Below are 72,089 nucleotides of genomic sequence, written 5' to 3'. Positions count from 1 at the left end.
ATATTTCCTTGTTTAATGTTGCTTTAATTACAAAATGGAAATCTAACTTATTCTATAATAAAGGGACTTTCCGAGAAAGGGTTCTAGACTTTGAATATGGTGGGTGGTGTGGTTTACGGGAGGGTGTGGTGATACCATTTGGATCCATTTGGTGGAGAGATGTGAAACTTGTATGTGGAGGTGAAAATGATGTTTGGTTCAATAACATGGTAGAATGGAGGATGGGGGATGGTAAGCTTACTAGATTTTGGGAGGATGCTTGGGTGGGTGAGGGAAGCCTACAAAAGGCTTTTCTTAGGGTGTTCTTGAATTAGGAGCAAAAATGAGATGTTGTAGGGGCTATGGGAAGTTGGGATCAAGGGAGGTGAGCTTGGGAATTTAGGAGGAAACCAAGTTTGAGTGAAAAAAGGAGTTGATGGAGGAGTTTTATATTTTGTTGGAGGGGGTGACTTTGAGGTACCAAGAAGATGATACTTCGATATGGTTGGAGGATGCCTCAAACTTATTCATGGTCAAGTCCACTTATTTAGCAATTTACAAGCTGAAATTTGGGTCATCGTAGGAGGAAATTTTTAAGTGCCTTTAGCATCTAAAAGTTCCTCCAAAAGTGGCTTTTTTCATTTGGCGGCTACTCCTTGATAGATTGCCCACTAAGGCTAACCTTAGTAGAAGAAATGCCCATTTTGAGAATGACAACTTATCATGTGTTCTTTGTCATGAGTTTGTGAAAGTTGCAAATCACTTGTTCTTTTCATGCGGCTTTGCTCATGACTAGTGGAAAAAATGGTATAATCTTTTTTGGTATTTCATCTTCACTTCTGAATCATACAAGAGTGCACTTCCTACATAATTCCCATGGACTATCGGGACACAATGCTAATCTATGGAGGCTTCTAGGTTAGAGTGCAATAATGTGGAGCATTTGGAACTTGAGAATTGAAATTATCTTTGATGAGATTCAACCGGATCATGACCACTTATGGCATAGATGCATGTTTAGTTTGTGGTCATGGCTCAAATCATACAAGCAAGATTTTTCGATATTTTTTCACATGTGGCATTCTAACCTAGCTATTTGCCTCTCTTGTTTGTAAGTAGTGGTAGTACACGTAGCTGTTGGTAGAGCTATCTATGTTATAGTGGTTTTATTTGTTATGTGGGTAGAGGACTTGTATCTTCTAATATACAATCATTTTGTGAAGGTATAGGAAAAGATGCACCACCTTCTGATCCATGTATATTCTGTGGTTGTTGATGTATGGGGTGGGTTCGGTGATCTGTAGTTGTACTGTCGCATGTTTTGTACATGGGGGACCATTCTCTTTGGTGTCCAATACTTTTTTTTCTTAGCACTTGTGCAATTAATATTATCTATTATTGTCAAGAAAAGAAAGTTAGTCAACTTGTTCGTACATGTATTTTTTTAATAACTTGTATCAAATACACAAAAATCTATTAAAGACATAAGAACACTAAAGTCAAAATCTTGTAACTTTAAGCTTAGCAAGAGGACAAGTTATTATATATGTAGGATCTGGAGGAATTTGATGTCATGGAACAAAGGTTGAGGTTGAGGTCGAACTTTGCTTAGAAATATACTTTACCTAAAGCATCAAAATCGCATAGAAAACAATTGGTTGTTTGCTTTGACATTGTTCTTATTGGATCAAGATTTCTTACAAACTTTTATCATTTTGTTATTCTGTTGTTATTTTGTTTTCCTTTTCTGTTTCTATTATTTCTTTCTGTTTCTCCTTATATATATATGTGTAGCTAATAATTATAAGCTAGACAATTTTTGTAATCTTCTTGCAATTGATCAATACAGATTCTGAGATTTTTCCAACATCTTTTCTTTCTTTCTTCATGTACTTTCTTTTCATGTTATTACAAGATTAATAACTTCAATATGGTATTAGAGCAGAGGCATAGCATAATGTTCCAAAAGTCCTGAAACCAGCATAGTTAGGAAGTTTTGCATATAAAATCTCAAATGGTGACTTGGCTTTCTGAATAAGACTTGGGGTTCTGTTCATCAAGAAAACTGCAGTTTAACACATTCACCCTAGAATTTTAATGGTACATAGGATTGAAACATCAAGGCATGAGCAATATTTAAAATATGAAAGTGTTTCCTTTCTACAACACTATTTTGTTGTGGACGTTCTACATAGGAAAATTGGTCTAAGACACCTTTCTTTGAAAAGAAATATGAAAAGGCAAGCTCTTTTGCATTGTCAGATCTGAACCTTTTGATAGTGGTTTTAAATTGGTTTTCCACATATGAGAAAAACTGTGGTATAAAAAAGAGACAATTAATCAGATTTATTTTTGAGAAGGTATATCTAGGTGAACCTGCTTTTATCATCTACTAATGTTAAAAAATATTTGAATCCATCAAAGGTAACTTTCCTAAAAGGTCCCCAGATGTCAACATGTATTAAATCAAACAATTCAGCACTAAAATTGTTTTGGTTAATGAAAGCTAATCTGTTTTGTTTAGCAATGGGGCACACTTCACAATGAAATTTGGAATCAATAGAGGATAGAGGAACTTTATTGCAAATCAATTTATACACAGGTATAGGTATGTGGCCTAATCTATGGTGCCAAGTTTCATATTTAACAACATTACATGATTGGATACTAGTATTATGAAAAGAAGACTAAGGGAAATCGAAAAGTAGTCCTTGATGCTGTCTAGTGGTGCCCATCCTCCTCAATGTCTTGAGGTCTTAAAGAACAAAACTGTTAGGTTGCATAGTAAACTGAAAAGAATTATCATTTATCAAAGACACAAGGGACAACAAGTGAAATCTAAATGTTGGAATAAACAACACATTATGCAGGAAGATGTCATCATTTAGTTTTATGCTTCCTATCCCTTCAACCTTTACCTTGGTGGAATTAGGTAATAAAACATGAAAATCATGTAAACATTTAAAAGAATTAAATTGTTCTTTCGAACAACATATATGCGAGGTTGCTCCCGAGTCGATAATCCAATATTGATAAGATTCATTGGAATCAAAACTAGTATTCATGCATATACCTGAAACATTTGTGGCAAGAGTATCAACACTGTTCTCAGTTTTCAATTGATTTGTCAAGAAGCTAATCAACTGTTGACATTGAGCAGTGGACAAATTATTTGTGGCACCTTGACTTGAGGACTCATCATAATCAATTACTTGATTTACAGTGTGCTGAGGCTTGTTCTTGAAATAATTTGGAGGATAGCCAACAAGTTTGTAACACTTGTCTTTTGTATGACCCAATAAGTTGCAATGAGCACATTGAGGTCTCTCTTTCTTGGGATTTCTACTCTTACCATTAGTAGTGTTCTTGGTTGTAGAATTGACAGCAAAGGCCATAATGTTAGAGTTTAAAGAAGGTATGCAATTGACAATAATTTCTCTTTGTGCTTCTTCTTGAATAACAAGAGAAAAGACATAACCAATGGGGGAAAAGTATTAGAGAGGATAATTTGACCCCAAATTTGAGTAAAACTATCGTTTAAGCCCATTAAAAAGGATATGACATATTCGGATTCATTGTAATCTTGCAGAGTTTGTAACCCTCCACATTTGCATTGGAAGGTTGGTTTATAGCCTGAGATTTCTTCCCAAACCGATTTTAATTTGGTGTAATAGGTACTAACATCATCATTTCCTTGTTGTAATGACATTAGCTGTCTTCTCAATTGGAAAATTCTTGGGCCATTCTTTCTAGAAAACCGTGTTTTCAAATCGTCTCAAATTTCCTTAGCCGTATTTGCAAACAGGATGCTAGTAATAATATCTTTAGAAATAGAATTATAAAGCCAAGAAATGACAACATTGTTACCACGAGTCCATGCAGCATATGTAGGATCGGTTGTGGACTTGTGGTTGGCATCGGGAGGGAACCGTCTATGAAGGCCACCTTGTTCTTCACCGAAAGAGCTACCATCATTGCGCGACTCCATTAGGTGTAGTTCTTGTGATCAAGGGGCTAAGAGGTGAGGATGAGTCTTGGTCCATCCGAATGATGTAGAAACAGTGGATGAGAGGGGATCATGTCCTAAAAGTAGAAGATCAACCACTGGCTTCTGTGTCTTCTTAGGAAATTCCTTGGTTTCCTGGAAAGCCAAAAGACAAAAGACAGTAAGTAGGTCCTCAGCAGAAGCATAATACAGGTCCCTGACTTTTTTCTCTAGTGAAATTACATGGATTCGAAATTTGCTTATTGATTTCAATATCATAATTCCTTTTGTTGTTGTCTATTGTGATAATCAAGCAATAATTCATATTGCTTCAAACCCTATTTTTCATGAGAGGACCAAGCACTTAAAGATTGATCTACATTTTTTCAACTTCAATAGTTCTATATCAAGATAAGTCACTAGAGAAGAATCTTTTGCCTTGGAAGTTTCTATTATTTAAAAAGGATAATCATTGACTAAATGTTTAAACTAAAATAAAAAAGTTATGGTTTTACTTCTAGAGTTCCATTGATCATAAGAAACTTAATCTGATGCACTCACTTTATTTTATTATGGTATTAAAGTATCCATATTGAGGAATATATAGATTGCATGTGTATACACGCTTTATGCTACTGAGCAAATAAGACTCTCTTACAAATGACAAAAAGTAAATAAAAAGGGTAAAGTTTACCCAAACAATGACACTTTTGCTTAAAGTAATCAAAATGACAGCTTATGATTCTTGCAATCACAGGGTTACAGACTTACATATGATTGGGCACATGGCCTAAGGGTTAACATGAAAAACGGTTTCAAAACTCAAAAGGATGCCTTTTCAAAATATTTTTGGTGAAACCAAAAGGGTACTACTTTGCTATCAAAGAACACCATTATAATTGGATTGTGATTGAACCTGTTGCGTTGAAACAAGTGGCTTAAAAACATTGGACAGTTTTCGCAAAAAAAAAAGAAGTCTAATTGATGATGATAAGAGCTTTGGTTTGACAGTGTGACTCGGATATATAGCATAACAACATATGCTCAAGTGCATGTGATTCCTTATCCAGTTTTTCCTAGTGTTTAGTATTTTACACGGTTGGGAAGATACGAACAAATACTGAATGATTGGATCCTATGCTCTTCCCTGACAAGACATCATCATTAGAAACATGGCAAGGGCAATCGGCTGACACTTCTATTGCAATTAAAAATGAATTTATTTGAGGAGTTTTTGTTGGAAAATCAAGTCCTCAAAGAAAATTACATCCATTTATAAAAAATAGTAAAAACACAACAAAAATTATACTGTAAAAAAAATAATAACAAACACAAGAATTTAGCGTAATTCGGTCTCTTTTGCTCATGTTTAACTATCTCAAAAGTATTTTAATATCACAAAAATGATTACAAAATTATAACTTATCCTAAATTGTATATCAGTCTACAAACCCAAATATCTCACTCAATAGTTACAAAAAATAATTTCATGCGTCACTGAAAGTGGTGGATCTATGTATATGAGTTTGGGAGTAATTGTTACCACAAAATTTTATTTTTTTTATTTGTATAGGATAATAAAAGAAAATTATGTCCTTATAAAAAATAGGTATTATCCTTGTAAGATATTTTTTTCTTAAAATAAATGCAAAATAAATATAAGAAATAAAAAAAATTATTACCAATTTTACTATTATGTACTTTTTATTTAGTTTTTTTAGTATTTATATTTTTTTCATGACATTATTTATTTTTTAAAAAGTATATAATGTTTTTATTTTGTGAAAATATCATCTAAATGATTATTTTGGTCTCTGAAAATGTAAACTAATGATAATTTTATTTCTAAAAGAAAGAAAATTTTGATCTAGTCCATAAACAAGTAAAATGAGTGATAATTATGTTTTATGTTCACTTAATATCAAATTAATCATAAAAAAATATAATTTAATATCAAAATAGTATTTACATTACTTCTTAATGATAAAATAATCCTACAAAACTTAAAGATAGAACATAATTATCACACTTTTTATATATTTAAAAATAATTAAAAAAATTTATTCTTTTAAGACTAAATTTATTCTAAGATGGCTCTGACTCGAGGCCTGCCTTCGTATCATGTCTTTCTACATCGATCCGCCAACCGTTGTTGTAGGGTGTGCGTTTTCAACGTCTTCCGCTACAACATTGGTTTATAACCGATGTAAAAAAGGTCAAATAACCGATGTAGAAAACCTAATTTCTAATAGTGAAATGGTTAAAAAATTAAGCTAAATCTTCTAATTTAAAGATTTAATAAGTTTTTTTGAATAACAAAAATAAAGCATTTGGTCTAATGGTATGATTCATACAGATCATGTTGATCCGTATGAATCATACGGATCATGTTGATTCTTGATCCGTATGTTTAAATTATACTTATGGATCAAGTTCATTCATACAAATCATACGGATTAATCATAGGATAATTTTAGAATTAACAAAAAATGTTGGGTACAAAACAATAAAGTTGGTGCACCTACCATCACCCCGAGTTCAATTCTCGAAATGCCCCTTATCCTACCATTTTTTATTTCCAAATCCAAACTGGACTGTCCCTTCCATCTTCACAGAATCATAGTTGAACAGTTAAAGAAAATGACATTAATAGAATAATATGATCACATTCACATAGTATTCCATTTGTTTAATTTAATCTATAGGTCACTACCCTGTAAGCTTTGTTTAAATAAGATTGATGACTTGCTATAACCGTATTCAAAATTAGCCAGCATATACAGACATAACACTACTCACGAGCTCCACCTCCTTTTCCTTCTACTTGCGATAACCATATCATGTTCTTTACAATTGACAATGATGTGTGGATTTGATATGTGTATATTTATCTAATAATCATGAAAAATATAAATATATAAAATTTAAATTACAAGAGTATACAATAATTCTCAATGAAATTATAGTCAATTGCTAAACATCTAACTAGGTTAATAAAATAATTGTTGAAAAATATGTTTTCTTAGTATTTTAATTAAATTCTTCGCTTCTCAATGCCGTTCCTACTGTTAGAAAACCAAGAGGCATCGCTCAATAATTATTATTATTATAACGGGCTTTGGCGATTCAAAACAACCAGCGTCACGTTTTCCTTAATTTTTTTAATCAAAGTGGGAGACTTATTTGGTGGCCCACTTGTAAAATATCATAACAATGTAATGAGAAATTGACTATGCTCTATTTTGCGTGAATAAATATTGGTGGATATTTTCATTCTATTAGAGATGATATGTAATATGATGCAGTAAAAAAGGTAAAATAGAGAAAAATGATATAAGTGTTAATCAAATTTAGAGCGATGGAATGTTCACGTATCACTATTTATTTGTTATTCGGCCTTCACTTATTCTTCTGTTTATCTGTTTGAGCCCTTGCACTCTCTCTCACACACGCACGTAGAGAAATGGGTACGCTGCTTCCAACCTCAACAACAGTTCATGAAACAGAGAACCATAATGCTTCGCAACAACTTCACCACCGCAAAGATGCAGGCACTCTGTTTGTCCTTGAATCAAAAGTTAGCAATCATTTATAGTTTCATTCCATTCTTAACTCTTCTTCCTCTATTTTTTTTCTTGGTTAAAGATGACGGTTGTCCTTCAACTCATTGGTTCAAAGGCTATTTCCACTCGTGGGACACCTATGACTAGTCCAAGAAAATCTTATACAAAGATAAGAATCGAACATAAATTTTCTTACTAAATAAATTATTTTCACCTATGTGAATGCAAGTCGCCTTAAACAATTGCGTCAACCCTTTGAGTTAATTCTTCTTCCTATGCTTAGTTAGATCTTTAGTAGTATTTATGTCATTGGAAGGGTTCAATTTTGATTAATGTTAATTTAATTGATTAATATAACTTTGGTATCTCACCAACAACCTCTAGGATGTGTCACATGAAGATAATAGAAAAGGATAAACCATCCTTTGGCCTTGGTTGCTTAATATAAGTGATCATTTGTGATTTAAAAAAATTGATAATTTATGATGGTTAAAAAAATTATTTGTAACAGTTAAAAATCATCACAAAATATATTTTGGATGATTAGAATCAAGTACCACGTCAAGAAACAATTTATGGGGGTTTTAGATGAACGTTGTTAAATTCATCAAAAAAATTGTGACAGTTATATGCACCCGTGAGCGTGATTTGTTTATTTTAAATGTTACAAACCAGGTCAAATTGGATCGAGTATTTGGTTTAATTGGATAGATGCATATTCCATCCAACAAAAGACTCAGATCCACCAGACAATTAGTTTCTGGTTCTATATGTTGATTCGAGTTGATTTTTAAAATTATACTCGGGATGTACTTGTGACCGAATGAGTATGTATGGTAATGAAAACGTGAGAATAAAAGAGCTTTTACTTGTTGGAGAATTATAAAGAGAAAATTGTTATATGACAAAATTAATATATTAAGAATATTTAAAACATAAAAAATAAAAAATATATTTAGATTTTTTAAAATATAAAATATAAAATGATGATAAAAGTATCACCACAATAACACGAATGTACGTAATAATTAAAAAAAGATGTTTTTATGTTCAATAATAAAAAATAAGTTTATAATATAAAAAATAATAAGCTTCACTTATACATTGTCATTGACAATATTAAAACACATTCTATAACAATATAATTAAATGTCATGTTTTAAAAAAAATGTTAAAATAGAATAATATAAGAGTGTTAGAGTATATATGTCACGTTCTATAAGCTCTCTCTAACAATAACCAATAGGAAAAAAACAACTTTGAAAAGAAGTAGGATAATGTACTCCCACTGTAATATTGATGCAAGATATTCATGCAATCATACCTTGGCATGCATTGTCAGGGGATATATATTTTCCCACCTCACAGATGATATTGTAGCTAACATAGACAATGTCAAACTCTCTGTTTTGACAATTCATTTGGACACTGTTTTTGGTGTCTATTTTGTTGTTTCAAATGTATAACTTGATAGATGGTACAGTACATTCTTTACAAACTGAGGAGCAAGTCATTCGACAAACTCTTTGTTACACATGTTTTATTTCACCTAGAATATTAGTATCTAGCTTCTTGTTATTATTATTACTAGGGGAAGAGAGACATATCCTCTCTCTAAATTTTCTAAATAATAATAAGAAAGTTAAATACAATTAATAAAAAAGTGATAGAATAAAAAAATTAATGATATAGAAGTAGCTAGGAAGAAGTTACTGTAAATTAGAAGAAAAATTTAAAAAATGATTTAAGAATAAAACTATCAAATGTAACATGAACACCAAATGAAATATTTTCTTTAATATTAGTATAGATTATTTTTTGTACTTTAATTTGGACAATATTTGAACATTTGGTTTGGATTTTGTTAGCAGCTGATGTGGTTCATGATTTTTTGTTGGTGGGATATCTTATCAGCCGATGTGCATGTGCGCAATCGAACATGTTTTCTGCAAAGTACTTTTGATTTTCATAAGAACATAAAACTAGGCTTCAAACTAGATTAATCCTAAACACATTTCATAGCGGAGGTAAGTGAATTCAAACAAAGTAAATTTAGGTGTGACTTATTAATAAACTTAAAAGATCGATGATTCTCGAACTTATATACCTTATTCTCACCACCACACATGTACTTAATTTGCATCATGTGAATATTTGTCGAACGTGGCATTCTCTTAAAACATAGTGTTGCTGGAATTACCTATGCGAAAAGGATCGTTGCTGGGATCACGTTCCCAGCTATCAGATTTTTGTACACCTATGTTGTTACAGAATCTGCAACCATGCACACATTCATCCCGAACCACATGATTAGTTTTAGAATGAATAATGTGAGAAGTTTAACTCAATTCTAAAAGTATTTCCTGAACTCGGGGTGTGAACAACAAATGATGAATGTTTGTCACCACAAAGCGACCAGTGGAAAGTGGTCTCACCATCAGAATTGGCTCTGATACCATCTTAAAATAAATAATGTGAGAAGTTTAACTCAACCCCAAAAGCTAATTCAAGGGGTGAGAGTTGTCCCTCACTTATATATTTTAAGAGATTATTTTTAGTCGATATGAGACTTGATTATTTCTAATAATTAGTTTGGAGATGCATGCCACCTACTACGTTGCATGCAAATTTGATCCTCATTAACAAGCATTTAAACCTCAAAGGTAATCAACCTCACAAATAATGGCACGTTGGCCTCGCTGACAAAAACAATGAAGGAGACCAGATTCTACCGCCTTCAATATATATCAACAACTGTTGTTTAATAACAAGGGCTACAAATAAATTTATGATAAATAGGTGAAAACAAAAATGGTACGGTTTAAATCTTGTCCAACACATCTTGATAATTACAAATACAAGTGTATACAATCTTTAATTTTTTTTTTTAATGTCATTTTTTTCATTTTTATTTATATATATATATATATATATATATATATATATATATATATATATATATATATATATATATATATATATATATATTATTTTGATATATTAAGTTTTAAAAATTTTATTTTAATCTTTTATATTTTTAAAATGTATCATTTTCGTCAACTTTTTTAATTTTTGGTTAGGAACGCTAGTATTTTTTTAATTTTTAAATTTTAAAAAATAATCAAAATAATATATTTTAAAAACATAAAAAATTAGAATGAAACTTTTAAATTTAATGTATAAAATGAAATAAATGCAAAACATAACAGAATATAAAAATGATATTAAACCTTAATTTTTTGTTTATTAAAATCTTAGTATGAAATAAGTACTATCTAAATTTCAACATTTGAATCATGAATAATTTGATTAAGAAAGATGATTCCTTATTATTTATGTCAACTAGTATAGATAATATTTAACTCTCGTAGTAAAGTCAATTGCCAAACAAACATCATCCAGGTTAATAAAATGTAGTATTATACATTGAAATATATGATTTTGTATCTTAATTTAATTCTTCTCTTCTCAACGCGCTCCTGCTGTTAGATAACCTAGAGACACCGCCCAAGATTCAATATTATTGTTATTATGGGGCTTTCGGCCCTTAACAAAACCAGCATCACTTTTTTTGTTTTATTTTTTATTTTATTGAATTGGACCTAATTATTTGATGACCCACTTCGTAAAATATTATAAAAACGTTATCTAGCTGCTTATAAATTAGTTTAAACTTATAAGAGCTGAAAAATTAAAAATTTATTAGTTTATTAGTTTATTGAATTAAAAGTATTTAGTAAGATTAGCTAATAAACTAGGTAATAAATATAAATGACATGAATATATATTTAATTATTTGAGGTAAAGAAAGATATCAAATAAATTAATGAGGATAAAAATAAAAATAAAGAACTAGTTGCTTATAATAATATGAATAAGGGAATAGAGAAAGATAAGAATACTTAGAACAATGAAAAATTCACGTATCACCACTCCTTTTATGTATTTCACCATTCAATTGTTCTACTATTTGACCTTGAGTTATTCCAACCTCAACAAGATTACATGAAGAAGAGAACGAAAATGCTACGCAACAACTTCACCAAAAAAAATGCTGACGCAAGCGCTCTTTGTTCTCAAATGAAAAATAGTAATAATTCATATATAATTTTATTCCATTCTTATCTCTTGTGCCTCTGTTTAGTTCTTTACTATTATATCATATATCTTGTAGGCATTAATAATGTACTAGTATTCATTTTTAATTGCGTATAGATCCTTGAGGTTCACAAATCGACTCTGGTCTATTTAGTATATTCACCATTCAACACTGTTTCGCCTTCACTTATTCTTCTGTTCATTTGTTTATGCCCTCGCACTCGCTCGTACGTGCGCCTATAGAGAAATGAGTACGTTTCTTCCGACCTCAACAAGAGTACATGATGCAGAGAACCAAAATGCTTCACAACAACACCGAAGGGATGCAGGCACTCTCTTTGTCCTCAAATCAAAAGGTAGTAACCATTTATATATACTTTTCCACTCTTAACTAACTCTTCTTCATATTTCTTAGTTCTTTCAGTATTTATGTGTCATCTTGCAGGGTTCAATATATAGTGTATTCATGTTTAATTGATATTCCAAGAACAACCATTAGAGTATGCGTCACGAAGATAATGGACAAGGATAAACCATCTTAATTTTGTGTTAGTGCAACTACTTCAAAAATCACGACATGTTTACGTAAATTCGTTAAGTGTGACTTTTTGTGATTGCATGGTGAATCATTCCAGGTCAAACCCTTTCAATATTGTTCTCACTTCCTTGTTTTTGTAATTAGGGCACATGAGGAGCAAGTAACTATAGGCATTAGCTTTTCATTTTCCTCGATAAAATCAAAAGGGTATCATGCATATTCGATATTTTAATTAAAAATGGCCGGTAATTACATTATTTATTTTTGTAGGTTCATGGATTCACTGTGGTTACCACTTGACAACTTCAATCGTGTCTCCATCGCTGCTAAGTCTTCCTTATGCTTTAACCTTCCTCGGTTGGAAGGCTGGAATATTTTGTTTGGTCATTGGAGCTTTCGTAAGCTTCTATTCATTCAATTTGATATCCCTGGTCCTTGAGCACCATGCTTATTTGGGTAATCGCCACCTGCTTTACAGAGACATGGCTCGTGACATTTTAGGTACTACACTTCTTCTCTGTATTATTAACGCGGTGGTTAAGAAAGAATTTAACTCGCCCGTTTAAAGTAAAATAATAAAAAGTAAATGAAAACGCTTTTAGGAGTAGTTATTTTTTAATGAGAGTAAGGATTAATCTCTTTTAATCTTTATTTCCAAATTATTATTTTTTAAATTATCAATAATTATAAATAATATTATATTTTAATATAAATTGTTATTATAAATCTATAATATAGTTTATAATTCAAAAAAATTCTTATAAATTTTAATTTTAATATAATTCATATATTCAAAAGTATTTATTAATTATGAATTTTAACTTATATAAAATAAATATTTATTTTGTACACTTCCCAAGCTAAAATACTAGTATGTGTGCACAACAACACCTGTAAGAAATGTTTATTTTTCTTTTATGAAATGCCACATGAAAAATGCTAGCAACACAATACGCTTTAGCATATTTCTAAAACTCGCACTTTATCTCATTGGTTAAATATATTAAACTACAAAATTATGATTATGTAGCGCTACCATTAATAAGACATTTGATTTTTTTCCAAATATTTTTATTATTTTTAATTTCTTTAATTTCTCTCTTCGTTTATATATTTATTGTTTAAATTTTTGTTGACTATGCATGTGAATAATCAAATTAAGGTTCCCAAAATGCTACTATACAAAGTTAGACTACTAAAGAGCCTAAAACATTAATGTATTCTACTTATTATTTATTGAAGTGAGAAAAATATTCATAATTAAGTGTATTTTTTGAAAAAATAATTAATACAGAAGTCATTCTAGATTGAATTTTATAAAAAGAATCAAACTAAATTTTTAATTTGGGTCTCATAAAAAGAGCTGAAAAAAATATGATACATTGATATAATTTTTATGTCTAACCACAGTTTTACTGTTAATTAACTCATATGATCTTGCTAGCTAGTCTTTGGTTAAGGAATCAATAAAATATTATTTTATTAAAGATTTAGTTAGAATTGTATTAAAAATTATGAAAGAATACACTGTTACACTTTTCAATGAAAGACTTTTTATTTTTGATTCCCTAACTAGTTTCATTAGCAATTTCTATTTAGTTTTATATTATCGTATACCTTATTGTATCGGCTATATATGTGAGAAATGTTAAAGGGACAAATGATGTATAATCAGCATTTTCCTTGATAGACAGTTAGAATCTATTGCATTTAAAATCCCAGATGAGGTCAATGCAAACATTATTGTCCTCACTCTTCACCTCACTAGCTGATTAATTGATATGAAAATTTCTGCTAGTATAGTTTAGTAAGTTCTAGGAGTCTAGGACCAATTCATGTTGGTCAAATATTAATAACGCGAACTGATGTATCAATATGTTACATGGAAGGTCCACGTTGGGGTCGGTATTTTGTGGGGCCAATTCAATTTGCAGTGTGCTATAATAATGAAGTTCTTTGTGCTCTTCTTGGGGGACAATGCATGAAGGTGAGTAAATTAAAAAATCACTATACATTTTTATTCTTTTATTTTTTATATATTCAAATTAGAGTTTGCTATATTATAAATAATTAAAGGTATTTCGATTTTATTCTTGCATTTAAAAATTACTCCATATTTTTACTAGAATCATTTAAGAATTGATAAAAGTACCAAGCAAATATGTATGATGAATTTTATTCTGAAAATAAATTTTGAAAACATTGAGGACACTATGAGCATTTCTAATTTAGACATATAGTTAAATTCACATAATTCCTCTTGTAGCATGAAGTGATGAACAAAATATATTTTGTTAAATAAATATACACAACCTTACTTGATACCTTTTTGATACAAAATTTATTGGCACCAATAGTGCACCACCTACTTCACACCTTATGAGAGAAATATAAAAGAAAAAGAATTGTAATGAATATAAGTAATAAGAAAAAGAGAGTTAATTAGTAGAAAATAATAAATGTTAATATAGTGTTTGAAATGGTAGAGTTTCTAACACTCATTACTAAAGTTGATCTTTTAAGAATGAGTTTGAGTTTAAAATTTTAATTAGATGAAAAGAAAAGAAAAGAAAGTACAATTTGTTTTTGATATTTAAGAGTTATATAATATTCATAAAACAAGGAAAATCTTTGGACATTAAATCTATGTTAATATATTATTTTATTTTTTATTTAGAAAAACTATCAAGTTATAGAATAATTATTAGACATGAAAATTTTATCCTTGCTTCTCTCTTCTTCTCCAAAATTTCCAAAAAAAGAAAAGAAAACATGTTCCATGCACGCAGTGACGCAAAAGTACACAAACATTGATCATATACTAATCCTTCAGAGCTTTTCCTAACGAAATCAACTGCAGGCAATTTACCTACTATCAAATCCTAATGGGACTATGAAGCTTTATGAGTTTGTAGTGATATTTGGATGCTTCATGCTGATTTTGGCTCAAATGCCATCTTTCCACTCATTGAGACATATTAATCTAGTGTCTTCGGTCATGTGCTTATCTTATAGTGCCTGTGCTACTGCAGCTTCCATATATATTGGTATTTCCTTTCCCTTCTTATTAATAACCCAGTTAATTAATTAACACTAGTGCTTGCAATTGAGTGCACGTTCTTTGAATTTTCCCAATGTATACTTAAACAGGAAAGTCGTCAAATGCGCCAGAAAAGGATTATTCTTTGAAAGGTGATACAACAAATCGCTTATTTGGAATCTTTAATGCCATTCCCATCATTGCCACAACTTATGGTAGCGGAATAATTCCAGAAATTCAGGTTTGAAATAGCCAGATGAGTTCCCTATGCCATGCCAGAGTATTTGTTTCAATTACTAAGAAAATCCACATGATTACACTTTCTTTGGATACAGGCAACGTTAGCACCCCCAGTAAAAGGGAAGATGCTTAGAAGTCTATGTGCTTGTTATGTTGTAGTTCTCTTCAGCTTCTTTTGTGTAGCCATTTCTGGCTATTGGGCATTTGGAAATCAAGCTGAAGGCCTCATTTTTAGCAGCTTTGTAGATAGTAACAAGCCTTTGGCTCCTAAGTGGCTTATTTATATGCCCAACATTTGCACAATAGCCCAACTAATAGCTAATGGTGCGGTGAGTAACTAACTAATGATTTTTATATCATACTTTTCACACACCAAACATTAGTTTAGAGATTATATACTAAATTTAATACTAAATATTTCTTCTATTTCAAAATAAGTGTTGTCTGTCATATATTATTTTGCACATAAAAAGAAAAATTAATAATTAAATAGATAAAAAAATATAATTTTACAAAATTAGCCTTAATATTAATATGTTAAAAGTTAATTAAAATGAAACTTGTGAGTAGTATTAGTAGGAAAAAAATTAATACAGCATAAAAAACAAATCTTGATACTTATTTTGAAACTAATATTTTTTTAATATGACACTTATTTTAAAAAAGAGAAAATAATATGTTTGACAAAACATATTTATATTGTGTTTGAGCATAATTTTGGATTTCGAACCATGATTTCATTAAAACTTTAAAAAGGGTTACTTTTCTAATTCTATTGAGAAAACTCCATGGTTTTCAAATTATAATTCAAAAACATTAATGGCTCAATCTTCCTCACCTCAAATAGCTAGGATCTAGTTCATCACTATATTCCAACATTTTGTGCAGGAGTACTTGCAGCCTACAAATGTAATACTAGAGCAAATATTTGGAGACCCAGAAAGCCCTGAGTTTTCTCCTCGCAATGTAATTCCAAGATTGATTTCTCGGTCATTAGCTGTAATTACAGCAACAACTATAGCAGCAATGCTTCCTTTTTTTGGGGACATGAACTCGCTCATAGGAGCATTTGGTTATATGCCACTTGACTTCATTTTGCCAATGATTTTCTTCAACATGACATTTAAACCATCCAAGAGAAGCCCCATTTTATGGTTGAATGTTGTTATTGTCATTGCTTTCTCCGCACTGGCAGCTATGGCAACAATTTCAACAGTTAGGCAGATAGTTCTTGATGCCAAAACTTATCGATTATTTGCTAATGTATAACCAAATTGGGGTATTGTTCGTACACTAGGGGATCTCCTTAATCCCTCATGTTTGTAAGTTGTACAATCGGTAGTTTTGCAGTGAATTGAGTCTAATAATTATTATGAACTGAATGTGTTTCGAGGTGTGAAACAAACCAAGCAATTTGTTTACTTTCTTTTCTTTTTCTTTGTTTTTTATTCAGTTTGTTTATTTTCTCTGTCGCTTAGGTCTTTTATTTTTGTTAACATTAAGAGAGATGGGCTGCGAGAAGTTGTTGATAGAGGTATTGATGAAATTGCATCTCATCTTTTAGATTATATACTTTTGGTTCGGCTTGTCATATAAACTTCAAATTTGCAAACTTACTTCCTTTTAAGTGTTTTAAAGTGTTATGTAAAATATTTGGGAAAATAATTTTTTAAAAACAAAACACACACACACAATTCAACCAGTTTTTTCATATATATAGGTTAAGTAAAAACACACTGATTTCATCATGCATGAATAATTTTAGGTCCAAATCCTTTCATTGTTCTCAGTTTCTTGCTTTTATATAATTGTTTGAGCACACCCGGAGCAAACAACGAGCCAGCTTTTTTTTTTTTTTTTCTGAAACAAGGGGCAAAGCCCAACAAAACAAACTAGCTAGAAACACCTACACCACTGGCATCTGCCAATAACCCCAGAGAAATAAAAGAAGGTGCCAAATAAAAAAAGACAGTACCAATATCTATTGATAATTAATCCATGCTTGGCTAAACTATCAGCTAGCTAAACTATCGATAATCCATGCTTTACTAAACTAGCTAGCTTTTCATTTTCCTCGATTAGAACAATTAAAAGGTATCATTTTAATTAAAAATGGTAATTACATGTGATTCAATTATAATTTTTGGTAAGTTCATGAATGCAGGGCGGTGCGTGATATTTTTGACAGATCATAGGGCGCGAGTGATGAAAACGGGAAAATAAATAAAAGGACAAATGTTAATAATCCTAAAGAAACACATAAAAAAATTTGATACCATTAACTCAAAACCTTAAGACTCAGGTTTATGGTCCTTTTTTTATTTATATGATGTTTAACTTTTTTATTTTTGTCCGATATGATCACCTCACACTTGTAACCCAACACATCATGCATTATTTTATTAAAAGAAAAAGGATATACACTATAACGAAAATTAAAATTCGACATACTGCTGTCTAGGCGAATTTTAAGGGAAAGCTTCTCCATCTCAGAACAACCCTTATCAGAAACACAGGTAACTTCCTAATTCAACTCTGCCATTTTGAGTTCGTTTAAATTTTTAATTACTTTTTGCATTAACAGATCAAGGCAATAATGGTAACAGCTGCAATAATGAAAGAAACAAAATTTAATTACATATATACTTTTTAAATCGTTTTAGTTCATCTATGTCCACTGTTTAATCTATTTTAGTCCTTACAATCTTGGACAACAGGGATTAAAATAAGAAAATTTTAAATATAGAGACTAAAACGTAAAATTTATATTAAAACAGAGTCGTTGTGAGTTAAACCAAGAAATAATGTTGTATACAATTTCCACATTAGTCAAGTGATGCTTCCCGTACTGTAACTGTCTTTATTAACCAGCCACTGAGAAGAAAAAAAGGAAGTTAGTTTTTTTATAAAAGAAATCAATAAATAAGTTCTAAGCTTAGTTTCATCTATATCCATCAAATTAAAGTCATATTCAGTTCTTAACTGCTCCTTTTCATACATGTGGTACTAAAATAACTCGAGCAATATTGATTCTTTGAGGCCAATCAACCGTACAGACTTTTGACAAAGCCAATATCAAACGTAGATGCATGAATATATAAAATGGGAGGAAACAATACGTGTCTATGTCTTTGTGATATAAAGAAGGTAGAACTTCTTACACGCCATCAAAGTGATCATTTCAACAAAGAAAAAGACTCATCTTGCATGCTTGCACTTTCTTTAGCGCAACATTAGCACCCTTCGTCGCGAATTGATGTTCCCATAAATAAAATTACCTACACTCATAAAGGATCGTGAGAATATATAAAAAAAATTATATCATAAAAAAAAATACGAAAATTTAACGTGATTCGATACCTTTTGTTTGCGTTCATGGAATAATCTAAAAAAATATTTTCCTATCACAAAAATGATTACAAAATTATAACTCACCCCAAATAGTGTATCACTCTACAAACTCGAGTACCCCATTTGGTGGTTACAAGAAATCATAACACTCTTACACAAATACATTTTTCTCTTAATAAATTGACTTTGTTTCACAATCTCTCTTCATGTATATCTTCTCTATTAATTCTCTTCTCTATTTATAGTGAAGATTGCCACCAACTATAATAAATAAGTTCTCTTGGAAGTTGAAACAAAAACAACTTTCAATGCATCTATTCAAATAATCTTCATCTAGTAAAATGTAATCTTTCATTTCACATTTAAGTCACCTAAACTTTAGTGGTAAAAATCGAATTCCCAATATACATATTCACCTTATCTTTTGGCTTGAAACTCTATAATTCTCCCCCTCTAGCCAAAAGAGAAATATTCTTCAATCAATTTGAAAGTAAACAAATTCTCCCTCAATCGGAAGTCTCTCCCAACACTTCGACAACATTAAAGCCAAATTAAAATATATAAATAAGGAGCAACCCTCACCCCTTGAACTAATTTTTGAGATTGAGTTAGACCTCTCACATTACACATTATAAGATGGTATGTTGTGATTTAAGTTAGAGTAACAATTAACACCCCGATTCCCATTACAACATTACTTAGTGTTGGAGTCCAGTCACGATCAGTTGATAATTTATTGCATTGCTTGAATGTCCAACCAAATTTAAAGCATTAGTTGAAAGTTTTTCAACCTATAAACTAGAGGCATAGCTTGCGGTAACGTATGCTGAATTTGAAAAATAATTGCCATGTTTAATTTTACTTTTTTTTCTTTTATAAATAGAACCTTTGAGGTGAAGAACATCATCCAAAACTAGAAGTGAAAACAAAGATTTTGTGCAGAAGTGAACGAGAGGGAAAGGTGAAAGCCTTTCAAAGTGAGAGAAAAAATAGTGTGATTTTTAAGTCTTGAAACTGAGGAAAATATATCAGATATTAGGTATTATCTCTATTCTCTTTGTATTGTAAAATTGTAATTTTATGAGTATATTGATTTTTTTTTTCTATATCACATGTATGTCTTTATGAAAAGTAGTCTTATTTAAGTTAAAACATTCATAACGTGGTGAAGGTTTTTACTTTTTATCGTAATAATTTTATCTAGACATCAAATTTGAACTCGGCCTTTTTTTAAAAAAATTTCATATGAAAATAGAGTATAAAAAATTAAGACTAATATAAAACAATTATAGAAAATCTAGACATCAAATTTGAATTTTCAATATCACTTTAATAAGCACACTTGTAAAAAAAACCCATAAGTTTACATTTAAAATATGTGTGACAACAAACATGTCTGAGTATAATTATTTTCAAATTTTTAAAACAAAATATCGAGTTCAAAACCTTCAGATGTGATTAAAAGAGAAAAGTTTTACCTTTTAAAACATGTATGATAAAAATATATTTTGACAATGTTGATGAATGTTTTGTATTTATAACATGATAATCCAAAAAAAAAATATGTACGACAAAAATATGATTTTTTTCTCTCAATGTTTTATCCTTTTATATATATATATATATATATATTCCAATTAAGAAATCTGTACTACCAAAATGATAAACTAATTATATTATCTTAATTTTGTTATTATCTTAAAAGACAGAGTTCTTCATCATACAGTAAGTGCATTGTACCTTTAAATATAAAACTCAGATTTTTTTAGGTTCAATATATCAACAATTGACAGGTTATTGGTCCGAATGAAATTAATTTTTTTAAATAAAATTTCAGATTTAAGTATTATAAATAGAAATACATGATTAGAAAAAAAGATTTTACTAAAATGATTGATTAGTTATGCTTTCTCACAAAGATTAATAATCAATAAAATTAATGAATAATTAATTCACATTAACGTCATGATCACCCAAATTAAATATCAACAATTCTTGTTTAATTTAATGAAGCTACAAATAACTTATTACAAGCATGTACAATCTTTAATTCTCACAATAAAGTCAGATACCTACAATTAATGAAAACAACATCTAGGTTAATAAAATAGTTACTGAAATTATGATTTTCATTTTAATTTAAGTCTCCCCTTCTCATTACTTATTATTACTAGGAGAAAAGAGATTATATTTTCTTAAAAAATAAAATAAGAGAGACATGATGGAGATTGAATAACAAATGACAGTGCATAATTATTTTGAAATTGAATTTTATGTTATTAGCGGGGGATTTTTTTATATGCAGTTAAAATATAATTGTGGTATAGTTTATAATATTAATTAAGAGGCAAAATAGTTTTAAAAATATGAAGAATAAAAGTGGGTATCGCTGTTACAATTGTTATGTATATAAATTATATATTATAGATAACAAGCTTTTCGCCCTTAGGAACAACCAGCATCGCATTTTTGGTCAATAAATATTGGTGGATATACTTTCGCTTTAGGTTATACACACTCATACTTAGAAAGATAAAAACAGAAAATATTATGTATAATATATAATATATGTAATAAGAAGAAGAAAAGAATGGGCAAAAAAAAAATGATACGTAAATTAATAATGTATTCAGAACAAAAGTACCACTCTTCATTATATATATATATATATATATAGATATATATTTTACCATTCAACAGTTCTGTTATTCTCTGTTCATTTGTATGTGCCCTCTTGCACTCACGTACTCATTCCCGCGTATAGAGAAATGAGTACGCTGCTTCCAACCTCAACAACAGTACGCGAAGCAGAGAACCGAATTGCTTCTCAACAACATCATCGAAGAGATGCAGGCACTCTCTTTGTCCTCAAATCAAAAGGTAGTAATTATTTACATAGTTTTATTCCATTCTTAACTCTCTTTCCTCTGTTAATTAGTTGTTTCGTATTTATTATGTCATCTTGCAACCAGTACTAGGATAAATGTTACGAATATACTGTAATAGATAAACCTTCTTTTCATGTCAGTAACTATTTCAAGAGTCACGACATGGTTTGTGATTGCATCATAAGTCATTCCAGATCAAATCCTTTCATTGTTCTCACTTCCTTATTTTATCAATTGGAGCACACAAGGACCGATCGAGCAACTAACGTTTCATTTTCCTGGATAAAAACAAAAGGGTATCATATTCGACATTTGAATTAAAAATGGTTATTACATGCGATTCATTTATGATTTGTTTTTTGTAGGTTCATGGATTCACTGTGGTTACCACTTGATAACTTCAATTGTGTCTCCATCACTACTAAGTCTTCCTTATGCTTTAACCTTCCTCGGATGGAAGGCAGGAATACTTTGTTTGGTCATTGGAGCTCTGGTCAGTTTCTATTCATTCAGTTTGATATGTCTGGTCCTTGAGCAGCATGCTCAATTGGGTAATCGCCAGCTGCTATATAGAGACATGGCTCGTGACATTTTAGGTACTACACTTCTTCCCTGTATCATTAACACGGTAGTTAAGAAAGGATTTAACTATATGTAATGCTAATATATAAGATTTGTTGTATATATATACTGAGTTATTTTTTAATTGGACAATAAGTTATAACTAAAAATTATCTTGAGATACAATCATAATATTATTTGTTAATATACTTTAACTAAAAAATAAGTATGTGTTAACAAATATACTCTCGTATTTTTATAGTTGGAGTACATTATCAAGATGCTATAATTTATACTTTTTTTATTTACCTAAAAAAATTCAATTATTTGGTAAAAATACATATTTTAGTAGTTTTTTATAACATTCAAATAAAAATATAAATTCAAGATTTAAAGTTGAAAACTTGTAACTCTTAAAAGAAAAATTAGCAACTTGTATGGTAAAGCGAGAATCGGGAGTCGGTTGGAAGCAAAGCCAAACAAAAGTAGACTATTAATCATTGTTTGAGGAGAAACGTTTGAAATATTGGTTTATTGCATCAATTGTTGACCGTTGACCGTTGACCGTTGACTGTTAACCATTACCCCTACTCCATGCATTGAAATCCTTCTCTTTTTGCCACATATATTGGAGTAGGAAAAAATCCATCTACATTAAAATGAAGAATGTTAATTAGATGTTATGAGGAAGATAGCAAAGAGACAGAGAGAGAGAGATCGAGAGAGATTTTTTTTTTTTTAGGTTAAATGCTGAATATTATTGATGCACTCGAAAAGCAGAAATTACATCATTTGCAGTTATTTGGTCCACTTGATATGAAAGTGAGAGATAAAGAAAAATGAATGAAGTTGGTCTCCCCTTTAAATATACTTCTTAGGCCTAATAATTTGTACTACTAATGTCCTGTGATGTTTTAATCAGCAAAACTCTCGAATTTTGTACAGTTGAAAGAAGCAGCTGAATATTGACTTATATGCACCCAACAAAAGCGAAGTCATTTAATTTGTTGCTGAAAAAAGTAATACAGTCGCACAAACTCTTAGATATACATTATAGTATTATTTACTTTCTAATCACAGGCTCATTGTTAGTTATATTTATACCTTAATTATGTTACCCATGAAACAAATGCTAAAGGGACAAGTGTCGTATAATAAGAATTTTCCATGTTTGGCACCACAAGCATCGGTCACTACTAAACCACTCGATAGACTGTTAGAATCCATAGTATTTGAAATCTCAGATGAGTTCTATACAAACATCACAGTCCTCACTCCTCATCTCACTAGCTTATTGATCTGAAATTTTTGTTACTATAGTTTAGTCAGTTCTAGGACCAAATAACCAATTCATGTTGACTAATTAATGTGTTCAGAACTGATGTATAAAATTATTAAGGTTAAATTAGTTTATTGATCATTTAATTTATTTTTTTATGTTTGATTTAGTTTTTTGTTTTTTTAGGTTTAATTTGTTTTTCTGATTTTTAAAATTGATTTGATTTATTCATTTAATTTTTTTTCAATTTGATTCTCTAATTTTTAAAATCTATTTAATTTAGTCTCATCCTTTAAATTAATTTAATTGGTATTGTCGTCTAAATTTGATCCTACCATCTTAATACATATTTTATGATTAAATAATTTTAAGCATTTACAAAATACAATTTTTTAATATTATTGGTCCAATTTAAACAATAAAATTAAATTAAATTAATTTTAAAAATTAAATAATCAAATTAAATTAAAAAATTAAAGAATCAAATCAAACTTAAAAAATTAATTAAAAGACCAATAGATTAATTTAATCTATTATTAACCTTGGAAGGTCCACGTTGGGCTCGGTTTTTGGTGGGGCCAATTCAATTTGCACTGTGCTATAATAATCAAGTGCTCTGTGCTCTTCTCGGTGGACAATGCATGAAGGTGAGTAAAGAACACTATACATATTTTATCCCTTTATTTTTTATATATTAAAATAGTGTATTATATTGAAAATAGTATTTTGATCTTATTCTTGCTTTTAATTAAAAATTGTTCCATATATTTTTAGAATTATTTTAGAATAAAATTACCAAACAAATATGTATGATAATTTAATTCTGAAAAAAAAATCGACGAAACTAGGAGCATTGCTAATTTAAACATTTAGTTAAATAATTCACATTTCTCATGTAGTATGACTATGAGTCGAATAGCTCTTAATTTCTAGGATATATAATCTATACATCAGGGGATTGTTAAGTTTAAATATGTGATTTTAAGCATATGTTTGATGTTAAGATTTTAAATGGATATAAAAGAGAGTACAAACTTTTTTTCAAAAAAATGTTATATAATGTTTATAAAATGGACAACAAATTAGGATATTAAATTTATATTAATGCATTATTTTATTTTACACATTTTAAAAATTATCAAGTTAGAGAATATTTATCAGAAATGAAAAATTTATCCTCCTTTTTTCTTTATCTTCAAATTCTCCAAAAAGAAAAAGAAAAAGAAAAGAACAAAGCATGTTCAATGCACGCACACATGAATACATAGACATTGACCATATATTGATGTTAAGAGCTTTATCTAATGGCATCCACTGCAGGCTATTTACCTGCTATTAAATCCAAATGGAACTATGAAGCTTTATGAGTTTGTAGTGATATTTGGATGCTTCATGCTGATTTTGGCTCAAATGCCATCTTTCCACTCATTGAGACATATTAATCTAGTGTCTTTGGTCATGTGCTTATCCTACAGTGCCTGTGCTACTGCAGCTTCAATATATATTGGTATTTTCTTTCCCTCATTAATAATCCAGTTAACTGATTAGCACCTATGCTTGCAATTGAGTGCATTTTTTCTTCTTCTGAATTTTCCCAATGTCTACTCAATCAGGAAAATCATCAAATGGGCCAGAAAAGGATTACTCTTTAATAGGTGACACAACAAATCGCTTATTTGGAATCTTTAATGCCATTCCCATCATTGCCAACACTTATGGTAGCGGAATAGTTCCAGAAATTCAGGTTAATTAGAAACAATCAAAATTTGTTCCCTCTAATATATAGTACTTATTAATACTACGTACCCACGCCATCAAAGTATTTGTTTCAACTTCTAATCAGAAAAATACACATGATTGCACTTTCTTTTGCTACAGGCAACGTTAGCACCCCCGGTAAAAGGGAAGATGCTCAAAGGACTATGTGTTTGTTATGTTATAGTTGCTTTGAGTTTCTTTAGCGTAGCTATCTCTGGCTACTGGGCATTTGGAAATCAAGCTTCGGGCCTCATTTTTAGCAACTTCATAGATACTAACAATAAGCCTTTGGCTCCCAAGTGGCTTATTTATTTGCCCAACATTTGCACAATAGCCCAATTATTAGCTAATGGTGTGGTAAGTAACACCTTGATTCCCACTACAGTCTACAACATTAATAAGTGCATGTCACACCATACATTAATTTAAATAATAACAACTTCATAGATAATAACAACAAGCCTTAGGCTCCCAAGTGGCTTATTTATTTGCCCAACATTTGCACGATAGCCCAATTATTAGCTAAAGGTGTGGCAAGTAACACCCTGATTCCCACTACAATCTACAACATTAAGTGCAAGATCATAATTTGCGCACACCATACATTAGTTTAGAGGATGTAGATTAAATTTAATGCTCCATAATATGATTTTAATGATAATGTACTGATGCTAAAATAATTTTATATTAACATTTAATTATAAATCATAATTGTGTAATTTTAAGATAATTTTATAAAAATTAATAAATTTATTATAAATAATGATTGATAATTAAATAATAGTGTAAATTTATACATAGTCATTTTTCTCATTTGACAAATTAATCATCTTTATGTTGTGTTTGAACATAATTTTGTACCATGATTTGAGTAAAACCTTCACAAAAAAAAACTACTTTTCTATTGGGCAAATTCCTATAATCCAAAAGCACTAATTGCTCAATCTTCATCATCTCAAATAGTATGATCTAGTTCACCATTGAATTTTAACATTTTGTGCAGGAATACTTGCAGCCTACAAATGTAATACTAGAGCAAATATTTGGAGACCCAGAAAGCCCAGAGTTTTCTCCTCGCAATGTAATTCCAAGATTGATTTCTCGGTCGTTTGCTGTAATTACTGCAACTACTATAGCTGCAATGCTTCCCTTTTTTGGGGACATGAACTCGCTAATAGGAGCATTTTGTTATATGCCACTTGACTTCATTTTGCCAGTGATTTTCCTCAATCTGACATTTAAGCCATCCAAGAGAAGCTCCATTTTCTGGTTGAATGTAACCATTGCTGTTGTTTTCTCAACATTGGGAGCTATGGCAGCGATTTCAACAGTTAGGCAGATTGTTCTTGATGCTAAAACTTATCAATTATTCGCTAATGTATAATCACATTGGGCTATGTCATCATTTTATATCTAAGTTCGTACCATACTACGTAGCAAAATTCTAAATGACTATGGTCATCGCCAAACTTTAATATCAGAATCCTGAAAGATGAAAAGTTGAGCCAGGATTAAAATAATATAATGGAGGAAGCTATAACCCAGTGGTTGTTGACATTTAATTTTGTTTCGAGTTTTAATCATGATTATGTTGTATTTCTCGAATTGAGTTCTCAATGCAATTTTTTACCTTTTGATTTTACATATATAAAAGTCAAAATCATAATTTCTTAATTCGATTAAGATATTGGTTTTCAGAAACAATTTTTTCCTCCAATTCTCTTCGGGGTTAAACACTAGTATTATTTCGTCCTTATCTTTTCTAGAAATTAATTAAATTGATAATAATTAGCAATATTGATCGACAATAAAGAATGAAGTGTTCTTTCTTACCGAACTTCTTTTCGTCAAAGAATTTTTGGACTTAACCTAATTTAGTATATTTGAACTTCAATGCTTGTGGATTGTAATGTATTGGAGTGGATGAAATTATAGAAGAAAAATCATATAAGTATACTCCAGCCATTCCCATAAACCATTTTCTATCACTAAAATTTGAAAATCTTAAATTAAAAGTAGTTCTTTATATTTAATTAGTCTTACACACTAGCAGTAATCCTAGAATATTTTCCCCAAAATGTATGATCTGCAACCATTTTTTCCATATCTTAATTAAAAGAAATATTTAAACATTATATTTTTTATGTTTAAACTGTCTTAACAATAATAATAGAATGATATAAGGTTTGATATAAAAATACCTTAAAAATCACTCTTTATATAATGACGAGTAACTTAATTTTTATTTTTATTTTTTACATTAAAGATGTCTTTCTAATAATAATTTGAGACTAATTTATAAAGATTATAAAAGTAAATACTATCTTTTTTACTAAAGTCATTACTTTTTTCCATACACGTAACCACATAAAACACAAAGTTAGTTAACTATCTATTAATTTCGTTTGGTACAATTGACTCGTACTCTTTTGCCTCTGTTTAATTCTTTAGTATTTATGTCATCTTGGAGGGTTATTGTGTATTAATTATTTCTTCTTGTCTCGTAATAAGTGTCGTGTAGAAAGAAAAAAAAAAGTTCTAAAATAAATATCATTTTAACTTGTTATACTAATTATTTTTTTTCCATACCTTAAATGATATTAACTATAGACAGCAGAAAGCCAGAAATTATAAAAGAATTAACGATGACAATGTTAATTCTATAAAATTATTATACTTTTCCATCTATTTCCTAACTTCTCTTAATTTGTGTAAAAAGTCTATAACATACAGGACAGAGAGAGTCATGTTTAATTGCTTCATATAACTTTGTTTTAGTAGTGAGCACGGCGAACTACTAGCCAGCTTTTCATTCTTTTGGATTAGAACAAAAGGCTAACATATTCAAGATTTTCATTGAAAATCGTTATTACATGCAAGTCATTTATGATTTTTTGTAGGTTCATGGATGCACTGTGGTTATCCCTTGACAACTTCAATTGTGGCTCCACCACTCCTAAGTCTTCCTTATGCTTTCAACTTCCTCGCATGGTCAGCCGGAATATTTTGCTTGGTCATTGGAGCTTTGGTCAGTTTCTACTCATACAATTTGTTATCTTTGGTGTCCTTGAGCACCATGCTCATTTGGGCAATCGCCAGCTACGATTTGGAGACTTGGCTCGTGACATTTTAGGTACTACACTCCTTCCCTGCAATAATATTGATTTGGTGGTAAAGGAAGGATTTGATTCTTTTAAGTATTATAGAAGAAAAAATGTATTAAATTTATAATGAAGTAGTGGTAATACACAAAGTTGGTCTCCACCCCTTTAAATCCTTCTTACCACCATACAAGTTGTACTAATGTCCTTTGATGTTTTAAGACGCAAAAGGAGCAGATGAATATTGACATGTGTGCACCTAACATAAGTGAAGTCACTTTATTTGGTGCTGAAAAAAGTAATGCAGTCACACACACTCTTATACATATACATTTACAAAACTTATATTTTCTAATCAGAGTTAGTAATATTCGTATACCTTCATTATACTACCTACCTACAAAGATGAGAGAAATGTAAAAGGGGAAAGTGATGTATAATAAGCATTTTCCATGTTTGGGACCATAGGCACCAGTCAGAATCCATTGCATTTGAAATCCTGATGAAGTCTATCCGAACATCATGGTCCTCACTAACTGCTTGATCTGAAATTTTTGCTACTATAGCTTAGTAAGTTCTAGGACCAATTCATGGGCTCAAAACTAATGTATCAATATTATTAACCTTGGAAGGTCCTCGATGGGGTCGGTATTTTGTGGGGCCAATTCAATTTGCAGTGTGCTGTAGTGCTGAAGTGTTGTGTCCTCTTCTTGGAGGACAATGCATGAAGGTGTGTAAACTGTAAAGATCGCTACACATTTTTTATTTCTTTATTTTTTATATATTAAATTAGAATTTACATTCTTAAAATAATTAAGGGTATGTTCAATTTTATTCTTGATTTTTAAAATCACTTCATATTGCTTTATAATTATTTCTGAATAAAAGTATCAAACCAATGTGTGTGATGAATTTTATTCTGAAAATAAGTTTTGAAAAGCTTGAGGACACTATGACCATTGCTAATTTAGACAAGCAGTTAATTCACATTCCTCTCGTAGCATGGAGTGAACACCTTTTTTTTATATATTTTTTATATATCATACTTCTACCTTTTATTTCTGTAGAGGATCTTATGATGCGATTTTAAGAATATGTTTGAGAGTAAGATTTTAGATGGAAAGAAAAGAGAGTATATATTTTTTTTTACATGAAGAGTAATGTGATGTTCATAAAATAGACAAGAAAAAATAAATAGGAGTACTGAGCACACATACATAGGCATTGACTATATACCGATTCTTCACAGCTTTTCCTAATGGACCAACTGCAGGCAATGTACCTGCTGTCAAACCCAAATGGAACTATGAAGCTTTATGAGTTTGTAGTGATATTTGGATACTTCATGCTGATTTTGGCTCAAATCCCATCTTTCCACTCCCTGAGACACATTAATTTGGTGTCTTTGGTACTATGCTTAGCCTATAGTGTCTGTGCTACTGCAGCTTCCATATATATTGGTATTTCCTTATCCCTCCTAAATAATCCAGTTAATTAATCAGCACCTGTGCTTGCAATTGAGTACACCTTTCTATGAACTTTTCGAAAATCTACTTAATCAGGAAACACATCAAAAGGGCCAGAAAAGGATTATTCTTTAAAAGGTGATACAAAAAATCGCTTATTTGGAATCTTTAATGCCATTGCCATCATTGCCACAACTTATGGTAACGGAATAGTTCCAGAAATTCAGGTTTGAAACAGCTAGATCAGTTCCCTCTTGTACGTAGAACTTCTTAATACTACCCACGCCATCAAAGTATTTGTTTTAACTTTTAAGAAAAATACACATGCTTGCACTTTCTTTGGTTACAGGCAACATTAGCACCTCCGGTAAAAGGGAAGATGTTCAAGATGTGTTTTTTATGCTGTACTTGTATTCACTTTCTTTAGCGTTGCCATCTCTGGCTATTGGGCATTTTGGAAATCAAGTTGCCGGACTCATTTTAAGCAACTTTGTGGATAATGGGAAGCCTTTGTTCCCAAATGGTTTATTTATATGACCAACATTTTCACAATAACCCAACTATCAGCTGTTGGTGTGGTAAATAACACCCTGATTGCAACTACTTGGTGCATTCTTAGATTATAGTGTGCACTGAATGTAATACACAACCATGATTTCAATTAAAGTTAATACACAATAACATGTTTGACAAATCAACTTTTTGATGTGTTTGTACATAATTTTGGATATCAACCATGATTTCAGTTAAAGTTAAAAGGGATTACTTATCTTCCTATTGGGCAAATTCCGTGGTTTTTAAATTATAATCCAAGATTACTAACTGCTCTATCTTCCTCAACTCAACTAAGACCTAGTTAACCATTGAATTGCAACATTTGATGCAGGTGTACTTGCAGCCTACAAATGATGTAGTACTAGAGAAAACATCGAGAGACCCAGAAATTTCAGAGTTTTCTCCTCGCAATGTAATTTCAAGATTGATTTCTCAGTCATTAGCTATAATTACTGCAACTACTATAGCAGCAATGCTACCTTTTTTTGGGACATAAACTCGCTTATAGGAGCATTTGGCTTTATGCCACTTGACTTCATTTTACTGGTTGAATGTATAATCACATTGGACTATGTCGTGAACATAACTAATGTCAATTATATAAAGTTTAGAAGATTATTAAACAAATATACAGTTCACATTAAACGTAAGTTACAATTGTAATGTTTTGTGGAAAATTTTTGTAATTTTTTGTTTAAACAAGTGACTATAGTATTCCCAAGAAAAAGTAAATTTACCATGTATGAATCAAATTGCTTTTAAGGTGTATAGTTATATCCTAAAAGATGCATGAAGTCTGCTCCTCACAACTTTTTCAAACTTATATGATAAGAAAAAACCGTATTCACAACATCCTATGAGTACACATGTATGCTTCGATTTCAACTAATAAGATAACAAGTAAATTTACCATGTATGAATCAAATTGTTTTTAAGGTGTATAGTTATATCCTAAAAAATGCATGAAGTCTGCTCACAACTTTTTCAACCAATAAGATAAGATAACGAGTAAATACTAAACAACTTAACCAAATGAAACCACCAGATATTCAACATCTTAATCCAATTAGGTTCATCATATCCTTCCATCTTCAATAAACATGTTAGTAAGGATAAACGGAACTGATTACTTACTTTGTTTTTTAATGCAAGAGTTTTACACTGCAATCTAAACTTATCCGTGGGGAATTAAATATTACAAGGGATGAGATTGGAAGGATTACAAGAATGCCCTTGTTTATCTGAAGTAGATGATCACTGACTCCTGTTCAACACATGATAGTCTTGTCTTGTAAAACCAGTTCTCGATCTTCCAGTTACTTTCATCATCCACCTATCTCTTATCTCACCCATAGACATATTCATATGAGAACAAAAAGTGAGACATGGATTCTCCTGCAATTAGCCTTCTACTCATTTATATTTTTTTGTTCTACTTCACAATATTAAATTAAATTTTTTATTCGTACTTAATATTATCTATATTTTTGTATTATTTAAAAAATATAAATAAATAAACTTATTTTTAAAATATTTAGTATTATATTAAATATAATTACATTAAAATTAAGTAAAAAGTTTGATTGATGTCTATTGAAAGTTATCATGACTTGTTCTTAAAAAAGATAATGATATGATACATACATCCAGTAAAAAGTTTTACATCTAATCATAACTCATAATGGATTGTAAATTTCTTAACTTTTAAGAGATAATTATATGTAGATAACATTATAAGTGCATACATTAAACTCTTATTTAAATTAAAATTTATTAAACATATTGCACGTGTTTATTTAAATATAAAAAGATAATTTAAATACATAAATATTTAAAAATAAATTATTATTAGTTTATAGTTAGGGAGGACCTTTCAGTGTTTTGGTTTGTTGAGTGGTTGGATCTTTACCAAGTAAGCATTATGTTTGTTTTTTAAAAATTAAGCATTTTGATGGTAAAAAATTTTCATAATTTTGTCGTTATAAAATAAAATATATCAAATATTATAATTTATTAAAGTAACTTATCAAATATTTTGTTATAAATTATATATTTCATATTTATTAACATTTAAATAAGAGAAATGTAAAAAATATAAAATAATTAATTTAACTCTGAAATTATCATTAAAGATATGGATACAGCTTTATAGCACATAATCATAATAATGATTATGGGAAAAAATCATAATAATGGTATGAGTAATTTCACACTTATATAATTTTTCATTCATATAATCAATATGAAGTAAGGGAGAAAGAAAAAAAAAACATGATTAAATATTTATTTTTCATTTTCAAGTCTATTTTTAAAATCATAAATTCAAAAAAAATCTAAAAATAATAAATATGAATATATAATACAAGATAATTATTAAATTAACTGTTTATTTTATTTCTTCTTAAAAACTGTTTATTATATAATGCAATGTAATTATTAAATTAATTGGGTATTTTTCATTTTCAAGTCTATTTTTCCCACATGAAAATCATAAATTCAAAAAAAATATAAAAATAATAAATATAAATATATGATGCAATATAATTATTCAATTAACTGTTTGTTTTATTTCTTCTAAAAAATTATTTATTTTATTTATTGTTGATATAATGTTAATATGAAGTAATTTTTATATGCATTTATCTTCAAAATTAAAATTTATTGAAATATTTTTTTAAGGCAAATTTGTTGTTGTTTGTTGAAATAGTTTAAGTTTTATTAGATAGATATAGTTGTTAACTATTTTAATATAATATTTTTTAAGGATTTTAAAGATATCAATTTAATCATATGATATTATTAAAGATTTGAATTGACTTCGTCACATCATACATTATTATTATTGCTCAAAGAAGTGGAAACAGTAGAATAATGTCGATAGAGAAGTGAGAAAGAATGGTATTTTTTAATAGTTATATTATCTCTTATTTTATTAATTTTTTTATTTTTATCTAACAAAAATATATAAAAGATAATAATAATAATAATAATAAATCAAAAGACATTGAATCATAATTATCTTCTATAAAAAATATAAAAGATTAAATTTTAAAAACAAATAATCCTCTGCTAAAGTTAAATCATACTAAATCATGCCAATAACTAATTTGAAATTAAAATTTTGATTTGATAACTCAAAAATATTGAAGTAGAAATTACATAATTGAATCAAATAAATAAATATTATGAAATTAAAATTTCAATTTGAAGTTTACTTTATATATATATATATATATGCACTTAAAATAAATAAAAAATATAAAGTAAAAATTGTTTGATAATTTTCATTTGGATTAGTTTTAAATTTCTAAGTTAAAAGTTTTCTAGTAGGAGACAAATAAATTTATTTGATATCAATTGTCTCACTCAATGAAAGAATACATTAATAAAAATTAAAAATTAATTTAAACACCAAAAATTTTAATGATTAAAATACATAAAAATATTAATATATATATATATATATATATATATATATTAAGTTTTAAATTTTATAAATGTCATCATATTGTAATTAATAAATATTAATTTTTAAATGATTTATAAATATTTTATTACAAGTAATATTTATTAAATCAATTTAAGTATTTATTAAAAGAGATAACATATTTAAAATACAAAAGATTTTAAGAAAAATCAATAATGTCAATATATTTAAAAATAATAATAAATAATCCAAAAATTATTAAATGAATATATTATTCTAATTAAGAATCTAAAAGCTTAATTACAAAATAAAAATTTAAAAATACATAATATAAATATCAATTGAAGAATAAAAAATATAAATATTTTAAAATATCAAAAATTGGATTTCACTGTAAATTTTAAAATATAAATTTTTATTTAACTATATTATTTACTCATTTTACTAAAAATTGCAAAATCAATGCTTATAAAAAAATTGAGAAATTGATTAAAAAAAATCAAATGGTATTTTAGGCCGAGTCAGGATTCAAAGAGTAAACCAACATCCTCAAATTGACAATATTGGTGGACACTTACATACACTTCGATGAATAAGTTCTAGTAAAATGTTAGAAATGAATAGAATATACACAGGAGATATGCTTGCTTTAGGTATTTATAGGGATATTTCCATCAAAAGAACTATACGTATTAAAGATGTATTTTAACAGTTGCTCTTGTTTTTTAAGTTAAGGGGGGAAAGAAAGGAAGACCACGAAGATACAAAGCCAAGCTAATCAACAGGTAGCTGCCAAAGAATTCCTCCCCTCGAAATCGGGGGTAATGCAGATGAAAAAAAATCATTTTTAATTAAATAGTTGTTGAATTACATACATACACTGAACTTAGACAAAAAGATTTACAAAGTAAGAACTACATTGAAAACCAAAAACTTAGAACTATCCTTCCCTCTATTTTTAACTTAAAATATCAAACAAGGGGAAATAAGTCCATCCATTTCTTCGCTTATCCACTCGTTCCCCTCTCCCAAACATAGCATAACAACAGCATGTCCCCAATTACATCAAGAACGTTCATCTACTTTGCACCTCCCCCTCCAAACAGCCTGATTCAAGCATTGTGTTGACCAAGATATTCATTAAACTTGATCTCACTATGGAAGTTGCAGGCTAAAAGACTATTCCCTGGCACACATGCCCGCCTAAGAAGCACCTTCATGTTACTAGTCACAACTACCTCGCACTCGCCAGTCACCAGCACTTAAGAAGACAAAAAAACCATGGGATGCAAAATTTGTGAAAGTGCTGGTGCACCCAAAGCAAGAAAACATGTTTGCACTGCCTCTGGTCTAAGTAAAAAGCATCTTCAACTCCTCAATCCTTGCAGTTCGAACTTCTTGATCAGTCAAGGCACCAGAAATCATTCGTTGTTTCCGTGCTTGCACTGCCTCCATTCTCTCCTCAACTGTCCCCTGCAATGTTAAACACAAGAGCAAATGCTGCATTCAAGTCAATAACAATACTCGGAACCAAGGTTAAAAGATTCACATAATTTGGTGATAGATACCAAATAGACATGCTAACAAGTGACAAGTGACACGTAATTATCCAAAATTAACTTGCTTGAACAAAGCAATCTCGTAAAAAGGTAGAAGTCTAGTTCAGCCAGTGACTTTGCCACAAAAACTTAACTAGTTTACTAGCAGATTTCTTGTACCCAGTGAAGCAATTAACTTAAAAATATATAAAGCAACCATGTAAGATATGTGCATGATTTTCCAAATTTGGGATATTAAATATACCTTCACAATAAACCGTCTAATGGCAACCTTCTTTGTTTGTCCAATACGATGAATACGCATAACAGCTTGTTCCTCAACAGCAGGATTCCACCATGGGTCCTGTCCAAAGTGAAAAATCATCAATAATCCATAATTACTAAAAAAACAAATACTTTACAAATGACAATAATAATATGTCACTATATACCCATTGGATTGGTTCTTCATAACATTCCGATGCAACTTTCTGAATCTTATATACATGCAATTATTTACTCCTAATATATTGGAAAGATTAAATTTCTTAATCTAAAAATATGCTAAAACAACTAAAATGTACAATACAAAAAATATTTATAAATTTACACTGCAGCTAGTAAAAGTATTGGTGAGCAATAATAATTTAAATTTGAATAGTCACCCTAAACATCATGAAGCAAGGAGCTGGCACCCAGGTATGTTAGTTTTTTCACCCTAAACATGATGTTTAAATCTTGAATCTTACGACAATGTGATGGAATGGAAATATTTAGCTGACTAATTTATCCTCAATGATGACTTGAGACAAGGTGATGTGTTTGGTAGTGGGTAATGGTGATTTTCATTTTAATAACGCAGGGAGAACATATATTATACGCTCCACTAAAGATCATGTGGTTTCAGTCACTATGTTGATGTTTTATATGCGTCCAATGCTGGTAATAATAACTTTGTTGAGGATGAGTTTTCTTTTTATATAATCAATTTGATTAAATCTTAGAATGTGGGTTTGGATCTAACTCAACCCTAATAAAAGCCTCATGGGGTGAGGATTGCTCCCTCCTTATATATTCTATCTTTGTCTTATCTCTAACCAATGTATGACTTGGGTTTTTTCCCATGCACCCCTTCACGGCTCATGCCCAGCACTTTTGGATTTGGTGCGTGAATAATATGGTGGGTGAGCCGTTTAATGGATCTAAGAGCATCATAGAAGGGTTTGGGCCTAACTCAACCTCAAAAACTAGCTCAAAGGGCGACGGCTGTCTCTCACTTATATACTCTATATTGACCTTATCTCTGACCAATATGGGACTTGGGTTTTTCCCAATATTAAAAACTCGCATCATGTGGATCATACCCAATATTGATAGCAATCCAATTATCCGAGTTCAAATTTATTACACTATCCCCATGCGATTTGGTTAAAAAATAGTTTCACGTACCATGACAAAAGCATTAGAAGCTGCTGTTAGGTTTATACCTACTCCACCAGCTTTTAGTGACATTAACAACACCTGATGCAAGAAATAAGTATTGCATAGTCAATGCATTGAACCAGTTTAACTACACTGTCTAGGTCACAAACAAATGCGAGAGGAAGTATGTCAAGACCAGGGTTTCGCCGTCTTCGGAGAATTGCTTGATTACTTTTTCTCGCTGCTGCTGATTCAAAGTCCCGTCAAGACGAACAAACGGAATGTTATTCCTGTACATGAGTTCAGTCACAAAGAAAAAAACCTCTTTGGTATTGTTGTTCATTGCAAAAATGTTAAACCAATAAAAAGGTAACTAAACTCATATTGGCATTAATGGCTTAAGCATGATGCAGAAAAGAACAGATGAAGCATGCCACCGCATCATAGCAATCCTCAAAGCTGAGATCCATTTAGAAAGAATGACAATATTACAACACAATGAAAAATTCACACTCACTGAGATTCTCTCCCACAAGAATGGCATCTTTCCTAGAAAATGATATGATTCAACTAGTAACAAATCTTACCGAGTAAAGGGAATCTGCAAGAGGTCTAGAAAAGCAGTCCACTGGCTGAAAACAATGCTTTTGGAGCCTGATGAGCAAAGATTTTCAAGTTCATTCAAAAGAACAGTTACCTTGCAAGACTCTACCCAGTTCTTCTCAATATCCACCTGAAACCGATTCTCAGTAGGGGCAGTGATAAGATCCTGCCTGCTGATTGTTTTCCTGTAAAGTAAACAATATTGTTAGGAATTTGTACCATAACCAAGATTCATCTGAAAACTACTGCAATAAAGACAATTTTGAACTTCCTTCAGTCCAAATTAAATAGAAGAGTCGAAAATTCTAATGGGTTAGCTTGATAATACCTACAAACAGGACATAAGCCAGACGTAGCATTTCGCCAACTTGACAAGAGGCATTCCCGGCATAAGCGGTGAGCACAAGGCGTTAACACAGCATCTTCAAATACTTCAAGACATATTGGACACTCTCCTTGCTCCCCTTTACGTAGCTCTTCCACAACTTCTTGAACATAAGCCCGTGAAGGTGTATCTTTTACTTCACCTTCTGAAGCACTATAGGTTCCTCTAAGGAAGCGCTTAGCTAGTTTGTTTAGATCGGCAAATTCTTGAGTATCACCTCGACTAAATGAATCAATTGTTATCATGACAATAATCTAAGACTTTAGAAGAGAAAACAACTTAATGGTACAAGGGTCAAAGAAAACATAATCACAAGAGTGCTTTTCAATCACATTACATCAAACAAAATTCCCAAGAAACATCAAAAGTAAAACAACATCAAGCAAAGTTTAAGAAAATCATCCTCTGCAGCATATTGTTCTGATGCAATCAAAGACATCAAACTATTATAAACACCTTACACACTCTTAGAATGGTGTGTGGATAACATGGTGGGTGGCCCTTTGAATGGATCTAGGATAGAATTGGATACCATTTTAGAATGTGGGTTTGGGTCTAGCTCAATCCCAAAAGCTAGCTCATAGGGTTAGAATTGTCTCTCACTTATATACTATATCTTGGTTTTATCTCTAGCCAATGTAGGACTTGGGTTTTTCCCAATAAACACACGCATGGACTTCAAGAACTAAAAAAGGTTGTGATGAACCTACAGCCCAAACTGCATTTCCCAAATACTTTAGACGATTGAATTATGCAAAATAAAATGGGCAGGGGGCACCAACCTCGAAAGTCTTATAAAACAGACCTGTTAGTATCAATTCTATTCCAAACCATACTACTGATTTAAGGTTCCATCCTAAAAATCCATGTCCCTCCAAATATGATTAGAAAAGAAAATTTTACGTTCCTCCCCTTAATATTATTTTCTTCAGATTCAAAAAGTAACAAAAATTAGGCGAAGTCAAAAAGAAAATTTGACAATTACACTAATTATGTAAAAGTACTTCCTAGTTATCATTTTTGCTTTCACTTTTCAGCTTCCGTCATCCAGCATTTGATCATTGTATTATCACCCTGATCAATTTGTTTAGTGTGCTAAGTTTCTACTACTCTCACATTCAACTTGGAAACTGTAACTCCCATACAGTATATTTAAAGGCCAGTGTTTATATAAATTTTAAGTCTCTTGTATTGAAATTTCTCCTGAACTTGAAAAACAACCAAACCTAACCAAAAAAACTCCTCAGATTAGCTTATGAATAGCATGATGGTGATCAGAACAGGTTAGAAATTTTGAACAGATTAAATGTTAGTGTAACACCTGCTTAAAAACCAATTAATCAGACAAGAAGCTTACAATTAGAATAATTTGTGCTCAGGTGCTGGCAGTAGAATTTTGGTACAAAATTCAAGTATACTAACAGAAACCGGGAATGTAAGACATCATACCTCATTACAAGAAATGGATGATCACAACATTGCCGAAGACGTAAAAGTAACTCCAATATTGAAGCATAATTATGAAGAACACGCCCTTGCTCAACAAACTGGTCAAATTTTACCTGCATAAATTTCATCAATGAGTTGGATCAATGTGACTTGTTTCATTGCCAAAAAATAAGGTGAAAAACTGAAAATATTAAATTTAGATTAGAAACTCAGAATACCTTAGATCTTTTGAATAGGGCTCCATAAAAGTCCTTTTCAGGTTCTGTGGGTTCACAGTAAATTACCTGCATATCAGCTGGAGGGAGAACTAGGATGGGCCTGCAACAAATGATAAGTTAATAGAATGAACTATATGTTAAAATAGCAAAGGTCTTTAACCAGATTACTGACTTGCCCTCTCGATCTGTGCTATGTTTGGTTCTCCTCAACATGATTGGCTTCAAAATTGATTGAACTAACTTCAGCCCTCTTTCATCACCACCCTCAAATGGTTTCTGAATAAGTTTGTTCCACCTAGATCATATAAAGCAAATCTTCACAGTCTAGTACTCCAGCCACATACCCACTTAAAAACAGTAAACAGTCAAAGTAATAAACAGATTAGGAATAACTTATAAAAAAAATGACCCCACAACAAATACTTTGCTTTAGATGACTATGCTAAGCATTCCTGATTTCCAACTTGGTCTCATATTTTGTACTCCATTTATGTTACAGAAATTTTGACTAGAAAATGTTACTCTCATAAACGCCCAATCAAATCACAGGGTGTAGAATTCTTCTCCGATTGATGCCATTGTAATCAACCAACAGAAGTTTTAAAAGTGAAGTAAAAAGGAGAGTCAATCAAACAACTTGTCTTAAGCTTACACAAGATTTATGCTATAAAATTATAAATGTCATATTGTCATGTACAAGTCTTGTTACCATTGTTATTTGATTCAATAATGGGAAGAAAATAATTGAAAGCTCCAACTTCCGTAGAATGTAGAAATTATAAATTCTGTTAGAGATACAAAATAAAAAGTTCATTTTAAACCCATATTTAACTTCCCCTACCCCCTCCCAAAAAAATCATAATCTAGCATTATTCACCACCCAAAAATGGCCTTCAGAAGCTAAAAAAATAACCCTGATGAGAAAAACGGGAAGTAGTAGATAACATTGGACATAAAGAGCTAACATATCCAACACAAAGAAAGAGGTAACTTTACCATGCCCAATGACCCCAAGGCTCTATTCTCAGAAACCGCAGAAGACTGTAAATATCCTCAAGGCTGTTCTGTAGATTAAAAAGGACTCCATGTCAGGAAGAATAAAAACTGATTTGGAACACTAGACTACTCCAAAATAATCTAAGTACATGAACAGCAGTTCCATGAAAAAATTTAAGTACATACTCATTTGGAAAAAATCCAAAAACTGTTTTTATAACTTTTCAAAGAAAGTTTTTCATACCAAAATCACTTCCAGAATTTAAAAAACAATAAAGCTTATCCAGACACGCTAAGGGTTTGACAGCATTGCAAGGTACATGTGTATTACAGAACATGGATTATCAGCTTAAACACAGTGTCCAACTCACAACACTATGATAGAAACATGAATAATAATGATACTACAATGTCACGGATAGATTCTACGTAGTCCAACTCCATAACTCAGAACAAATTAGCAAAACCTTATCAACTATGATACTACAATGTCATGGATAGATTCTAATTATACAACTCAAAGATGGAAACTATAAGACACTGTCAGAGATAATTAAAGATTTCATAAGTTTAATCATGCAATATAATCTTAGTGCCAATCAAAGGTTTCCGGTATATCAAGTTAAAGCATCACATAGTGGTCTTCTGTAAAATTTAGGATTAGTGCGAAATTTCTTATTCTAGGTAAATTGACTAGTTAATTAATCCACAAACACCAAAAAGAAAGTTTTCAGCCATGAGACTCAATTATAATTCACCTGAATCGGAGTGCCTGTTAGACACCAACGTCTGTCAGCAATTAGAGCAGCAGCTGCTAAAGAAATTTGGCTTTTAGAAGATTTTATGGTATGTGCTTCATCAAGAACCACTCTAAACCACCGAATTGAGAAGAGTCCACCATTATCCTCTGCACTCTGTACATAAGACAGATTGAAAGATGCACCAGTTGATAAGTCTTAAGAAATGAAGCAAATAGCCACTATCAGAGATAGTATACAGGTTTCAACTTTCAACTACCTCGCTGGAAAATTCAGAGGCCAAAATTCCATATGTAGTAATTACAACATCACTTTGGGCGAGACTTTTTGCATCTTTTGGCCTACTTTGTCCATAGTGAACATATAGAGACAGAGACCCAGGGTGCACATGAGTTTCAATCTCCGCCTGTAGAAATTTTCAAATGATCACAACTGAAAAGTATTTGACTTACTCTATACATCCCACAGCTGAATACAATGTGATACTACTTTCAAGTAGAGAAATGATGTAACCAGAGAGCTACATATGCAAAAATTGACAACACTAATACCTTCCATTGCCCAAGAAGAGTCATGGGACATATTATCAAGTTGCCACCACTCATTAGAACATTCTTTTGCTTCATCGGTTTATCAAAACCAGCAAATTTAGTTGCCTTCTTGGGTATGTTTGAAAAATTGTGCACTGTATCACTAACTTCACCACCTTCAATAAAGGATTGGGTTATGGGTTGACTGGCTATTGATCCACCCTTTCCTGAATGGGCAACGAGAAGGGATATGGTCATGATGGTCTTTCCAAGCCCCATAGCATCTGCCAAAATCTTCAAATTCACAATAAAATAATGCATTACAAATGTTGAACAGTATGTGAAAGCAAGAAAATTTTCCAGGGTTAACTCCTTAAGAAACATACTCCTCCTCTGGCCATTTGAAGGGTGCTAGGAAATTCTATTGAGGCTTCACCAGAAAATGCATTCAAATAAATAACAAGCTCCCTCCTAGCAAGTACAAGCACAAATACTTCATCAAAACCACTCATTGGTTTTTCTATGTGTGTGCATGTGTGTTAAAAAGGATTTTAAATTGTGGTCCACAACCACAATTGCAGCCACATCCAATGCATTTGTCCACAATTTGGTTTTCACAATGCAACCACAATTTAAAACCATGAATCCATGATATTAAATAGCCAAAGGTATACTTGTCAGCCAGGTGATATGCCTCCCAACATGGATGGAGGGTTGTTGCTGTCTCGTCCATAGATTGTCCCTTCTCCATCTGGATCATCCAATAAAGCGCCTGCTTTTGATAGGGCCGCAGTTCACACATAAGATTACCAGGGGGGTCCATTTCCTGAACAACACTTTCTGGTTAAAGACTATTGCACCATTTATAAGCATAAGTAAAACAGTGCATGTTACTCTCAGAATATAGCACCTCTAACTCTGAGCTCGATCCAACACCAACAATGTTCTCAACATCAATTTCAGAAATGGAATCCTCATTGTCATTCTCCTGACCATTTTGAGAAGGATGCTCAGACTTGGTACGTGGTAATGGGACCTGAAGAGAATATCTTCCTGTTAAAGAAAGGTAGCATGCAAAAATGGTTGCAGAAATAGTCACAAAGCAATTAAAGCCGTAGAGTTTTGTACCCTTTGACTGAGAGGACGTTTGTTGGAATAGAAATCACCAGGAGTTAACTCCGCCTAAAAATCAAGAAATGATGCAAGTCAACATTCAAGTACAACTTTCTTCAGACTAATTAGAGAGCTATCTTATCAAACAACAAAAGCAAACTCCACACACAAATAAAACATAACACCTTCCAACTAAATATAACCAACGATACAAAAGATGTTCAGAAAAATAAAAATGAAAAACAGGTGACACAGGACCAACAACCACCTTCTTAAAAGGGTTTAAACCCAGCAACCGAAACAAAGTTGGAAGCGGATGAAACACTGATTCATCAGTGGAGTTGGCAGCATCCTTGAGAGAAACCTGGTGATGCTTATCAAACATCGAACTATTGATAAATACACTGAAAGAGTCCCAAAAACAAGCAGAATTCAGCTTTCACCATCAAAAAAACATAAATGCAAACCATAAAATTCCATACACGAGTACTTCAACGCAAAGCATAATCCATGAACACGGTGGCAAGCCACATAGCATTTCACATCAAACATACCTCACTGACAAAACAATGGAGTCCATGATACCCAAAACATTAGGGGCGTATTTACACTGCCCCTCAATCCTAACCTTATGATCCCGCACGAGAGGCAAAAGGCACCGACCCCATTCGTTCGGTATTCTACCAATCTGCCACACCAAAACACCGTTAATCAGAACACAGATTGAATTGAACAAACGTTACTTCAGTTACGACGCCATTGTTCACATTACCTCCCCAGCTTGTTCCGTCGAGAATCGAACAATCTCCGAACAAGCCACTGCCCGCCCGAACCCCTTCCCTGGAGAGGGCGAAGCGGAGAGCTTCTTTGCCGGGAACTTGAAAACCACGGTCTCGCCGGAGCTTATAGTCCTCCCTTTACACGTGGACAAACCCGTCATTTCACCACAACTCACGAACCACCAATCGTCGCGGTTACTGTCGCTGTGTCGTTCACCGACTCTGTGGTTTGAGTTGGCGGTGACGGTGGGAGCGGGAGGCGTCGGTTCTGGGGGAGAAACTGGTGGGGGATTGGTGGGGCGCGTGGCCTTGAATTTGGGGGCGGTGTGAGTGTCGAAGATGATGTTGATGGCCGCAGTGACGTCGTTTTTGGCCATGTGGAGGGCCCTGATGATGTCCATGTCGGAGAATTCGGAACCCACGATGGATCGGACGGTGGATAAGTGGTGGTCGCTCACCTTGCTCCCCATCGGAACCCTAACCCTAACCCTAACCCTAAGTACCTGATTTCGCGCCAAGGGTTTGGAAAATTGAAGGCGAAAAAAGAAAGGAAGAAGGAAAGTCTAAATTCATAAATTCACAAAGAGGCGCGAGGAGTGAGTCACAACTCACAGGGATTGATTTTTTATTTATATTTTTTTTGGTGGAATAGTCACAGTTATTGATGAGTCTCCGTTACTTACTTGGCGGGAGTCCACGCGATACGCACGTGGCCTCTCACTCACCTTGCCTTCCCGCCATATCTCGTGTTTTATGGCGCTGATATTTTTTATTTTTAATCGAAAATTGAAAACTGAATTCAGTCATTAATAACCCAAGTTTTATGGCGCTGATATTAATCGCACATACGTGTCCCTATGTCATTTTTTTAACAGTCATTATTCACTTATCTATAATGGAAAAAAATACATGTGAATATACAATCTCATTCAACAGGAGAGAAAAAGAGTTATATATATGATACTGATTGGATGTGATAAGAAAAGAGAAATAAATAAGAAATGTTGATATGATATTTAAAGTACTAAAATGTTTAAAAGTGTTTATCAATTATTATTTTTAATAAATTATGGATTTAATAGTTGTGTTATTTTATATTATTATTTAATTATAAAATTTTGTTAATATAATTTTTAAAATAATTATTATGAAAATGAACAATTAAACATAGATTATAAAAGTTGTAAATTAATTCTTATTGTTAGCATATTTTCAATCGTATAGATAAGGGACAATGATTTGCTAAAGGGAATAAGGTATTTTGGTAGACATATTTTTATACTTATTTTATTCTTATCATTATAATCATTAATTATAATTTTATTCCTATAATTACCTTTATAAACCATCCACTGGCTTCTATTTTTTTTATTTGAATAATATAAAAAAAAACACTTAGGTACTTAGTGCCTGTTTTTTCCTAATATATAATAATTTTCTCTACAAGTTTTCATATTTAAAAAATATTGCATTATTTTCTTATTTTCAATATTATAAAAAAATTATTAATATATAAATAACTTAATAATCATTCAACTATTAATCTTGCATGTGATTCCACATTTGATTCTTAATGGTATTTATAGCAAAAAAAAAAATCAACTAATGCAATTGTCAATAGTAATATCCAAGCATAACTCTAGAAGCAAATAATACACTAACATATAAATAACATGTTTCTCGTCCACAAGTTTTATAAAAGATCACTAATCCCCTACAATTTTGAAATGCATTGTGTAACACCTCATTTTTTGAAAATAAAAAAAAAGTTTTATTTAAAAATTAATAGAGTTTTTAGAAATTAAATAAATGATAAGAAAGGGTTTTTGTTAATTAAAATAAAGATTTCATAGTATTAGAAAATAAATAGAGTAAAATGATGTTTTAGAAAAATAAAGGAATGTTTTAATTGGTTATTTATTTAATGAAAGAATAAAATAAAGTTTTTTTTATAAAATAAAAAAATAATAGGCTATCCTAATTATAAATAGAGACATGTTAGGTTACTACGCTTCTTCCTCTCAAATTCGTTATCCCTTCTTTTTCTCCCAAAATCTTCTTTTTTTCTCTATATACTCATATATGTCCAATTAAAATTATAATCGCAGACTCGTTAATCATTGGATTGTCTTGAAAATTTCACACCACCTTTAGAACTCATTTATGCACATTCTCATCGTTGGGATTTTTAAAATAATGTTTGTAGAGAGAGAGAAATGTCCCTTCCACAAAGATAATAAAATTGAGGCTCCAAACCTTTCTCTTTCTCTCTAGCACTTGAAAACCCTAACAAAGCAACTAAGGAAAATGCTTGAGGGATCTTAAGAAACTGCTAGAGACGTCGTTATCGCTACCGAACTACACATATGAGTCCGCTTAGAGGTAAGGGATAAGTTACTCACGCTTGGGAATTAGAATGAACATGTTTAGGGATCCCTAAAGGATTAATTTTTGGTTATTTTAGGTTGTTTTATGAAATTCAATTTTTTTTGCATGCTTTTAATCACCAATTGATTGTGTTTAATGGACCAATTGATGTTTCGATGCAAAATTGTTGTGAAATTAATATGTTCTTGACTTCTTGTGTTAAGTATGAACCTTAGAAATTAGACTTTTTCTAATTAGCGTGAATTAATGAAATTAAGTAAGGAGAGATTTACAGTAAGAAGTGAAATATTGATTTTGTTTTTTTTTCCTTTTTGTGCTTTTTAGGATTTTTTTTACATAGCCTGGAATTAATATTATAATTTGGAATTAGAATAGGCTAATAGAAGGACGGTCTCCATTACTATTTTAGTTTTAATATTTACTATCAGTATAAACATTGTTTCATATTGTTGTTCTTTAAAATTGGCCAAAGTCTATTTAACTATAAGGTTCTTCAAAAGTTTTAGTGAATCCTTGATGCATTTTTGTTTGATTATATTTCACTTTGTAAATTCATGGTACAATATTTGTGTGTTTAGTTATTTATATACTATGTGTGTTTATATATGTAATACTATTTGTATATTATGAATTGTGATTGAAATTGAGTATAAGTGACAAGTTGAGCATGTGTTAATTTGTGAGATACATGTGAGCATGTGATGATGGATTGTGACGTTGGAAGGTATTAAATTGTGGACATGGGATATGATTGTGAATAAGAGTGTGGTTAATACTTGATGTGATATTACTTATATTTTAAGTTGTGAATTATATAATAACCTGACTGATATTTACCTTGAGAAAAATATTTATGCGCGATGTGTTAAAAGGAAAGCGTAGAGTTTCAAGTTAGGAACCTGAGGTATTAAATTGTAGCATAACGCGCGAGGTGTTAAAAGAAAAGTGTAAGGTTCCAAGTTAGGAACCTAAGGTGTTAAATTGTAGCGCAATGCATGAGGTGTTAAAAGGAAAGTGTAGGATTCCAAGTTAAGAACCTGAGGTGTTAAATTGTAACACATTGTACTAAATGTGTTTTGAATACAAGTGTGAGGTTGTGGGTATTGTATAATTCATGAGCAATGTCTGCATGCAAAAGTTGTTTTAGAGGTTGGACTTGAATCAAGAAGGTAAGGACTTAACAAATTCTTAGGAGTCTATACCTTGGGGATAAATACACTAGGTTTGAATGCTTCTTTAAGCCTAATAGCCTATGTTGATCCCATATAGTTGGAGCATTCTTGCAAAACAGAATGACAATGACTGGTCACCTTATGATTTCACTGACATGATATCACATTACATATAGGATTGAGTCTTATTGTATATGTTGCATAACGTTTGTGTAATGATCATTATGACTTGCTACGTGATGGTGGACAATGAATTATGTGAGTGCGAGATGTTGTGTTATACTTGAGATGTGTTGTTTTGAACACGTGATTAATGTGAAGGTGTACAATATGATTTTGTGATTAAATCCTTCAGATAAGTGATGTTTTGCAATGAGTGGTAAAATAATGCAAATTATATTATATTATATATATATATATATATATATATATATATATATATATATATATATATATATATATATGCCTTTTTTTATCTCTATCTGTTTAGGAATGTGATAACTTACTTCCCGTGTGTTGTTTGTGCTTAGATCCTGTGAAGATCTCAAACCTTGTGTTTGTTGGAACAGATGACTAGGTGAATTGCTTTAAGGAACCTTGTGCTAGAGGATACCAAGACATAATGATCTTATAGGATGTGACATTATGACATGAATTTATTTATAATTGCATGATGTTCCAAACATGCCATTTTACTTTACTTGATTTTGCTGCTTAACTTGAGTTTTTTTTTTATAAACTTGAACGGCTTTGTTTTGAGTCAAAAATGTTTCTGAGAAGTTTTATTTGGTAATAGTGAAATGAATGTGAATCTTTTACCCACGTGGATTTACTTACGATTTTATTGGATAAAATTGATTTAATTAAATTCCATGTTTTATATATATTTTTCCCATTTATATACATGTTGAGGTAGAGGGTGTCACATATTGTCAGAACATACATCTATCAAATAATTTATAAGTTTACTATCAAGATCCAAAATTCAACGAAAGGAAGTTCTAATGAATAAAATTGAGCAAAACATATCAATTCCTCCTTATCTAATGTAGGAATGAATCTCTTTAACTTAAGCATATTACATATAGAAGCAACACAATTTTGTTATAAAATAATTATTCAACTCTTGTAGTTGTCGATCAACCACTTAATGGTGATATAGATCATAAGCTTGTTCCATTTCGCACCTTGACCATCCTTGTATTTGAAATATGTCATTCATACTTAAAATGACAATATGTTGTGTGTGTGTTTTCACAAAATAATGAAACATCACTGAACAGAGAATGTCAATCATCATCTTTTTAACTCATAACCTTTTGTTTAAATATTGTAACTAATTTTATAACATTTACAATATATTTATCACTTATTTGTAATGTTTAAGATAACTCATGAATAATTCAAAATAATTATCATCAAGTTCAAAAGATTGTATAAAACTCAAAAAAGCACATGCTTGGATTAGCAAGGGACCAAAGAAACTTTCTAGTTATGAATCATGAATAGAACCAATAGGCAATGCTTGGTTACAATTTTGAATATGTTATTATATGTTTGCTCTCATTTTTGTTGCTTCCGATCTTTTGTTCTAAACGTATGCAATCTTTCTAAATAATTTCAAGGAATAAACATAATAACAAAAATTACAAAGAGGGTGAAAAGTAAATCTAATCACAAACTAACTTGAAAATATTACCTTAAAAAACACTAGCAATCCCAACATTAGTTAAAGTTAAACTAGACAATTCTAAAAATTTAAACACACCATTAGCACTCAATATCATGATATTGCAAGCAAAATGCAAAAAAAAAAAAAAAGGAATTAGGTTTACACATATGATTCAATCTTTTTCACTTTATCTATTTTAGATTGCAAATTGTTAACATTTATAATATGAGATTTTAGTCAATTTTAAGTGCAAATCAAAGCTTCAAATATAATGAGATTTTAGGAACTATGAAATTAACCAAGGACTCAACCTCCTATACTGAATGTAAACTCATATGATTCAATAAACACATGAAGAGTCAATATATCTCCATTCATGTAAGAATATTTGTTTGTTTTCACTTTTCACCAATTCAAAGTGCAAAATCCAAGGTTGTCAATGTCCACATCATCCTCCAAAATACTTTCCAACACATTTCTTTGCATGTCATCCTATTTTTTTTTTCTCTTTTTAATCTAAATGGATCCTCTATATTCCCAGATTTTCAAAATAATTTAAAACATAATTACAATCATAAGTTATTAAGTACTTTGAAAGGAAAAAACATTAAAGTTTTAAATTTAACATGATTTAACAAATAACTCAATTTTTTTACTATCTCAAATTATTATCCTTTTATCTTTATTTATTTATTTATTTTTTTAATCATTTATCTCTTTTTTTTGCTAATTCATTTATTTGAAAAATTGATATAAATGCACGGAAACATTGTAAAAATAATTATATTCACAAAAAAAAGTTACTCTTTTATGAAAAAAATGTAACAAACAAAATTTTGTTCTTCAAATTTTGAATTTTGATTCATAGCATATGACATGTTTTAATATCTACTCATATATTTTAAATCTAAATATTTAATGAGAGCATTTCTAAGAATCATTTTTCAACGAGAACGTTTCAAAAAAAATCTTAAATAAGAATATTTTTATAAGTTTTTTTTTACCTTCATTGATCCATGTATCTCATATATTAAACATAATTTTTTTAATATTTTTTCCTTTTCAAAGTACTTCATAATTTAACTTTAAATTTAATTTGATTTAACAACTAACACAATTTTTTTACTATCTCAATTTTTTTCTTTTTATCTCTACTTATTTTTTTTATTTATTTATCTCTTTTATTCTAATTCATTTATCTCTTCCTATTATCGTTTTCATCTTTATTTATAATTGAATTTCATTTTTTATAAAGTACCATATATAAATTATTTATCAGAAATTTAAATATATATTTTATACATAAAAAAATATCTATTCATTATAATTTTTATAAAATAAATAGAAAAATCATGTGCTTAGATTGAAACACTTTTTTATGTTTGTTTGAAAAGTCTGATTTCTTTGTTCTATAATTTTATTTATATCAAATATAAAATTCATCAAATCTATTACCACTAATAGTTTTTAGTATCAAGATTACCAAGATAAGTCACGTAAGTTTAGAAAGTTATCAAAGGATAAAAAATTAATCAATATTTTTTGTGTGGATGGAGTGTGGGAGAAAGAGCTCTGTTAGGGCTTCTAAAGAAGATGATGAACTTCTTAAAAGCACTAAAAAAAAGTCAAACGTAAATCTAATGATGATGAATGAGGCATTTACAAGAAGGGTGAGGAGGTTGAAGGTTGCATTAAAGAGGTGAATTAACCATATAAGAACAAGCTTTTGTTGCATGAAAGGATTATTCCTTTCTCTCCTTTGATGGAAGATGTTTTGGTACTCCTAATAAGGAGATCTCACCTCCTCCCATTTTTAAGGAGGGTACAAAATGATTCCAGGAGGTGCCTATCTTTGATGAAGAATTTTCATATTGGTGCAAGCCTTGGAAGGGGTTTCTCATGGTGATTGTGTTAGGGAAGCGAGTGGGATATATGATGTTGGAGGCCAAATTGAATTGTGTATGAGCTCGTAAAGGTTCCATCAAGATTATAGATGTTCCAAAAAATTACTTCGGGTGCTATTTACATCAAATGAGGACTATAAACATGCCTTTTATGGAGGGTCCTTGGATGATTGTCTATCACTATATTCTTGTCCAAATATGGCGATCGTTCTTCTTGACAAACCCTAATATTGGTAGGAGGTTACTAGTTTGGATTAGAATTCCTGATTTACCCAGTAAGTTGTTTAATGATCAGTTTTTATGGAGCATTGGAACAACACTGGGTGAGATGTTAAAGTGATAGAGTGATGCCTATCTAAGTTAGAGGTCAGTTTGCTCTTATATGTGAGGGATTGGATCTGCATAAACCCCTTCAACCCAAGATTATTATTGCCCGAGGATACCTTTTAAGCCTATAATACGAAGGATTATACTCCATTTACTTTTGTTGTAGGAAGTATGGTTATAAGGAGGATGCTTGTCTAGAGAAGAAGGTGGCCCTGGAGGAGAAGGTGAGTGGTAATGATGGGGCTAAGGTTGGTGTAGTTCCTTCGGTTAGGGTTGAGCTACCAGTGCAAGGTGTGGAGAATATGACATTAAATGAGAAAGATGTAACTGATTCCAATCATGCAAATTCAATTATGGATGTTACGAATGGCAATCATAATAAGGCAGATAACATTTATGGGTATTGGCTTCTAGTTAAAATAAATACGAGGAAGAATCAAGGAAAAAGAGGATTCAAAAATGTGGGGATAGATTTTATTCCTAGTTCCTTAGGGTTTTTTGGTGAGAAATGAGGGGTTACCTCAGGTTCACGTTTTGAAATACTTAATAAGGAACGTGATATGGAATCTGAAGAAACACATGGAAGTATTAAACAAGGTAGAATGAAGGATTTTTGCCCTCATTTTAAAAATGGGTCGAAACCTGATAGCAACAATGGGCCTCGTGGTCATGTGGACCAAAAAAATAAAAACAAAGGGGACAGAAGTTGAAAGTTAATGGCGTTGCCAAATTAAAGTTTACTATTACTAGTAATGTGGGCCTTAAGTCAAAGGAACCAAAAACACCCTAGGGAACAAAAAAACTCAGCACCAATTTGAAGTTGAAATCTTCTTAGAAAAAAAGGAGTGTGGTTATTGGCCAAGAAAGGGATAAGGAGATGTCTCATGAGAATTTAGAAGGAAAAAAAGACAACAAGGAGGAGGAGTTAAGATTAATATAGGCTCTGCAAAAAACAGGGGAGGCATTCATAAGTGCCACCAATATCTGCAACCATGTGCTTGAGAAGAATGTCTTGTTGCCAAATGAGAAGACAATTTGTCTTGCTTAAGCTCAACATTAGCATGTGTCCCAAGGTGAAACTCCTAATTCTTTTGGTTTTGTTTTCAAGTTGGAGGATCCGAAAGAGATTGAAAGGGGTAATGCCGATATGGAGACATATGTCACTGTTGAGGTCAATGAAGTTATTCCTAGGCCACTTGAGGCCACAAGTAATAATGTTATTATGAATTTTGTGACTTGGAACTATAGGAGAACGTCGAATAAAGGCTTTACATCTCAAATTTGAGATATAAGAAGGGATTACTCTACATTTTTTATTTGCTTGTTAGAAACCCATTCCAATGGTTTTAAGGTTGATAAAACCATTAAAAGGATTCTCCTAGATAGTTCTTGCGTTGAGGAAGCTTATGGGCATTCTGGAGGCATTTGGTGTATTTAGGATTCCAACATTTGGAAAGTCCAAATTATGAAAAACACTGAATACTATGTTCACAAAAAGGTCAGATGGAAAAAGTCTGCAGATTGGTTTCTTACTATTGTGTACAATAGTCCTCATTTCCAGCAAAGGCAACCCAATTAGGAAGGGTTGAGGAAATTATCTTTAGAAATTGATTGACCTTAGGTAGTTATAAGAGAATTCAATTCAATCTTGCATAAGTAAGGATTAGTGGCACTGATAATCCCTCATTGCAGGGGATTCTTGGATTTAAACTTCTGGCAGAATATTATGATGTTATTGATGCAGGGTTTCAAGGTTACCCCTTCACCTGGAAGAAGGGTAACTTGGAGAAAAGATTGAATCCCCAGTTGATGAATATTCAGTGGAAAATGTTGTTTTAGGAAGCTTATGTTGTTCATTTGCCTCCATACCAATTTGGTCATAGACCATTACTTTTGAAATTGGAGGTGAATAGGGGTCAAAGTCAGAAAAATCATCCTTTTATATTCATGGATCACTCATTCTGGCTTCCAAAGATTTTTTAGAGCTTATTATTGTTGGAAAAATAAAATAAAAAATGAAGGAAAAATAAATATGAAGAAGATGCACAGTCTTGAATTAAATAACAAAATAACAGTAACAAATTAAATTTAATTGACAGCACATGAATAATGCATTATCACATACAATAAGCACAAGAAAAAAAATTAAGGGAAGAAAGATATAGCCTGGGTTGAAGCGCGTAAACGCTATCCTTAGAGAGAAAACGCCCCCAGCACGGGTAAGAAATTCTGATTGCGCTCCTCTCCCAAGATACGACAACCCGTTGGTTCCGATCGTGTGCAGCGAAAGGATCCTCAAACCTTATGAACACCAATGCTCTTACTCTCAAGAAATAAATTATTTTATAAGAAAAGAAATAGAAAACTTTGGGAGAAAGGGATGAGACTGTAGCTCTGTCATGTTTGTAGAAAGGAGGAAAGATAATATATAGACATTTTGCAACAACAAAATATGACCGTTGGAAAACCAACCTACAGTTGTTACAACAAACATAACAAACTAGTTGACTCATTAAAACAAAATATTAAGAAAATCTAAAATAAATATTTTATTTTATAAAATAGAATTAATATATTTATAAATTTTAAATTAAAACACAAATATTTACCAACATTCCCCCACATAATTTAAAATTTTAAAGTATATTTTTTAAAAGATAATTTGTATAAAAACATAAGAGAAAGAACATGTAATATTGTATTTCGGTATAAGGAACCTTCCGGGTTTGAGTCTTATACCTAGTGTTTATGAACTTCCATCCGAGAAAAATGTAGTGACTTGATTGTCTTGAACTACATATTCTTTAACCGGACTTTAGTACACAACCCCTACAATATTGGTGTTCAATTAGGTTCTAATCAGTGGTAGCGCGTTACACGGCCTTGCGCTTGTATCTTGTTTCGTGAGTGTCACTTAGAGATTAGCCTATATCTCACAGTGGCGGCCCCACCACCACACTCACTAGGTGAATCCTCAAAGAGTGGGTTGTGACCCCCACCTTTACAATAATTGTCATCGGATTCATTAAGAGGTATTTTTTTTTACCAAAAATACACATATATAAATACCTCAACCTTAATATTGCCACAATTTATAATACACCTCGTCATAGGAATGAGAAACGGAACAACTCCGCCAAATTTCATTTTGGTGTACTTTAGTCAACAAACAATTTCGTTGTTACCCGTTGAACTCCATTCATGGGATCACCAATCACACAGAGACGGGTGTCCATTGTTGTAACTAAATAATGGGCTTTAATCTCATTCCCCTCGATGACTCAAATACTTGTTGACATGTCAACCTTTTTGTAAGCGGATCCGCAATATTATTTTCTGACCTGACAAAGTCAAGAGAAATGACAACATGAGAAATTAAATTTCTTATAGACTTATGTCTCACTCTTAAGTGTCTTCTTTTTTCATTAAAATTTTGCTAGTCACTTTAGATATAGCAATTTGACTATCACAATGCATTGGTATTGGAGGTATAAGCTTATTCAACAATGGTAGATCACATAACAAATTTTTAAGAAACTCAGCCTCACTAGTAGCAGTATCTAAATCAATAATTTATGCTTCCATAGTAGAACGTGAAATAATAGTTTGTTTAGCAGATTTCCATGATACTGCACCACCAGCTAAAGTAAAAACATAACCACTTGTTGATTTTGTTTCATCAGAATCAGAAATCCAATTTGCATCACTAAACCCCTCAATTACTGTAGGAAAACATGTATAATGAATGCCATAATTGATGATTCCTTTTAAGTATCTAAAAACTCTTTCTAATGCAATCCAATGAGAATGATCAGGATTATTAGTATACCTTCCTAATCTACCAACTGCATATGCAATGTGAGGCCTAGAGAAGTTTGTCAAATGCAATAAAGAATCAATACTTTGAAAATATTTATGTGAAGAAAATCCTTTACTCAAATTTTTCTTTAACTTGATGGATGAGTCATAAGGAGTAGAAACATGTTTCACATCAAAATAATTAAACTTCTTTAATATATAGCTTTTCAACATAATAAGATTGGGTAAAAAATCATACCATCATTTTTTTTTATAAGCTTAATACCCAAAATCACATCTACACAACCAAGGTCTTTCATATCAAAATTTTTAGACAAGAAAAACTTCACATCATTTATGAAATTCATTTACTACCAAATATCAATATGTTATCCTGATACAAACACAAAATGATACGTTCATTATTATTAAATTGTTTCACATACACACATTTATCACTATCATTAATTTGAAAATCATACGAAAGAATAACTTGATCAAACTTGTGTGTCATTGCTTTGGGGCTTGTTTCAAACCATATAAAGATTTAACAATTTATTTTTTTAAGGAAAAAGATTTTCAAAGAAAGTGACATCTCTAGATTACATAATAGTAACATTATAATTTTTAGTCACTTCTGAATTAACAACTAAGAATCTATAAGTAGTACTATATAAAAAATATCCAACAAAATACAATTAACATTTTTTTTCAATTTTTCTTTTCTCATTAATAGGGATATTAACCTTTACTAGACACCCCCACACTTTAAGATATTTCAAATTTGGTTCTCTTTTTCTCCATAGCTCATAAAGATTTTTTTTTTGTTTGTTTATAAGGTACTCTTTTAAGAATACGACATGCAAAATATAAAGTTTCACCAAAGTGTTTATTTTATTATTTTTGTGTGTTATATTTTCACAGGCTTATCTTTCATCAATGAGTTATAAATAAAGAGACAATCAGTCAACATGTAACAACAAAATACTTGCAGTAGTTATAATAACGTTAAACAATAAAAATTAAAAACCAAACAACAAATGTCCTGATTTTAAAGACTTGTGTTCACAGGATCATTTGACCAAGTAAAAGATACTTTTCTAATCATATAGGAATGAAATTAGAAGTATGCTTTTAGTTTTTCACACAAACTAATTCTAAAAGCATTTTTTCTTCAAAACCATCATTAATAAAGAAAATATATTTTAAATTTCAAATTATAAGAAAATATTTTTCAACAATCTCTCACTAATGTAAAATTTAAGGAAATGAAATAATATAATAAAACATTTTTAATAAAGCATAATACATTGTGTCTTCATCCATTAATTTTTCAGACTTACTAAAAGGGGAGTCAATCATATTCATGACAGATATTTTGATAAAATAAAATGCTACTACAGAAAAGACTATGCAAGAAGAAAGTGATGACTAATTTTCTCTCTAAGACTGTTGGAAAGATAAAATAAAAAATGAAGGAAAAATAAATATGAAGAAGATGCACAGTCTTGAATTAAATAACAAAATAACAGTAACAAATTAAATTTAATTGACAGCACATGAATAATGCATTATCACATACAATAAGCACAAGAAAAAAAATTAAGGGAAGAAAGATATAGCCTGGGTTGAAGCGCGTAAACGCTATCCTTAGAGAGAAAACGCCCCCACTGCACGGGTAAGAAATTCTGATTGCGCTTCTCTCCCAAGATACGACAACCCGTTGGTTCCGATCGTGTGCAGCGAAAGGATCCTCAAACCTTATGAACACCAATGCTCTTACTCTCAAAAAATAAATTATTTTATAAGAAAAGAAATAGAAAACTTTGGGAGAAAGGGATGAGACTGTAGCTCTGTCATGTTTGTAGAAAGGAGGAAAGATAATATATAGACATTTTGCAACAACAAAATATGACCGTTGGAAATATGACCGTTGGAAAACCAACCTACAGTTGTTACAACAAACATAACAAACTAGTTGACTCATTAAAACAAAATAGTAAGAAAATCTAAAATAAATATTTTATTTTATAAAATAGAATTAATATATTTATAAATTTTAAATTAAAACAAATATTTACCAACAATTATGATCCTTCCATCTCTTGGAATGTTCTTATGAGCAAGTTTCTCAAGAACCTCCAAAGATGGAACAAGGAGGTCTTTGGTAATATATTTGCTAGAAAGAAAAGATTGATTAGGAAGCTGGATAGTTTAAACAGAAGGATGGGCTATGGTTATTTTGGGTACTTGGTTGATTTGATGTAGAGTATGTGGAAAGAGTACGAGACTATGTTAATGGAGGAAGAAATTTTGTGGTTCCAAAAGTCTAGGTCTAAATGGCTAGTACTTAGGGACCAAAATTCAAGCCATTTTCATGGAATACAATTATTAGAAGACAAAGGAATAAGGTGGATATGATACAAGATGAAGATGGGAGTTGGGTAACCAATCCTGTTTTATTGAAACAAATGGTTACTAAATTCTATAAAACATTGTTTGCTGAAACTTTAGATTATTTTCTAATGGGTGTTATAGGTTTATTTCCAGCTCAAGATAATTCTACTTTGGCTTCTCTAGGCAATTCGGTTTCTTGCCACAAAGTTCATAAGATCATTAGAAGTACGAGGGCATTCAAAGCGTCAGATCATCGGAAGTATGAAAACATTCAAAGCATCGAGCCTAGATGGATTCCAGGCTATCAATGGGAGATTGTGGGAGAAGTTCTTTAGGCTATGGTGCGGAGAATGTTTAAGGAGTCATACTTGATTAAAGAGATCAATGAGACATTGATCACTCTTATTCTGAAGGTTGATCATATGGTGAAGACGAAATAACTTTAGATTTATTGATCTTTGTAATGTGTCCTACAAGGTCATCACAAAGATTCTTGCTCATCGGTTGCCTCCTTGGATAAGAAAGCTTGTAGGGCCTTGCTAGTGCAGTTTCATTCCCATTTGTCAAAGTATGGATAATATAGTGATTGCACAATAAATGTTCCATTCTACGAGGAACAAGAAATGGGTGAAAATTTGGATGGCGATTAAAATCGATTTAGAGAAAACCTATGATAGGCTTAATTAGAGGTTTGTCAATGACACTTTGATGGATGTTGGTTGCCCTGCTAATTTTGTTAATATTATCTGACATTGTATTTCATCCCCTAAAATAAGAATGTTGTGGAACAATGAAACCCTTGAGGAGTTTAAACTCGTGAAGGGAGTAAGACAAGGTGATCCCATTTCACCCTACCTCTTTGTGCTTTGTATAGAAAGATTTTTCACTTAATCTAGATTGTTGTGGATAATAAGATATGGAAACCGATGGCTCTTAAGCTGATGACTTGATTATTTTGGCAGAAGCTTCAAAGGATTAGGCAGAAATTATTTCAGGTATTCTTGATTTTTTTTTTGTAGGAGCTCTGGTAAAAAAATGAGCCAAGACAATACTCATATTTTATTCTCCCATAATGTTGGGTGGCAAAGAAGACTTGAGTCAAGACAATACTCATATTTTATTCTCCCATTCTTGGATCCTTGGTGGTGGTAAGCTTCAACATCTGGGCCTTGACTACAATACCTTCTCATCAGAGTGTTAGTGTGGTCTCTCAGTATGTTGATGATCATGGTATGTGGGAATTTCAACATTTTAATTCTTTTCTCAAAATACTGAAATCATTGGCCAAATACTAGCCATTCCTCCTTTGAGGTTAGCTAATGGACCTGATCAAGTTTCTTGGAAAAGGATCTGCAAACAAAAATTTCAGCATGGGAATAGCCTTTAAGTCTGTCATGGACTCTGATAATTTGAACCAAAATACGGATTACAAGCTGGTGTGGAGTTGGTGAGGTCCAGAAAGAATAAAGATGTTGTTATGGAAAATCCTAACTAATATTCTCTTATCTAATTAAGTTCGCAAAGCCAAACACCTCACGGTTGATGCTTCTAGTCAAAATTGTGGCATAGATATTATATCACATTCTTAGATGGTGTCATGGGGCCAAAGCTATCGGATACATGTTAATTCCTCATAATATGCACTTTAACTTTTTTTGCAAATGATTTCAAGCAATGAATAGTAAGTAATGTGAAATCTAATGTTTTGGTTATGGGCAAAATTTGGAATCATGTATTTGGTGTTGCCTTGGATATTATGTGGTTGTGTCAAAACAAAACGATATTTGAGAATTTTCAAATTCAACCAAATGTGATAACAGGCTAGATTATAGGCAAAGTTGATGTAGTGGCATCAAGTATGAACTATATGGAATCTATTGCCCCCAATGAAGGTATAGTTTTGGGTAAAAAAAAAACATTAGTTGGAGTAAGCCCCCAAATGGTCAATTCAAACTCAATATTGATGGTTCAATCAATAGAGACATGAAGAAGGTCACTACTGGTAGAGTTCTCAGGGATTCTAATGGTAAAGTCAACTCCTCTTTTACTGTTGATATTAACTGTTGTTTAGTTGTAATTACAGACCTCTAGGCTATTATGCTTGGAATCCAAATTGCACGTAGTAGAGGGTTCAAGCAATTCATGGTGGAATTTGATTCCTGTGTCACTATTTTGTTTATGAACCACAATTGCCCTTCATTTCACCCGTGTTCTAGTGTGGTTTGAAATATCAAGGCTTTAGAGGGACAAAGAGGAAGCTTTGTTTGGTTCCATTCTCTTAAGGAGGGTCATCAAGTAGCTAATAAGTTTGTCAATTTTGGTCTAGATCTAGATAGACAATTAAGAATTTTTGAGAATGTTCCTCAATTTTTGTCAAATGCTATTTTAGCTCATGTAAATTCTATTATTATTTTGCGTGATTTTTAATTATTTTTTTGGAATACTATGATAAAAAATTGTTAAAGAAAGAACAAAAGAAACATCTTTTTATTTTCTAGACGATAAAAAATAAAAAAATAAAAAATTTATTCAAAATAATTATATACTTATAAAATACCATTCCGCCCCATTAAAAAAAATTATTAAAATAATATTTTTTGCAATCCATAGGAAGACAAGTACGATTTGAAAATTGAATACTAAAAATAAAATAAAACAACGTGCAATTGACTCGCCAGAGTGGAATCGGCAACTCGGGCGCACGAGTGATAACACAACAAACCTCTTCGCCATCACTAGCAAAATTTTCCCTCCCCCCTTTTATCTCACCCAACCCTAACCTCTCCCCCTCAATCCTCACCCAACCCCCCGCACTCTCTATAAACTCAGCACGATCTCAGCAAACCCTAAACCTTTTGGCAAACTCCAAAATCTCTCTGAAAAACTACAGAGAGACTCTTCCTTCTCCTTCGGATTCGACGATGGAAGAACCTCCCGTCGTGAGATCCAGGGGCCGCCCGCGCAAACGGAGGAGAGAAGACGACGCAACCGTCACCGGCGACGCGAAAACTCTTCCCGAGGCGAAGAAGATGATGCCAATTGCATTGGTTGGACGATACGTGCTGAAAGAGTTCCGCAGAAACACGGTTCTTCTCGGCAAAGTCGCGCGTTACGCGAGTGGATTGTACAGAGTCGTGTACGAGAGTGGCGGTTTCGAGGATTTAGATAGCAGCGAGATTCGTAGGATACTTCTCCTTGATAGTTATTTCGACGACGATTTGATTCGGAGGAAGGTTGAATTGGAGGAATCGGTGTTGCCGAAGATCGCTGCAGAGGAACCGGAGAAAGGTTCGAGCGAATTGCAAGGTGAATTATCGGTTGAGAACGAGGAGGAACGAGCTAAGACGGATGATGATGAGTCGTTCGGTGAGGCTAGGGATTCAAGTTCCGGTTCCGAAATGCCAGAAACGCAGATACCGCCGCCGCTTACGCTGCCGCCGTCTTCCGGAACAATTGGAGTGCCGGAACCGTGCGTTTTGAATCTCTTTTCGGTTTACGGATTTTTAAGATCGTTTAGCATTCGCCTGTTTCTGAGTCCATTTACTTTGGATGAGTTTGTCGGTGCTCTGAACTGTAAAGTTTCTAACACGTTGCTCGATGCAATTCATGTTTCGCTGATGCATATTTTGAAACGTCACCTTGAAAATATTTCACCAGATGGCTCGCGGCCTGCAACAAAATGCCTTAGGTGCTTACTTCTCTTACTGTTTTTAATATATTTTTTTGCATTTGATTTAGTTTTTGGACAAAAATTTGGATGCAATTAAGTTTTTTTGGTACTGTTTTCTGAATAGAATTAGATTTCACTCTTGTTATCTGAGTTTTACTGCTACTGCAGCTTTATCTCATTTGTCTTTGATCATGCTTACCGTGTTATAGACCGTAGTGTGGTAATTCTATGTATTAGTATGTGTCTTGTTGGATTTGATTTGACTGGTGGAAAAGTACAAACTGTTCTATTATGTTGCCATCTTCAGTTTTCATTCTTGGGAGCTCTGTGGAGCACATGGCTGCCTTATTGTTTAGAGTCTAAAAGCACTGGAGGCATGTTTTGCGTGCTTTTGATGAGTAGGTTGAGTGTTGTAGAACAATTTCGAAGCAACTAAATGTGTTGTTTAATCCGTTGACTAATTTTTATAGAGGACATTACATCTGTTATCTTCACCTAATTGTAGCATTCTTTTAATATGCCCCAGTGCTGTTCTATTTATGAGATTTTTTTTATATTAGAAAAAGATATTAATTGGAATATGTAATTTCTTTTTCAGGTGCAGTGATTGGAGTTTGCTTGATGCTTTGACTTGGCCTGTTTTTGTGTTTCAGTATTTAGCAATTTTTGGATACACAAAAGGACCTGAGTGGAAAGGATTTTATGATGAAATCTTTTATGGCGAGTATTATTTATTGCCTGCAAGTAGGAAATTGACAATATTGCAAATTCTCTGTGATGAAGTTTTGGCGTCTGAGGAGCTAAAAGCTGAAATGAACATGCGTGAAGAATCAGAGGTTGGGATCAATTATGATAATGAAGATAGCCTTCCTGCTGAAAATGGGCCTAGAAGAGTCCATCCAAGATATTCCAAAACTACTGCCTGCAAGGATGCTGAAACTAAGAAGTATGTTTCAGAATTGAATGCGGAGGATGATGGTGATGTTGATGGAAATGGAGATGAATGTCGCTTATGTGGCATGGATGGGACCTTGCTTTGTTGTGATGGTTGTCCTGCTGTTTATCATTCAAGGTGTATTGGTGTGATGAAGATGCATATACCAGAAGGGGCATGGTATTGTCCAGAGTGCAAAATAAATTTGATTGGGCCTACAATTGCACGGGGGACATCACTTAAAGGGGCTGAAGTATTTGGAAAAGATTTGTATGGGCAAGTTTTCATGGGTACTTGTGACCACTTACTGGTGTATGTTTAACTTCTTTTTTTGTGTTTCTTCCACTTCATTTGTTATGCTAGATAATCCTGGTGCTACTTTGAATTTGTGCTTTAGTTTTTTATTTATCTGTTTTCCTTTTTGCTATCATGATCAGTTCTCACTATAGATGCACTTGAAACTGAGTTTTGATTTTGTGATCTTTTATGACTGCAGACTCAATGTCAAAAGTGATGACTTTTGTCTTAAATACTACAATCAGAATGATATTCCTAGAGTTCTCCAAGTCCTTTATGCATCCGAACAACATAGACCTGTATACAATGGTATTTGCATGGCAATGTTAGAATATTGGAATATTTCAGAAAACTTCTTACCCCTCTGTGTCAGTAAACTTCCTCCTATGATTGAAGAAGAGCATAAAGCTGTTAGTTCGGTGAAGGCAGACTACAGTTTAACGTTTGGGAATGGGATTTGTAGTGATAATTTGGTGCCATCTCTTGATGCTTCATTGGTTACAACTCGAAGTCCTGCTCCTGGAAGCAGTGGCAATGCAAGAACTACTGTGAATCTGAAGCTTCACGAGGAAACTGCAATGGATTCGTCTGTTTCAACTAACCATCAGTCTGACCCAAAGTGCCGAAATTATGTTAATAGGTCAGCTGCAGTAAGCCCTGCCAAGTGCTCCTTGGTAAGCAGCCAATTTAGTAATTATGGGGACGCTAATGATATAGGGTTGCCTATGAATTTGTCTTTGCAAACTAAAGGTGACCAATCTGGTTTTGGAAAGTGCAAAAGCAGTTTAATTAATGATTTTGTGTACATGGGTTGCTCCTATAAACCACAGTCATATATTAATTACTATATGCACGGTGATTTTGCTGCATCTGCTGCTGCTAACCTGGCCGTTCTTTCTTCAGAGGATTCTAGATCAGAGGGTCATGTGTCTGGCAACTTGGGGAAAGCTACATCTGGAAACACTTATTTGCTAGCAAAAGCATTCTCCCAAACAGCTTCACGCTTTTTTTGGCCGAGTTCCGAAAAGAAGCTTGTGGAGGTTCCAAGAGAGAGGTGTGGATGGTGCATTTCTTGTAAAGCCCCTGTTTCAAGCAAGAAAGGATGCATGTTAAATCATGCTGCTATAAGTGCCACCAAAAGTGCAATGAAAATCCTTTCTGGTTTTGCTCCTGTAAGGAGTGGAGAAGGAATCATCCCTAGCATTGCTACATATGTTATATATATGGAGGAAAGTTTGCATGGTTTAATAGTTGGGCCCTTTCTAAGTGAATGGTATAGAAAGCATTGGCGTAAACAGGTGGAACGAGCTAAATCATTTAGTGATATAAAGCCCCTTTTACTCAAAGTGAGTGATTGTTATTTTGAATCAAGGAGATTTATTAATTTTTAATGTCTGGACTATTGCTTGCATTTGTTGCACTTGTTAAATGTGCAGATTTGTAAATTATTTCATTGGTTAATGAAATTGTCATTTTCAGCTTGAGGAGAACATTCGAACAATTGCTTTTTGTGGGGACTGGGTTAAGTTGATGGATGATTGGTTGGCTGAATTTTCTACAATGCAAAGTGCTGCATGTACTCTTGGAACAACACAGAAACGTGCAACTTGTGGGAGGCGTAAGAAACAGTTATCTATCAATAAAGTTACAGCTGGTGGTTGTCAGGAAAATTTTGCATGGTGGCATGGCGGGAAATTTACCAAATCTGTATTTCAGAAAGCTGTTTTGCCAAAATCCATGGTCAGAAAAGGAGCCCGCCAAGGTATTCTTTAAGTAAATCGTATACCATTCCTAACTGGAAGTAGATTATTAGCTAAATTGGTTTGATGCATGTTTAATCAATTATTGATTAACCATGAAGAAATAGAAAACCTTTTCCCAAGTCACACCCAATTGATCATTTTCTCTTTAAAATTTTATTGTTTAAATATAATTATAAATCATTGTTAATTTTTGAATGTATTAATATATTAAAACAATAAATATTACATAAAATTAATATTTATTTACCATGAGATTTCAAGTCAAAAACCAGGAGTTCAAGAAATAGTGTATATCAAACTTGAAATTGATATAATTGAGTTGCATCTACAAATCCTGCTATGTAGTTTTATTTGATTGCCATCCTGTCCTCCCCTACCTGCTGACAACTATTTGCCAATTGTTTTGAAGTAATTTAAATTTGTATGGGAATTAAAGCACAATCACTGACTGTTATGGGCAGCAGGTGGTTTGAGGAAAATTTCGGGTATATTCTATGCTGATGGCTCTGAGATTCCTAAAAGAAGCAGACAGCTAGTTTGGAGAGCTGCAGTTCAAATGAGTAGGAATGCATCTCAGCTGGCACTTCAGGTTTCCTCTTATTTATTATAATAGTTTTGTTTTCTGCATTAGCATTTTTTTTTGCACCAGCATGTTGGATTTTGCAATAACTTGAGGATATTTGATTATTTGCATCAGGTCCGATATCTAGATTTTCATATCAGATGGAGTGATCTGATTCGTCCTGAGCATAACCTCCAGGATGTGAAAGGTCAAGATACTGAAGCTTCTGCTTTTAGGAATGCAAATATTCGTGATAAAAAAATTGCAGAGGGCAAAATTTTATACAGAGTAGCCTTTGGAAGCCAGAAACATCTTCCTTCTCGGGTAATGAAAAATGTTGAAATAGAGCAAGGTCCTGAAGGGATGGAAAAATATTGGTTTTCTGAAACACGTATTCCTTTATATTTGGTAAAAGAGTACGAATTACGCAATGGAAAAGTACTATCTGAAAAAGAGTACCTGCATATTACATCTCATGTGCACAAAAGGCGGTTGAAAGCTACCTACAAGGACATATTTTTTTACCTTACCTGCAAGAGAGACAAATTGGACATGTTATCATGCTCTGTATGTCAGCTGGTTGTTTTAGTTGGGTAATGACTTTTACTTGGTTACTGTTTTGTTCATGTGTTTATGTGCTATTCCTTCCTTTTTCTCTCGCCAGTTCTTTCTAAGGCCGCAATTTTTCTCTTGGTTTAATTTCAGGAATGCTCTCAAGTGCAGTGCCTGTCAAGGTAACCCCTTGCATGATCCATCATCCTTTCACTTACTTTAGTATGCTGTCTTGAAGTTTTTTTTTTTTTTTTTGAAATGAGATCTTTTCAGTTTCTCATAAAATGAATACCGTTGAATAAATACACACAAATACCCGTAGATAAAGAATCTACCCCCTTTGCAAGGGTTTTTAAATCATACAATTTTTTTAGTATGGGGTATGGGGTTTATTTGGTTTGTATTTTGTACTTTGTATCTTGCCCTTCAATTTTGTTTGACTTTGTACATATCTCGGTTTAATGTTTTATTTCATGTGGGCAATAGGTTATTGTCACACGGGTTGTTCCGTGAGTTCAACAGTCTCTACATGTGAAGAAGTTGAGTTCTTGGCCACATGCAAACAATGTCATCATGCCAAATTACTTACTCAAAAAGAGTCCTGTAATGAATCTCCAACTAGTCCCTTACTCTTACAAGGACAAGAACGTAGCACTTTGGCAGTTCTGAAGGGGCCAAGGCCTAAATGTGATGGTCAAGGATTGATTTCTACTAGGACAAAGAATAGTCGACTTGACATGAAACTAGTTGCTTCTGATTTCCCTTTGGAAACAAAAGGCCGTAGCAGAAGTTGTTCTTGGGGTGTTATATGGAAAAAGAAGAATAATGAAGATACAGGCTTTGATTTCAGGCTCAAGAACATTCTTTTAAAGGGAGGTTCAGGCCTGCCTCAATTGGATCCTGTTTGTCGCTTGTGCCATAAACCATATAGATCTGATCTAATGTATATTTGCTGTGAAACATGCAAACGTAAGTTTTTTATTCAGTTAATAAATGATAACAATTTCAACTGCTCACCCTTTATTTATCTAATTCTGAGTTTTACAGATTGGTATCATGCTGAAGCCGTTGAACTTGAAGAATCCAAACTTTTTGATGTGCTGGGCTTCAAATGTTGCAAGTGTCGCAGGATAAAGTCACCTGTGTGTCCTTACTCTGATTTGTATAAGATGCAAGAGGGCAAGAAGTTACTCACAAGGGCTTCAAGGAAAGAGCACTTTGGGGCAGATTCTGATTCTGGTACACCTATTGACACGAGAACATGTGAGCCTGCAACTCCTATCTATCCTGCAGGGGATGTCTCTAGACAAGACAATGATCCTCTGTTGTTCTCCCTTTCAAGTGTTGAGCTCATTACAGAACCCCAGTTAAATGCAGATGTTGCAGGTAATACTGTCTCTGGGCCAGGGCTTCTGAAATTACCTAAACGTGGGAGGGAGAACAATGGTTCTTTTAGAGGTAATCTTCATGCTGAGTTTTCAACAAGCAATGAAAATGAAATGGTGTCCAAATCTGTAAAAGATTTATCACCTGTAGAATATGGCTCTGCTGACTGCAATCTTCTGAATAACTCCGAAATTGTTAAATTTGATGCATTGGTGGATTTTGAACCTAATACCTACTTCTCTCTGACTGAACTGCTCCACACAGACGATAATAGTCAATTTGAGGAAGCTAATGCATCTGGGGACTTAGGGTATTTGAAAAATTCTTGTAGATTAGGTGTACCTGGAGATTGTGGGACTGTTAATTTAGCATCCAACTGTGGATCTACAAATTCGTTACAAGGAAATGTTAATAATTGTCGGCTATGTTCACAAAAGGAACTGGCCCCTGATCTCTCTTGTCAGATTTGTGGGATTAGGATTCACAGCCATTGTTCACCTTGGGTTGAATCACCATCTCGGCTTGGTAGTTGGAGATGTGGTGATTGCCGGGAATGGCGATAGCAGATTTTGTTTGTCATCCTGTTGTTTAGTGAGAGTTCTCTTGGGTGTGGTGGTGGTGAGAGATATGGTAATTGCCGGGAATGGTGATAGCATACAAACTGACTCTCGATTTCAGCATTAATCATACAAGTTGGCTCAGTATGCGTGCATTGATTGGTTCAGGTATATTTCAGAGTTTAATTGGCATCTGCAGGTTTCTATGAATTTAGTTACCGCTCAAATAATTGCGGCTTTCCTGCAACTGATAGATAGTGTTTGAGTAAATGATGACTTGGACACAGTATAGTTGAATGCTCTGGAACCATATTGGTTTTTACTCCCCTAGTTGCATTCCCCCCAATCCCCACTTCTAATGCAGGATTCATAGAATTTTGCTCCGATAATCGGTGATAAGCAGTTTTTTATGTTGCTTATCTGTCACAATTATTTGTATAGATTAGATACCACATTCTTTTGGAGGTCGGTCAAAATTGAAACCTTCACCTCGGATCTTAGATATCAAGCTGTGAGATGCCTAGTGAGCTCCGACCCCCCCCCCCCCCCCCCCCCCCCGGCCCCATCAGAAGTCATTCTTTACGCTTATAGTTCACTCCCTAACCGTCTATACTAAAGAATATAGCCATTTGTGAATCAAGTGTTACATGAGTCTATTGATATTATAATTTCATTGTCTTTCTAATACTGAATCAAGTGTTGTTTATTACGAGTCTTTAATTAATTTAAAAAGTTTAACGTTTCAAATTTAAACTCAATTTTCTCAAATTATAATAATTAAATGTTTTTTAAGCCTTGTTTGAATTTTATTAATAAAATATCATTTTTAATATAAAATGAGACAAATCTCATAATTATTTTAATCTTAATTTCAAGTTTTTTAATTCCTTATATTGTCATATGTTTATTAAATGAGTTCAAAGTTTCTAAAAACTTATTTACTTCTCAATTGTTAACTATTTAAATAAAAGTAAAATTAAGATTTTTGGTGAAAGAAATTTGACTTAATTGAAAGAATTGAGATTATAAAAATATATAATTAAACATTCGCAAATGTCTTGTTTTTAATTTTGTGGCATACAGAAGTTTCAATAAATTTGCTTTAGCAAGCTCCACATGTCGCACCCGTCTTATACATATTTAATAACCAAGTATTCTAGTCCAATTTAATCATATCCATATACAATAACTTAACTTTTTTCATAGATAATAAGTCAATAACTTGACTTTGAAGTTTGAACCCTAGATAGCATTTGATAGCAAAAATGCGTATGTCCTTACTCCACAAGCTATTATTGTATGTAACGTCAAAGTATCAATTTCAAACTTACAATTGTTTCTATCAAAGGCAATATCTTACATGCTATCAGGTGCACCACAAACAATCCAGTGAAACTGGGAAGGGGAAAAATATGAGAAAACTGAAAACCCTCGCCCAACTGATATAAAATCTTGCTTAAAGGACAATCACTTTGTGCAGAAAGAATCTCAAAAATGCCCACCAACCCAGAAATCCCTGCTCAAACACTCAGCTGGTAAACAAGCTCACTCTTAATTCCGCCAGCCCTTGCATCATGATTTTGTCTATTCACCTCACTAGCTTTGAGGGAGACATGGGTTAGGCTGTGTAGATCAGGTTTACAAATGTGTAATAATTAATGAACACCTCTATATTGTCATAAAAGAGCAGCCAGCATTGCCCCAGGATCCGTCAATGCTGCAGGAGCACTGCCTGGTTGGGCCAGTGGTGGAGATGTCGGAGCTGGTTGTGTTGGTACACGGGTTGCTATGGCGGGAATGCTGACTAATTGGTCCTTGATGAACTCCTTCATCCTGCAAACCAATACAAGAATGTTCAGCAAAAGCTGTTGAATCTGTCAACGTCATCCTTTAAGTGGAAATACTAATCACATACTCAAATGTTAGTGTTGGGTCCCCTGAAGCAACCGTCATTCGCAGCTGGGTTCTGTCTGCTGGATCTGTTTCAATTCTTACCTGCACATCATTCACAAAAAAAACAAGAGTTTAAAAATGTTATCAACTGCCAAAAGTTTCAACTAATGTTATCATCAATTTAATCATGAATGACCGGCAGAAAACTAATACAGAAAGAGTTTAAAACTGACAAACAAGTAATACAACAGCAATGCCAAACTGTAACAATTTGATTATTATGATCTTGAAGCAGGTGAAAAATGCTGCCTCCATTTCCCCTCCCTTTTATATTAATATTAGATTATTTAAGAAGTCACAACCATACTAGTTGTAGGGACTAGGGACTGCGATGAAAGATATGTAGTTCAACATATGTACTTACTAAACAAAGCATTGCCCTTGTACTTTCTGAATAAAATGTTGTACTCACAACAAGATTGTTAGGATTGGGATCCTAAAGCAGATAGACAGCATAAACAATATATAAATTAGTAGTTGTTAAAGAATGTCAGGGAAAATAAACCAAAAAAAGAAAGAGGGACTTCAATATCATACAAGCCCTGGGCAAACTGTCAAATGGTAACTATTGAATAAGTTTGCCATTTCGAGCAGTGGAAGGGGTCTAACACCTCTGACCTGCAAAACCAAAAGGAAAGGTGAATCTATGATTGCATGATCAGATATAACAAGCCATTAAAGCAATAACATATTTGCCACAAAATAAAGTTAACCAAAGTTCACCATGTACATAATGCACAATACGTACCACTTCTTGAAGTTTCAAAGGTGGTCCAGGAAGTGATCTCCATTGAGGGAAAAACTCTTCAGCAGATATAGTTATAGGCTGAAGAAATTTATTTAGGACAGCAGGTAGGCGAAGCTTGACATTGACCTGTGAAGCAACATAGATAAATATACATTAATTAAAATAGCATTTGGTTGGAGAGAAATGGAGGGGAGGAGGTGGGTTTTTATAAACTTTTGTTGTTTGGAATAAGATTTTGGAGGAGAGGGAAGGGGGCTGAAGTCCCCTTCTCACTCAATTTAGAAGGACTAATTTGGTAACAAAATGTTTAGACTAAATTGGTGACAAAAGAATCTTTGAAGGACTAATTTAATAACTAAAATTTTAGGACTAATACGGTGATGCATTTTTAAAGGACTAACGGTGATGCATTTTTAAAGGATAATATGGCGATGCATGTAACTTGGAGCCAAATTAACGGTTTTCTCTCAGTTTAATAATGAGGTACTAATAGATAAAAAGAAATTTTTTTCTTACATTTAATATTTGAGCTTTAATAATAACTCAAGTGCCTCCCACTATTCAATTAAATCCAATGCTTGGCTTCTTGAGGGATATATCTCAAGATAATTTGTTTATGCAACTAAATGCAACATAAAGTAGCCAACCTGCATATTTTTTTATACTAGCCTTGGAAGGATATGATCAACTCAACTCTATCATGATTTTTGAAATTAGTAAGTTTAAATTTATGTACCATATCGTTACCAAACTTGTAGGAGAAGTCAAGAACGGCAACATCCCTGCTTGGGTGGAGATTAATGACCTCAAGTGGGCATTGCACCTATGCAATCAAAAGAGGGAAAAATATAAACTTATTAACAATTAATATTTGAAAGCAACAAACAGTAACAAATGAATTCTCACTTGTGCCCGGGGAGGTATAGTTTCTGGTACTAGAGAGAGCTCCATCTTCAAATGCGTGGGAGGCAATATTAAAGCTTGAACAGAGACAAGAGGAGAAGTATTCTTGTTTCCCAAGAAAAGAACAAGATGCCCTTGATGAGCTCTCCATTCTGCTTTAATGCCAATCTGTGCACAATTTATATATATTAAAAATCTAAGAACACATGTTTAAACTGCAAATATACATGACCAAAATTAAAACTAAAAATAGAGAACATTAGAAAAAAAATGAAGAAATACCTGAATATAAGGATCCTCATATAGAACACCACTATCCTTCACGCACAAAGCATGAAATCTTTCAGCAATATTTCCAATTGGCTGCACATGCAAAAGGTGCCAGTTATATTCCAATGCCAACAAGTTATTTTGTAGTAATAACCTTCTAATGTTGAACAATGGAGAACAGAGTCTAGTCCAAAAGCGACATGTTGTCTAAATTTGTATTTGTTCAATAAAGTTTTGGTGTAACAATGTGGTTCATCATCAACAATAGTCATGCCTGAATAAAATAAGATTTAGGAAATATAAGAAAAAACAATATTCAAATGGAATTGTGCAGTAGCATTCAGTTAGCACTTGGCACATCAGTTTAAGAAAAAGACTTCATTACTTATTTGGGTTCTTAAATTAAGGTTTTACTATGTCGCATGTTGAGAGCCCAACAGCCTGAGCCGTGGCTGGAAACATTGAACAGACCAAGTCAATGAAATTGGTCAGCATCAACCTCCTTATTTTGATTTGACTCTATTCCCATCTGTTTTGGTTATCTAATATAAATACTCTCATGCACCCTCATAAATAAATATCAAACCATCTATTCTCCAAAACTATCCTATATATATAAGCAAACACAAGCTAGCCAAACACAATGTACCTGTACAGAATTGGCCTGTTCTCCAGCAGGTACTATGGCTGTGGCTTCAACTACAGTTCCTTCCACTCCTGAATTTGAGCTTGGCTGCAGGTGGACACTGCTACTGGGAGGGCCTTCAATAGCCAGTGGACCCAAGAGATCGCCAAGGAGATCTGCAGAGGGAGGTTGAGAATCTACTATACTCAAAGTCCCATTTTCCTGGGATAATCTTTGATCTGCCTCATCCTGTTTAGAGAAGTAGGTGTCAAACTTAGAAGCAATAAGATGAACCAATTTATGGTTAAAGATGCTATAATCTTGACCAAAATGATGTAGTAAAAAAGATACACAAAGTGGAGGGATCAACTAACCACATTACTACTCATGCTGGGCACCTTTACAAGGCTAAGTTGGCCAACAGGTGGAGTTCCATTAACATGACTTTGTTCTGTTACAACCAAAGCATTTGATGTTTGAGATTGCTGCTGAGCTCGTAACTTTATAGCACTTTGTTCTGCTGTATCCACTTCATTGTCTTCAGCCTTTTTAATCAATGCAGACTGAATTTGAAAAAGAGTATGAATCCAT

General features: G+C 32.1%; 5 protein-coding genes and 1 pseudogene across 10 annotated transcripts in view; 4 read left to right on the top strand and 2 right to left on the bottom strand.

The window, feature by feature from the left end:
• The first annotated feature begins 11,752 nt into the window (after positions 1–11,752).
• LOC100811455 (GABA transporter 1) lies at positions 11,753–16,820 on the top strand. The gene is made up of 7 exons (XM_003539406.5): positions 11,753–11,981; positions 12,434–12,664; positions 14,053–14,150; positions 15,024–15,210; positions 15,314–15,444; positions 15,539–15,772; positions 16,332–16,820. The coding sequence occupies exons 1-7, from the start codon at positions 11,873–11,875 to the stop codon at positions 16,710–16,712; spliced, it is 1,371 nt and encodes a 456-aa protein (XP_003539454.1). The 5' UTR covers positions 11,753–11,872; the 3' UTR covers positions 16,713–16,820.
• Positions 16,821–19,711: 2,891 nt separating this feature from the next.
• Positions 19,712–26,894, top strand: LOC100810916 (GABA transporter 1). 3 transcript variants are annotated; one of them, XM_041007567.1, is made up of 8 exons: positions 19,712–19,833; positions 21,559–21,674; positions 22,048–22,278; positions 24,072–24,169; positions 24,843–25,029; positions 25,136–25,266; positions 25,401–25,637; positions 26,284–26,894. In XM_041007567.1, exons 2-8 carry the CDS (start codon positions 21,563–21,565, stop codon positions 26,662–26,664), a joined length of 1,377 nt encoding a protein of 458 aa, XP_040863501.1. In that variant the 5' UTR covers positions 19,712–19,833; positions 21,559–21,562; the 3' UTR covers positions 26,665–26,894. The 3 variants fall into 3 exon arrangements, with proteins under 3 accessions (XP_040863501.1, XP_040863502.1, XP_040863503.1); XM_041007569.1 differs by lacking the exon at positions 19,712–19,833 and adding an exon at positions 21,823–21,978 and having other exon boundaries at positions 21,542–21,674; XM_041007568.1 differs by lacking the exon at positions 19,712–19,833 and having other exon boundaries at positions 21,384–21,674.
• Positions 26,895–28,173: 1,279 nt separating this feature from the next.
• Positions 28,174–31,065, top strand: LOC100810384 (GABA transporter 1-like; annotated as a pseudogene).
• Positions 31,066–34,660: 3,595 nt separating this feature from the next.
• LOC100794452 (DNA repair protein RAD5A) lies at positions 34,661–44,270 on the bottom strand. Of its 2 annotated transcripts, none has more exons than XM_006592672.4 (20): positions 43,614–44,270; positions 43,396–43,529; positions 43,110–43,245; positions 42,857–42,910; positions 42,639–42,764; positions 42,403–42,554; positions 42,115–42,199; positions 41,750–42,022; positions 41,458–41,604; positions 41,199–41,354; positions 40,441–40,508; positions 39,617–39,739; positions 39,445–39,544; positions 39,227–39,339; positions 37,721–37,999; positions 37,377–37,577; positions 36,986–37,079; positions 36,817–36,888; positions 35,633–35,731; positions 34,661–35,329 (listed from the first exon to the last, which is right to left on the bottom strand). In XM_006592672.4, exons 1-20 carry the CDS (start codon positions 44,088–44,090, stop codon positions 35,180–35,182), a joined length of 3,039 nt encoding a protein of 1,012 aa, XP_006592735.1. In that variant the 5' UTR covers positions 44,091–44,270; the 3' UTR covers positions 34,661–35,179. The 2 variants fall into 2 exon arrangements, with proteins under 2 accessions (XP_006592735.1, XP_006592736.1); XM_006592673.4 differs by having other exon boundaries at positions 34,661–35,302; positions 43,614–44,267.
• Positions 44,271–59,965: 15,695 nt separating this feature from the next.
• Positions 59,966–67,321, top strand: LOC100808614 (DDT domain-containing protein PTM). 2 transcript variants are annotated; one of them, XM_003539400.5, is made up of 9 exons: positions 59,966–60,966; positions 61,547–62,194; positions 62,379–63,525; positions 63,659–63,941; positions 64,407–64,531; positions 64,640–65,097; positions 65,210–65,238; positions 65,543–66,025; positions 66,104–67,321. In XM_003539400.5, the coding sequence occupies exons 1-9, from the start codon at positions 60,200–60,202 to the stop codon at positions 67,003–67,005; spliced, it is 4,842 nt and encodes a 1,613-aa protein (XP_003539448.1). In that variant the 5' UTR covers positions 59,966–60,199; the 3' UTR covers positions 67,006–67,321. The 2 variants fall into 2 exon arrangements, with proteins under 2 accessions (XP_003539448.1, XP_006592734.1); XM_006592671.4 differs by having other exon boundaries at positions 64,404–64,531.
• Positions 67,322–68,271: 950 nt separating this feature from the next.
• Positions 68,272–72,089, bottom strand: part of LOC100793930 (AP-2 complex subunit alpha-1) — a 12,625-nt gene continuing 8,807 nt past the window's right edge. For both annotated transcript variants that reach the window (XM_003540167.5, XM_041007566.1), the window contains 10 exons: positions 71,873–72,061; positions 71,523–71,747; positions 70,886–70,966; positions 70,607–70,771; positions 70,437–70,523; positions 69,701–69,826; positions 69,490–69,570; positions 69,317–69,388; positions 68,915–68,994; positions 68,272–68,832 (listed from right to left, as the gene is read on the bottom strand). In XM_003540167.5, the coding sequence (XP_003540215.2) occupies positions 68,676–68,832; positions 68,915–68,994; positions 69,317–69,388; positions 69,490–69,570; positions 69,701–69,826; positions 70,437–70,523; positions 70,607–70,771; positions 70,886–70,966; positions 71,523–71,747; positions 71,873–72,061 (1,263 nt within the window). In that variant the 3' untranslated portion in view covers positions 68,272–68,675. The remainder of the gene's footprint in view (positions 68,833–68,914; positions 68,995–69,316; positions 69,389–69,489; positions 69,571–69,700; positions 69,827–70,436; positions 70,524–70,606; positions 70,772–70,885; positions 70,967–71,522; positions 71,748–71,872; positions 72,062–72,089) is intronic.

The sequence above is a fragment of the Glycine max genome, chromosome 12 (genome assembly GCF_000004515.6).
Source record: "Glycine max cultivar Williams 82 chromosome 12, Glycine_max_v4.0, whole genome shotgun sequence".
Classification (NCBI taxonomy): Eukaryota; Viridiplantae; Streptophyta; class Magnoliopsida; order Fabales; family Fabaceae; genus Glycine; species Glycine max.
Note: the sequence above shows the minus strand (reverse complement) of the source record. Positions and strands in the feature narration are given on the sequence as shown.

Excerpts from the sequence above, each read along its gene's own strand:
- LOC100808614 (XM_006592671.4), top strand. The coding sequence starts at position 60,200 with ATGGAAGAACCTCCCGTCGTGAGATCCAGGGGCCGCCCGCGCAAACGG. Across the intron at positions 64,532-64,639 it reads CATCTCAGCTGGCACTTCAG|GTCCGATATCTAGATTTTCA; the intron begins GTTTCCTCTTAT and ends TATTTGCATCAG. Across the intron at positions 66,026-66,103 it reads TTGCTGTGAAACATGCAAAC|ATTGGTATCATGCTGAAGCC; the intron begins GTAAGTTTTTTA and ends TGAGTTTTACAG.
- LOC100811455 (XM_003539406.5), top strand. The coding sequence starts at position 11,873 with ATGAGTACGTTTCTTCCGACCTCAACAAGAGTACATGATGCAGAGAAC. Across the intron at positions 11,982-12,433 it reads CTTTGTCCTCAAATCAAAAG|GTTCATGGATTCACTGTGGT; the intron begins GTAGTAACCATT and ends TTATTTTTGTAG. Across the intron at positions 15,211-15,313 it reads TGCAGCTTCCATATATATTG|GAAAGTCGTCAAATGCGCCA; the intron begins GTATTTCCTTTC and ends ATACTTAAACAG.
- LOC100810916 (XM_041007567.1), top strand. The coding sequence starts at position 21,563 with ATGAGTACGCTGCTTCCAACCTCAACAACAGTACGCGAAGCAGAGAAC. Across the intron at positions 24,170-24,842 it reads TCGGTGGACAATGCATGAAG|GCTATTTACCTGCTATTAAA; the intron begins GTGAGTAAAGAA and ends CATCCACTGCAG. Across the intron at positions 25,638-26,283 it reads AATTATTAGCTAATGGTGTG|GAATACTTGCAGCCTACAAA; the intron begins GTAAGTAACACC and ends CATTTTGTGCAG.
- LOC100794452 (XM_006592672.4), bottom strand. The coding sequence starts at position 44,090 with ATGGGGAGCAAGGTGAGCGACCACCACTTATCCACCGTCCGATCCATC. Across the intron at positions 42,200-42,402 it reads GCATATCACCTGGCTGACAA|GAGGGAGCTTGTTATTTATT; the intron begins GTATACCTTTGG and ends TGTACTTGCTAG. Across the intron at positions 42,023-42,114 it reads TTCAAATGGCCAGAGGAGGA|ATTTTGGCAGATGCTATGGG; the intron begins GTATGTTTCTTA and ends GTGAATTTGAAG.